Raw genomic sequence first — 72,089 nt, forward strand, 5'->3', positions numbered from 1 at the left:
GAGGGGCACAGTATTGCTTTAGTTTGTGGTGGTATTTTTCACGTGGGGGTTCTCATTTTAAGCCTTAAAGTGGAGTTCCACCCACTTTTACAACTCTTCAGCATCCCTCACTAAACTGTGCACTGTAAATGAATTGGATATTTTTCAATTTTTTTTCTCAGCACCTACTGTATATCTGCTGTATTCATTTTTCACTTCCTCCTCCCTGGCCGTGGCCCATCACATTATTTCCTGTTTGCAATGCCTTCTGGGAAGGGGCAGCAACTTCCTCTGACACTGCCGTTGCTATGGAAACCTGACCTGAAACCTATTACACTGCTTGTGCTGCACTGAGCATGTGCAAGATCTGCAAGGATCCAGGAAGAAATACAGTCTGGCTTCAGATGCCCACACTTAAGATGGCCACGGCCTGCTGTAAGTTTATAAAATAACAAACTACTGCTATAAACTAACAAAACAGATCTTAGTTTACAGACTAACTTTACTAGAATACATTAAGCTTGTGTATTATAGGGGTATTTTTATTTAAAAAGTATAATTTCGGCCGGAACACCACTTTAACAGACCCAAATGGTCTTGTATGTATTGGGGAGGGGGCAGGCTATTTTTTGGTTTTGGGTTAAAATCTTGCAGCTGCAATGTAGATTTGTAAATTTTCTCTAAAGCCGCACATCTTTGAAGCAGCATTTTGGATACATCCTACAGATGCACCACTTTACAGGCAGGATAAGCCCCCCGTAGTTACTAGCTTTTAAGCAATTTTGCATTTTTAAAGGCACTTCTCCTTGTTTCGTTTTTGGGGTTGTCCAAACTGGTGACATTGATATTTGTCCCTCAGGGTAGGACCTGGGCCCCCCATACCCATTTTAAGGCCAATAACTAGAATATAAGCCAGCCAAGTGGGGACTCACAAAATTAACAAGTCAGTTCCGAGACTGCAATGGTATTTGTTGTATAACTTTTGCCCATATTAGGCTCTTTGTTTGCCCCCTGGACTGGGGTGTTTGTCCCATCTGTAATTTTGTAGCATGCTGGATGATGTGCTTCATTTTGGACAGGGGGGTGGCTTATTTTGTGCTAGCTGCATTTGGGTTGTTCTGGGCATGCTCAGGGACTTTGTTTTTTTGTGCTTTTTGTGTGTGAACAGCACTTAGATTTTTCTGGGCATGTTCAGAGAGTGTGTTTTTTGGGTTAGTAATTTAAGGACATCCTTACCAGGTGTACCCACTTTGAAGTTCTGTCTCTACAGTGGGTGAACTTGCGTTTTGTGTGTTCCATGAACTGTGCATGTGTTTCAATTGCCGCATTAGCACACAAACCTATGTTATATAAAGCTTGCAAATAGCATTTTTTACCTTGCCCTGAAAAGAGGCAAGATTGTGTGTGTGTGTGTGTGTGTGTGTGTGTGTGTGTGTGTGTGTGTGTGTGTGTGTGTGTGTGTGTAAGCGTGTGCGTGTTATTTTGCAAAATCTTCCTCAAGCTGTTTTGACTATTAAATGTTTAAATCCTTAAAAGACTGTCCGTTTGTGGGTGCAGTCCTTTTAACTCCTGTTAATTTCCTCTGCAAAATGGTCAGACCTCGAAACCATATCCTGTTAGTGTCTCAAATTAACATGCATGTGTTTTTTGCTTTCCTTGCTCTTTTCCAAGTCCTGTTTTGTTGGCCAAAAAAATTTGTAGCCAATTTTTATGTTTTATGCGTTTTGTTAATAATTTGCTTTGCAGATGCATGCTTAGTCCAAGTAATGCAATTTACACTCCCCCCCCCCCCCAAATTTCATGCAACAGATTTCCCAGGTGCAGCTTAATTAGGCTGATTGGCATGGCAAAACAAAAAAAAGGTGTGATTTGTCTAAAAGCTACATTCCTGGTGCCTTCATGGTAGCATATGCATGCGTATGCTGCCATGGATAGGCACCAGGTAAGGAAAATTATAGAGAGGTAAGTATTCAATTTTCCATTTTAGCCAGGGCTGTCTTTAAGGCAGGGCAAAAGGGGCAGCTGCCCTGGACCCTGTCTGTTGTGGGGTCCAAAGCAGCTGCCTCATACTTGCCAACTATCTCAGTGTAAATTCCCTCACCCCTTGAGGTTTTAGTCCCGTGCTGTGTCCTGATATCTCAGTGTGAAGTTTTGTTACTAATTCTGCCCAGCTCTGCCCTATTGTTTTGACCTGACCCTGAGTTTACATGTAAATACCTGCATTGATATGTAAATAGCGGCAGCATTCATATGTAAATAGTGGCGGAGCGGCAGCATTCATATGTAAATAGAGGCAGTATTCATATGTGTATCAGGCCCCCCTGAGGTCATATCCACCATCACCTATACTGAATGCTGCCCACTGGGAAGAAAAAGGGGCATGCTTGAAAGTCCTGCCTACAACTGTGGTCATTAAGCCTACCATCATCCTGTTCTGCAAAAGGTAAGCAAATTGGGGGGGGGGTTAGTGTGGTGTGTGCAGACAAGGAATTACAGTTTGGGGTGCACAGGTGAGCAAGGAGGGGACGTATGGAGGTAAGGAAGTTGGGTGCAAAGATGAGCAGAGGAGACAGGTAGAGTTAAAGGGAAAGGAGATTGGAGTGGAGAGGATGGGGGAGGTTTGGGGTGCAAAGGTTAGCATGGGTTTTAGGATGCAAAGGTGTACTGACAAAGATGTAGGTCACATGTAGGGCAGCCCATTCATTTCAATGGGCTGCTCTATGCACTACAAATACAGAAGAAAGTCCCAAACCCTTTTTCAAAATCACAAGGTGCCAAGGCACATGTTAGCAGATGTGCGAGGGTGTCATTAACAATTCATGGCACTGCTGTGTATCTGCTAAAGGGCAGCATGTTTCTGAATGTGAACACATGCTAAATGTCTCAGTTACATTGGTGGTCAGTGTAAATCCCTCCTTACATTGGTGGTTACATTGGTGGTTACTGTGAATGCTTCTATTACATTAGTGGTCAGTGTAAACCCCTATTACATTGGTGGCCAGTGTTGAAACTCCTCTTTATATTGGTAGTTGGTAAAAAAAAGAAAAAAAAAAAAAAATCAGCATTGCCATTGATCACCCCCCCCCCCCCCCCCAGCACTGCCACTGATCCCAGGAGTCCTAGGATCCTTAGGAGTTTCTGCCTATTAATGGGTCCCCTCACCTCTCCAGTCCATGGTGTGCAGGCAGTGAGGAGATGATGTGCTATAACCTCTAGCAACCTATCAGTAAGCAGTAATAATGTGCAGTAACCTCTAGCAACCAATCAGTGAGCAGTATTGATGTACAGCAATCTCTAGCAACCAATAAACAAGCAGAAATCATGTGCTGTAACCTCCAGCAACTAATCAGTGAGCCGTAATGTGTGCTGTAACCTCTAGCAACCAGTCAGTGAGCAGTAATGATACACTGTAATCTCTGGCAACCAAACGCAATTGTTGCCTAAGCTGATTCTGTAAATGGATTTTGAGTCTAGCTGCTATTTATTGTATGTCTCAGAGCAGGTGGAGAGCGAAACTGTATGGAGAGGAGGCCCAAGAAAATTTTTGCCCAGGGTCCAATCAATATTAAAGACAGCCCTGATTTTAGTGCAGTGGTTCTCAGCCTCAGTCCTCAAGTACCCCCGACAGGATATGTTTTGGGAATTAGCTGTTCAAAATACCAAGCCATTGACTGTGATTTAAAGCACTTGTGCAAGATGAAGGTAAACCTGCAAACATGGCCTGTTGGGGGTACTCAAGGACAGGGTTGAGAACCACTGATTTAGAGCACTGAGCTAAAATCTAGCTCAAGACAATCCTATTCTAATTTTGGGCATTTGAGGGAAACTGAGTGTTAGAACTCCTGCTTGTCTTTTTTAGGTTGGGCTTTATGTCGCTTTTCTGAAAAGTGGCTTCACTTCCTGTCACATAGCCAAACAGGAAGTGAGGGTAAAACCCTACCAATGTCTTTCCTTGGGGACACACAGGTCAATCTAACTAGTGTCCCCATTAGGCAAATTGTTTTACCCACACTTCCTGTTTGGCTAAATGACAGAAAGTGAATACATTTGAAGGAGAAACTGGCAAAATTTGGGAGGTGTCTTCACCCTATCGGGGGTGCAGACATCCCCAAAAACTGACAAGACCTCTAATCCCTCTGCACTCTATCCCCAAGCAAAAATAAGAAAGGATTTCATTTAGTTTTAATGTATACCTCAAGATGGGATTTTAGGGGCAATGCAATAATTGGGCAGTGTTGAATTATAGTTAAAAAGAAATTTTATTGATACAAAAATGAATAGAATATACATAAACATACACATTGATCTATAATTAAGAAGTATTGAATAATTATAAAAACATCAGATATATGAAAACATATGATGCATCCTACTGCTAGTTACAAGTACCACCCCCGATAGGTGTGATGGCGTTCTGATAGCAGATTTCCAACGCGTTTCAACTTATTGTAAGGATAAAGTCTTCCTCAGGGAGGGACTGCATCACATTCTAAAATTTCAATGACAGCATGATTACTGATATATACTTAAATATTTGTATGTTGCTTATATCTACAGAAATCGCATTACAGCAGAAAAGTAGTATATGCGACTTACATTTGCATTTAGCTGTGAAAAAAAATCGCTTTCCCAGTGCTGGCAGGGGTCCTAACACGTGATTGTCAGTACTGCTCAACTATCCTCTACGGGATGGCCTGGTGTATTGTGAAAAAAACAGTATTTGGCAGTCGTGATAATTAAACAACTGAAAAACATGAATGGTAGAGGAGAGATACTAAGAAATTGAACATCAAAAAAGGTCAGAGAATGGAAATAATGGTGATTCCTAGGAGAGATAAAGTTCCCCAGAACCATCATAGAGTAAAAGAGATTTAACCTATTTTTCACTATGACATCGGATACCCATGAGGTAAATTTCCTGGACATTACCATCTTTAAAAACTCTGAGGGCGGACTATCAAGCAAACTTTACAGAAAAGAGACTGCTGGCAACACTCTGTTGCATGCAAATAGCTTTCACCCGGAACCCCTGAAAAGATCCATTCCCTACAGCCAGTTTCTCCACCTCAAAAGAAACTGTAGTAACAACGAAGACTTTCAACACGAAGCGGACAAACTTACCCTTAGGCTCATGAACAGAGGCTACTCCAAATCCTCTTTAAAAAAAGCGTTCAACCGAGTTAAGCAAACCAATAGAAGGGATTTAATCTTCTCAAAGAAACCCATCAAAGAAGATGACACAACAAGGATTATTGTGAGATTTTCTAATGAGCACCTCAAAATCAATAAAATCATCTCAAAATATTGGTCCATCCTTACAGATGACCCAATCTTGAAAGGACTAATTGGTCCTAAACCCCAAATCACCTATAGAAAACCTGGCTCAATAGGAAATGCACTTATCCAAAGTGAATACAAGGGCACAGCAAGAAAGGACCCCTGCAAAACATGGGGTACATACCCATGTGGTTCCTGTGCCCAATGTCCAGTTATCGGTAGGAGGACCACACTGGCACTTCCCAATGGGGAAAGTTTTTCCCTGCGTCATTTTGCCAAATTCAAGACGCAGGGTGTGGTATATCTTATGCAGTGCCAGTGTGGTGCCTTCTACGTGGGCAAAACGAGACAGGAATTTAGAAAACGTGTCGACAAACACATGCAAAGTATGCAAATCGTCAACTTGTATCTGCCCTTGGGAAGGCATGTTGCCAGATACCATAAATACCGACTACCCTCGGTGAACTTCACAGTCCTTGATAGGATTCATCTGCCACTCAGGGGGGGAGACTGGAACAAGGTCCTTCTCCAGCGTGAGATGCGCTGGATAAGGTACCTTAGGGCCACTACCCCCCCAGGCCTAAATGAAACCGAAAGTTTCAGACCCTTCTTGGAGGGCTTTAGCTCGGGAAAAATGGATTAATAAAGTGCTCACCTCACCTTCTTTGTTCCCGTATTATTCTGCTTTTCTAGAATGGGAGCTATATTTCAATGCCCCATTCGGAAAAACGGAGGACCCCCCCCACAACACCATGGGCCCATTATCTCCCCATTGATGATCACATGTTTTAAACTGCCAATACTCTACACCCCACCCAATCAGAAACTATATAGGAGAGTTTTTTTAATTAAACTTTATTCACTGTAATTACTGTAATTTCTTTTGTATAATTATTCTGTATACAATATTATGTTAATTGCTGTTATTACTGCAGATGCATTCTTTCATGCGGCTGTGCCATGATTCTGCTTCTCAGTGCTGAAATAAAGGGCCAATGATACCGTTGCCATTCTGCCCCCTATCCCTACCCGGCACAGGGGGGGCCATGACGCTACATCATGGCCCAAATACCCCGAAGGCGTCAGATTTCATTTTGATGCCCCGGGATTTCCTACTGTGTCGGTGGTTACAAGCCCTAATTTTGATGTTCTGTCATTTGCTTAATGACAGTATAATCATCACAGAGAGGTTTGGGCAAATTTAAGAACAAAAATCCCCCTTCTTTATTCTCACATTCTCTCATTATAAACAATTCATACTTCATCTGCATTATCTTTATTTATTTTCAACCAATTTTTTGCAATTTCTTTATCACACAATTTTTTCTTTTTTCTTTTCCCCCTCTTTCCTATCTCAAATGAGGGAGAATAGATTTGCCACTCTGTCATACTTGTCGCTGTGACATCTATGACATCAGCAAGGAACAGTACCCCATACACCGCTATACATACTTTGATACCTGTTTGTCAGGCAGCGGGGCTACTATGCCCCGATGCCACATACAACCTGGATAAGACTGTTCAATAGCGCTGTGGAGTCACACGGCGCCCCTCCCTCTTTTAGGAATTGACGTCGGGACCATGTGACCCCGACGTCATACGCACGTTGCCCCGGCAACCAGACGCACCTCTCTCCCCGCCTCACCCCGCGCCCATACTATATGGGCTACGTGTAAGCAATAGGCTTCACGTCACGGGGAGGAGACAAGGAAGGAGGAGGTGAAGCGTCTGTTACCCAGACAACAGGGAAGCTTGTGGACGCTCCCCTTCAATACACAGTACATAGGTGTCTTTTCCAAACAATGACGGCGGCCAATTGAAGCCGCACCCCTTCCACTGTACCACCAATGAATGTGAGACTTTACCCAAAACAAGGTCACGCCCATCACTTTGCCACGCCCACACCCCATATATTAGGACACCAGGGATGGCCACAGGCAGCATTCCACAACTGGCTTTGCTACAGAGAGGTACTCCAGGATCGGAGCTCCCTACCACTTGGAACACTACACCTGATACAATCAATTTAAGGTATTGGATCTCTTTAACTCTATGATGGTTCTGGGGAACTTTATCTCTCCTAGGAATCACCATTATTTCCATTCTCTGACCTTTTTTGATGTTCAATTTCTTAGTATCTCTCCTCTACCATTCATGTTTTTCAGTTGTTTAATTATCACGACTGCCAAATACTGGTTTTTTCACAATACACCAGGCCATCCCGTAGAGGATAGTTGAGCAGTACTGACAATCACGTGTTAGGACCCCTGCCAGCACTGGGAAAGCGATTTTTTCACAGCTAAATGCAAATGTAAGTCGCATATACTACTTTTCTGCTGTAATGCGATTTCTGTAGATATAGGCAACATACAAATATTTAAGTATATATCAGTAATCATGCTGTCATTTGAAATTTTAGAATGTGATGCAGTCCCTCCCTGAGGAAGACTTTATCCTTACAATAAGTTGAAACGCGTTGGAAATCTGCTATCAGAACGCCATCACACCTATCGGGGGTGGTACTTGTAACTAGCAGTAGGATGCATCATATGTTTTCATATATCTGATGTTTTTATAATTATTCAATACTTCTTAATTATAGATCAATGTGTATGTTTATGTATATTCTATTCATTTTTGAATCAATAAAATTTCTTTTTAACTATAATTCAACACTGCCCAATTATTGCATTGCCCCTAAAATCCCATCTTGAGGTATACATTAGTTCTAAAAATCATAAGGGATGATGGCAATGACACAGCCAACCCTCTGAGTCATATATTTGTGTAAAGGATTTCATTTAGTTTAACTTTGAAAAGACACAATCCTGTTCAACTGTGATGCATGTCAATGGCCCATTTAGATCTTGTTTAATAGAAAACACCCGTTGCCTTTCAATATAAACATTTGTTAGTCCAGCCCTGACAATCTGCATCTGCTTTACTGTTAACTTCCATAAAAATTGGGTTCCTGCAGCTAGATGCGCCAAATGCATCTAGATGCGCAACAGCTGTGTATGTAAGATGCGTAAGTGCTGTGTGTGTGGAGGTATGTACCTGAGGCGCATATCTGGTTCCAGGAAACGGTGGCCAGTACACAGGAATGACATCACACCCCTCCAGGAAGTTGCTTGTACTGCTGTTAATTTCTTCCCACCACCATGCCCCGCTTACTGTTCTCTGAGGAAGGGATGATCCTGATTTGCAAATTAAGATCATTTTTGATTTATTTTTACATGGGGTGGTGTTTGTGTGGGTCATGTGTGTATGTAAATGATTTGGCCTCAAAAGACACACCTACTTAGTGTGTACAGATTCACTTCTGGGCCAATGTATATTGCTTCCTGCTTCAGTGTGTGTGTGTGTGTGTGTGTGTGTGTGTGTGTGTGTGTGTGTGTGTGTGTGTGTGTGTGTGTGTGTGTGTGTGTGTGTGTGTGTGTGTGTGTGTGTGTGAGAGAGAGATATATATATATATATATATATATAGAGAGAGAGAGAGAGAGAGATAGAGATAGAGATCTAAAGATGTAGGTTCTATATCTAAAGATGTAGGTTCTCCAAATATTACCCTTAATACAATTCCTGTCCCTGAATACTCCTCCGCCCCCCTTCTTATGGTATTCAGTCACTAGCTGCACTTTACTGGATATCCTTATCCATTAACGTGAATTCCCCGTTTGTGTAGGAATGGGCGGAGCATTGCTTTCTGACCTTCTTAGAATTGGGGGACCCCCATATATTCAGCAGTAGGGGGCGCCTCCTCCACTTCTGTTACATCCATATTGCATGGAAAAGTCGCAGGGACGCCCCTCTGGACCGCCATGTACAGTATCTCACAATGTGTTGGACTTCATGGTTCCACATCGCCTGCATATGGCGGACATTTCAGGACTGGCACTACAATACAGCACTCCCAGCATGAACCAGTCATTGAAAACCAGCCACCATTCCTAGAAGAACAGTGCTGGGAAGGGCCACAAATACTACACAAATACTATACCAGTGTGCTGGTATTTGAATACTTGCTTCCAGCGCCTCCAGACTAGGGATGAGCTTCGCGTTCGAGTCGAGCCCATGTTCGACTCGAACATCGGCTGTTCGATCGTTCGACGAATTGCGAACATTTTCGTGTGGCGCGCCACGGCCCATAATTCACTGCGGCATTGCAGTGCATTGCTGGCTGATGATTGGCCAAGCATGCACTATGACCCGCATGCTTGGCCAATCACAGCGCCGTCAGTAGAGAGAGCTGTAATTGGCCAAAGCCAGGGTGGCTTTGGGCAATTATGGCTCAAGGGGTTTAGAACACGCCCCACACTATATAAGGCTGCCTGCACGGCGGCCCTGTGTAGTGTGTTCCGGCGTGCTGAGAGATAGAGAGAGAGAGAGACAGTGTCATTTCATTTGAGTTAGCTAGATTAGGCAAGACAGTCAGTGAGTTAGCTGCACTTACAGTGTATTGTGTATACATATGCATCCCAGGTGTTGCATATATATATATATATATATATATATATATACTGTATTCAGTTTAGCTAGATCCGTTCCTGTTATCTTCCTACTGACAGGCAGGCTTGTCTTGTTACAGTATTTACAGCTACCTGAAGAAAATTGCTGGTGTTCTTTTGATCCTATTAGTACCACAGTCAGGCAGCTAGACTATTTACAGTTAGTGTAGTGCGTCCTGCTCAGAGTGTTCATTTAAAGCTACAAGTTAGTTTAGTATGACCTCTGCACAGTGTTCAGCTAAAACTACAAGTTAGGGTAGTGCGTCCTCCTCACAGTGTTCAGCTAAAACTACAAGTTAGTGTAGTGCGACCTCTGCACAGTGTTCAGCTAAAGCTACAAGTTAGTGTAGTGTAGTGAGACCTCTGCACAGTGTTCAGCTAAAGCTACAAGTTAGTGTAGTGCATCCTGCTCACAGTGTTAAGCTAAAGCTACAAGTTAGTGTAGTGCAACCTCTGCACAGTGTTCAGCTAAAGCTACAAGTTAGTGTAGTGTGTCCTTCTCACAGTGTTCAGCGACAACTACAAGTTAGTGTAGTGCGACCTCTGCACAGTGTTCAGCTAAAGCTACAAGTTAGTGTAGTGCGTCCTCCTCACAGTGTTCAGCTAAAACTACATTTAGTGTAGTGAGACCTCTGCACAGTGTTCAGCTAAAGCTACAAGTTAGTTTAGTGTGACCTCTGCACAGTGTTCAGCTAAAACTACAAGTTAGGGTAGTGCGTCCTCCTCACAGTGTTCAGCTAAAACTACAAGTTAGTGTAGTGCGACCTCTGCACAGTGTTCAGCTAAAGCTACAAGTTAGTGTAGTGAGACCTCTGCACAGTGTTCAGCTAAAGCTACAAGTTAGTGTAGTGTGTCCTCCTCACAGTGTTCAGCGAAAACTACAAGTTAGTGTAGTGCGACCTCTGCACAGTGTTCAGCTAAAGCTACAAGTTAATGTAGTGCGTCCTCCTCACAGTGTTCAGCTAAAACTACATTTAGTGTAGTGAGACCTCTGCACAGTGTTCAGCTAAAGCTACAAGTTAGTGTAGTGCATTCTCCTCACAGTGTTCAGCTAAAGCTACAAGTTAGTTTAGTGTGACCTCTGCACAGTGTTCAGCTAAAGCTACAAGTTAGGGTAGTGCGTCCTCCTCACAGTGTTCAGCTAAAGCTACAAGTTAGGGTAGTGCGTCCTCCTCACAGTGTTCAGCTAAAGCTACAAGTTGGTGTAGTGTGTCCTCCTCACAGTGTTCAGTGAAAACTACAAGTTAGGGGGCGTGTCCGGACGTCGACGTGACTGGATGTGATACAGAGGAGCTCCGCTGAACCCTCTGTAATCTATCGCCATCCAGCAAATAAAAACCCAAGAGGTTCCTCCAAACTTTCCCCCACAAGTGCTGGATACTGACTCTGTCGATCTGGGGGAAATTTGGGGAGCCTAGCCAGCCGATCGTGCTGTTCTTAGGCCGCGATCGGCTCCACATTACAAACGCCGGCCGCCATCATGCGGCCTACGAGAACTCAGGCATCCCCGGGCTCGAGTGCTGGGATCGACAATAGGGACGGCGATCGACCTACCTGCAATTGGGAGTGCTATCCCCAGAATAGACTCGACTGAGGGGACCCGGAGACGGACGGAAAACCCGTGGAAGTAGGCCCTAAGCGCCCATGGCCTGCGGCCGTTCTGAGGCCTGTGAAGCCTCCAACGTCCCCGGACTCCAGTGCCATGATTGGCAGTAAGGGTGATAACTCTCATCTACAGCGGACTCCCCCTGGACACTACAAGCAGGCGCACATCCCACACAACCCCCTCATAGACAGAAAAGGACCAGGGAGAGGCTGTTTTCTGGGACACTCAGCACAGGCCGTCATCCATCTTACGGCCTAGCTTCCAGGAAGAAACCACACACTAAGGTACTGTGCCCTAGCCAAATTGTGCTTTCTCCCCTGAACCCCAACCCATACAGTAATCACGCCCTGACTCCTGCACTGATAAGGGGGCACCACTGCACTCCCAGGCCTGTTTCTCCAGGGCTCTTAGCCTGTCTGATACCCCTCTTCAGGCATACAGCCCTTCCCCAATACGGGACATATTACGAATAAACCCACCCCGGACCTGCTCCTTCCTAAAATACGGTTTATCTGATACATTTGCAACTTCTCAATGTGACAGGCATGTAAGCCTAATACCATGCTCCCCTCCATATATCCGGGACTCCTGTTAAACATTCTGAAGCACCACTAGCCACAGGAGTCACATCCTCAGCCACCTACAGTAACCGTGCACCCCATGGGAAAAATCGGAGACCAAGCATTACACCTCAGTGTTCATCTCCCAGTCTTCTACCACTATGGACCCCTTCCTACACAGACCCGCTTCTACAGCTTCAAACGGCAGAGACACCACACAAGATCCACGAGAACAAATTGATCCTGAGACAGGTACTTTATTTGACATTGCACCCAATCCACCACAGGGTTCATTTGCCCCGCTGACGGCAGACATTCTGGACTCTAAACTGCAATCCCTGCTCCAAGCTATCACTCATAATATTTCCCAGGAAATAGGGAAACTTGCTAAAGAACTGAGAGGCGAGATAGATCAATTAGGCGGCCGCACAGATACGCTTGAGACAAAGTTTGACAAACTCATACAATATGTTCAAGTCTTAGAAGAAGACAACGCTGCCGTTAAACACTCAGTCACCCAACTCCAGGCCCAACAAGAGGACCTTGAAAATAGAGAACGCAGACAGAACTTACGGATCAGAGGCATCCATGAAAAGGTAGAAGATAGAGACCTTCGCCCTTATCTTTTGAGTTTGTTTAATGTGGTGGCCCCCAATATACCTGATATTGATTGGCGCTTGGACAGGGCCCATAGATCCCTAGCCCCCAAACCCCCGGCTGGAGCTAACCCGGGAGACATAATCGTCAGGTTTTATTACTATGACAGCAAAGAAGCCTTAACCATCGCCGCCCGTAGTCAATCCAGACTTGATTTCAGGGGAACTAGGATCCAGATTTTCAACGATCTTTCATCTATCACATTGGCAAGATGAAGAAATCTCCGTCCATTGACTCTACATCTCCAAACCCACAAAGTTTTATATCGCTGGGGCTTTCCCTTCCGCCTCTCTGCCTCTTGTGATGGCGTACAATTCTCCCTACGTGATCTCCAGGAAAGTGATACCTTTTTACGCAATCTGGGCCTGCCGCCTCTTCCAGATGAAGATCCTGTGCCACTTCCCGTCACTCCCAAACCTCTCGCAATCCCAGGCTGCATCTGGACCCCAGTGAGGCAGAAACCACACAAAACCAATCTCACTCCTCAGAGGCGTCCATCTTCCAGATTCCCAACCTGAAGAACTTTACACATGGCTACGGCCCTATATGGTATTTTTTGTTTCAGCCTCCTGATGTTTCTAGGAGATTGCCTACCTCTCTGGTAGGCTTACATACCCATCATTCTACCCATGGGGTGTTCTAACTTAATTGTTGCTGTTCTCCATGACATCTAGGTTAACCGGTTTGTATTTTTGTTTTAAGTTTTAATTACCTTTAATACCTAGTTTTTTTGCTCCGGATATCGGAGGGGGATCCCCTGGCCTTTTTTTTTTTTTGATGGCCCTCATTTTCTCCCTCCCGGCACAAGGCTCAGACCTGAGCTTCCTGGAAGGCCCCACCCTTCCAGGTTTCTCTTCGGATGACTTTTTGGACTCTATTTTTTTTTTCTTTTTCTTTTGCTGCTTTTATTTTTTATAGATATTTCTTGTCTTATTTACTTTACTGCTTATCCTCTGGCCTTTTTTCTTGACCAGAGGTGGTTACATCTCCTAAATTGGAATTGTCAAGGTTATAGTTTTGATGATGTTTTATGTTTTGACAGCCTCCCTATAACCCTTGCACCATGGAATCCCTTATCTGACACATGCTATGTCAACTATCAAAAGCATACTCACCGGGTTAAGCCGTTATGGCACTAAAATTTTTTACTTGTAATGTCAAAGGCTTAAACTCTGTTCAGAAGAGATGGCTAACTCTGAAAGAGTTTAAGGCTTCTAAAGCTGATGTAATCCTAGTCCAGGAGACCCATTTCTGTCCTGGGGGTTCTCTCAAATTTGCTAGTAAACATTTTCCATTATCTTTTATGGCATCTGACCCATCTGGTAAGGCAGGCGTGGCGATCCTTGTTAATCGCTTATGTCCATTACAAATTAAATCCTCCTATTTGGACCCCCATGGCAGATTTATTATCCTGGACTGCATGTTCTTTTCCCAATCCCTTATGATAGTCAATGTATATGCTCCCAATTCCGGACAGGTTCATTTCCTCTCTACTATGTTTGACGTCCTCGATAAATACTCTCAACCCTTCACAGTAATCGGTGGGGACTTTAATTTAACCATGTCCCCCAGTAAAGACAGACTTGTACTGTTCCCATCTAAAACTCCATCTAGCTCTGATCACCTTTCCAAATCATTTTGGAGGCTTATCAGAGCTAGGGGCCTCTTGGACATCTGGAGGATCAAACACCCAACACACAAACAATACACATTTTACTCATACCCTCACAAACTTTACTCTAGATTAGACCATTTCTTTATCTCCTCACCCTTTCTGACATCCACGGTCTCATCCGAAATTACTCCCGTTTCCTGGTCAGATCACTCCTCAGTCCATCTGGATATTGCCTTATCATTCGCATCCCCTAGAACTTTCCATCAGCAACTCAATGAAACCCTTCTCCGAATTCCTGAAACTAGGGAACACCTATCCAATAGCTTAGTTGAATATTTCCAGCTTAATGTTAATACGGTCTCGGAGCCTTCCACCCTATGGGAAGCTCACAAAGCCGTCTTTTGAGGGCACTGTATTGCCACAGGCTCTCGTCTGAAAAGAGACGCAGCCCTTCAACGCTCCACTACTATCTCCAAGCTCCATAAAGCTGAAAAACTTTTACTATCCATGGTGGCTAGGCTCCGAGCTGTTATTTCCTTATGCAATCAACTTAGATCATTAGACATGAAAAAAATTGACAAATCTCTCCTTTGGTCTAAACAGAAATTTTATGAGTACTCGAACAAACCCCACAGGATGTTGGTGAATAAATTGAAACCTCGTCCTTTTCACTCATTCCCAGATTTTCTTAAACAACCTGATGGCACCCCCACATACTGCCCGTCTACAATGTCTAAAGTATTTGGGGACTTCTATCGCGAATTGTACAACTGTCTGCAATCAGACCCCCACTACAACTTCACACAAGAAAAATTTGACTCTTTTTTGACTCCCTACACTTACCCAAACTCTCTCCTGACCACCTTTTATCTCTAAATGCGACAGTTACCCCTGAGAAATTGGCGGATGTAGTTAAAAATCTCCCTACCCAAAAATCCCCTGGTCCTGATGGCTTTCCATACGCCTATTATAAAACATTCCTACCAAGCCTTAGCCCACATCTAATCTCCCTATTTTCCTCCCTATTTAAAAAGGTACCCTACCCCACACCCAATTCCTTCATGCTCATATCTCCGTAATCCCAAAACCCGGTAAAGATCCCTCCCTCCCGGATAATTACAGACCCATTGCATTACTTAACTCAGATTATAAAATATTTACAAAAATTCTAGCTAATCGACTATCCCACCTGATCCCCAGGCTCATACATAAAGATCAAGTAGGTTTTGTAACAGCCAGGCACGCGGGAGACAATACAAGACGCACTATAGACCTTATTGATCTATTGAATAAAACAACATGCCCAGCTCTAATTTTAAGCCTTGACGCTCAGAAAGCCTTTGATAGGCTTAGTTGGCCCTTTATGTTTGCTACGCTCTCCAACTATGGTTTCGAAGGTCCCTTCATTGCCGCACTACATGCTCTATACTCTCGCCCCTCGTCTCAAGTCCAATTATCGTCCTTCATATCACCTTCCTTTTCTCTCAGCAATGGTACTAGGCAGGGGTGCCCACTGCCCCCCTTGCTTTTCATCCTCTGTCTGGAAACTCTAGCCACAGCCATCCGTATTCATCCTGACATTCGTCGAGTCTCATTACGTCAAAATGAATATAAATTATCCCTATTTGCGGATGACATTCTGCTAACCCTGACTAGACCTCACATTTCTCTCCCAAACCTACATGCTCTGCTTAAAGAATTCAGTTCCCTCTCAGGCTATAAGATTAATACAAGCAAGACAGAAGCCTTACCCATACTCATCTCACTCTCAGATCTTATCACACTGCAACAAAACTATTCATACAATTGGTGCACAAAATCCCTTAAATACTTGGGAATTAATCTAACTGCCTCATATTCCAGCCTTTACCAAGCCAACTTCCCCCCTCTCTTCTGAGACATTGTCCGACTTCTGAGACAATGGGACACATATCCCATCTCTCTCTTGGGTCGCATCAATGTTCTGAAGAGGTCTATCCTACCGAGACTCCTCTATCTATTTGAGACCCTACTGATCCCAGTCCCAATGTCGCAACTCAAAGCCACTCAGCGGTTATTCCTTAACTTTATATGGCACTTTAAAGCTCACCGTATTGCCAGCTCGGTTGTACTCACCCCCAGATGCAGAGGTGGGTTGGGAGCCCCTGATCTCCTTAAATATTACTTTGCTATACATCTGAAACCGGTCATAGTCTGGTCTCATAGAATGGCATCCAGTATCTGGTCAGACATTGAAATGAACATCACTTGCCCTGTTCACCCCTGTTCCATGATTTGGACAAACCTAGAGTGCTCTATAACCCAACTTAGAAATGTATGCTTACACCCGATGATTTTCACTCTCTTTATATGGAAAAAATGCTCCCGTCAGTTTTCCCTTTCTTTCCCATGTCCACCCCTATTAAATGTGCTATTTAACCCTGACATCCCGGATAGTTTATCATATACCCGAATGCTTCCATGGACCCAAGCTGGTATTTTCCAATTTCGAAGTCTTGTGCACCCACTCACTCACACACTTTTACCCTTTGATGAAATTCAACGAAAGCATCAAATCCCTAAACACTTATTTTACTCTTATCTTCAAATTAAACATTACTTCAGCACCAAATCTTCTGCTCTCACCCTGGATAAACCCACCCCATTTGAACTTTTATGCGCCCAAGGCCCATACCAAACCCATCTTATTTCAGAAATTTATAAATATCTACATGAGGTCCTTCCACTCTCCCATACACATCATATATATATATATATATATGAGGAAATGGTCCCAAATTATCAAACAACCCATCCTCGTTCCCCAATGGCAGAAAATATGGGAAGCTACGTCCAAATCTTCACGATGTGTGGAACAAAGGGAGACATCCTATAAAATATTACTATTTTGGTACAGAACCCTTGCATAGATATGACCCAGAGGTTCCTCAGGTGTGTTGGAGATGTCATGGCGATACCGGCTCCCATTCCCATATTTTTTGGAATGCCCCAGTATCCGAACTTTCTGGTCCTCTATTCATACATACTTACAAAACCTTTTCGAAGCCAATCTTTCCTTAAATCCAACTCATTTCCTCCTAGGTCTACCATTCTCAGAACTCCCCAAGTATGCTCAAAAATTAGCTGGCTTTATCCTTCTAGCAGCTAAATGAGCCATACCCTCGAGATAGTTATCCTCATCTCCACCCACCCTCCCACAAGTCCTACAAATACTGAAACAAATATGCAGAATGGAACACCTCACTGCCATTATTCATGATACACTCCCTCAATTTACAAAGATTTGGAACCTATGGGACCACACAGCACTCAACCCCGGGGCTATTCCTCCACTATCTAATAGCATTATACTTTCTTAAACAACGTAGGGTAAATGCCTGTATTTCTGGCCCATTAGCCAATTCCCCTGGAGATTCCATGGTGCATCCCTATTTCCACCCCCCCCCCCTTTTTTTTTTCCTTTGTGGGAAACCCATGGAGCGCCTTTGTCTGGTATAGGTGCTCCTGACATCCCGCTAATCCCCGATCCAGAGAGGGACAATTCTTATGATGTGAACTACTAATAAATCCAGAATGACCCCTCCCTGGGTCCCCTCCCACCTTGATTCCTTTTTACACTTTTCTCCTATGATTTATATACTTGTCTTTTTGTTAACTTGTGACACTACTATTACTGTAATCTTGCTCTGGAAAAATTTCTGTTTTAAACTTTTTGAACGATTGTACTCATTTTGTACTGTCAACTGTTTGACGGTAACTCTTTGTTGTATTTCCTTATCTATGAAATCCTTATATAAAAATACAATTAAAAAAAAAAAAAAATCTACAAGTTAGTGTAGTGCGTCCTCCTCACAGTGTTCAGCTAAACCTACAAGTTATTTTTTTGCGAGCTCTGCACAGTGTTCAGCTAAAGCTACCTGTAGAAGGTTGGTGGTGTTTTCCTGATCCTATCACTACCGCAGGCAGCTAAATAAGCTACAAGTTATTTTTTGGCGAGCTCTGCTCAGTGTTCACCTAAAGCTACCTGTAGAAGGTTGGTGGTGTTTTCCTGATCCTATCACTACCGCAGGCAGCGAAATAAGCTACAAGTTAGTTTTTTGCAAGCTCTGCGCAGTGTTCAGCTAAATCTACTTGTAGAAGGTTGGTGGTGTTCTCATACTACAGGCAGGCAGTTGATTTTGCTAGCTGCAGTATCAGTATATATATATATATATATATATATATATATATATATATATATATATATATATATATATATATATATCCCAGCTTAGTGCAGCTACAGGCCATTAGTATGTCTGGAAGGCCAACAGAGAGGCAGAAAGTCACAAGCCAATAAAAGAGGGCAAGCAGGCTCTGTGTCTAGAGTCAACAGTGCTGGTCGTGGAGATGGTGCATCCTCATCAGCACGTGGCCGTGGGACACGCTTGTCCTTTTTTTCGGCAGCTGGCCATGTTGAGCCGCAACATGCGGAAGACTTGGTCGAGTGGATGACCAAGCCTTCCTCATCCTCTCTCACCCATGCTCAGGGTACTTTGTCTGGCAAAGCAGCGGCCTCTTCCCTCAGCTCAATGTCATCAGTGACTCCTTCCCTAGCCCCACCATGTCCTCCTGAGGAGTCCCTCAAACTGTTTGACCACAGTGTTGGGTACATGCTCCAGGAGGTTGCCCAGCATTTGGAAGGCTCTGATGATGATACTGAGCTAGATGAAGGCAGTAACGTGAGCACGGACAGAGGGGGTGCCCAAGAAGGACAGCGATCTGGCAGTCATGCTCCCCCTGCTGCAGCATACTGCCAGGTTTGCTCCAGTGATGAGGAGGGAGGGGATGATGAGGTCACTGACTCAACGTGGGTGCCTGATAGGAGAGAGGAGGAGGAGGCGGCCCATCACCAACAAGGCAGGATGCCCTCCAGGGGCCGGCCTAAGGGCAGCACACTGACTGCATCACACCCCAAAGCTCCGCATGTGCAGGGCGCTGCAGTCTCTGCACGTTATTCAAAAAGTTCTTTGTGTGGGCCTTTTTTGAGACGAGTGCATCAGATCGCACCGCTGCTATTTGCAACATATGTCTCAAGCGTATCTCGCGTGGCCAAAACATCTCCCGCTTGGGCACCACATGCTTGACCAGATATATGTTGACCTGCCATGCAGTTCGTTGGCAAGCGTATCTAAAAGACCCACACCAAAGAACAAAGACCTCTCCTTGCTCCTCATCAGCTGAGATCTCCAACCCCACTATACCTTCAGTCCTCTCTGAGACCTGCACTGAGAGGAATGAAGGTGTAGAATTAGGTGTGTCACAGCCAAGTACTTGTGGGCAATCTGCTTTCAGTACACCGACATCAGATTTTACCAGGCAAATTTCCCTGCCCCAGCTGCTGCACCACCGAAAGAAGTTCGCTCCCAGCCATCCACATGCCCAGCGGTTGAATGCTAGCTTGCCAAAATTGCTAGCACTTCAACTGCTGCCTTTTTAGTTGGTAGACTCTGCCCCCTTCCGTGAGTTTGTGGAATGTGCGGTTCCTCAGTGGCAGGTACCCAAACGCCACTTTTTCTCACGGAAGGCAATTCCAGCTCTCCACCGGCATGTGGAAGGCAATGTCTTGGCCTCGCTGGACAGGGCGGTCAGCGGTAAGGTGCATATTACCGCTGACTCATGGTCCAGCGGGCATGGACAGGGACGTTACCCAAGTTTCACCGCGCATTGGGTAACTCTGCTGGCAGCTGGGAAGGATGCAGGACAAGGTGCAGTAGTGTTGGAGGTTGTTCCGCCACCATGCCTCCAAAATGCCACTACTAATGATTGTGACACACCTCTCTCCTCCACCCCCTCCTCTTCTTCTTCTTCCTCCATGGCCTCTTCCTGTGCTTTGTCCTCGGAACCAGCGGTGCTCCATAGCCGTTCAAGGGGCTACGCAAGTATGCAGGCCAAAAGATGCCATGCGGTGCTTGAGCTGGTGTGCTTGGGGGACAGGAGCCACACTGGGGCAGAGGTTCTGTCAGCTCTGCAGGGGCAGGTTCAGAGGTGGTTGATGCCACGCCAACTTAAGGCAGGAATGGTGGTTTGTGACAATGGCACCAACCTCCTCTCTGCCCTCCGACAGGGACAAATGACCCATGTGCTCTGTTTGGCTCACGTCCTTAACTTGGTGGTGCAGCGGTTCTTGGGCAGGTACCCGGGCTTACAGGATGTCCTGAGGCAGGCCAGGAAAGTCTGTGTGCATTTAATGCCAGTGCTTGGCTGGCAGACCTGCAAAATGAGTTTAACCTGCCCAAGAACCGCCTAATCTGTGCCATGCCCACCAGGTGGAACTCAACGTTGGTGATGCTGCAGCGGCTGCACACGCAGCAGAGGGCCATCAATGAGTACCTGTGCGACTATGGCACCAGGACAGGGTCAGGGGAGCTTGGTCTTTTTTCCCCCACACCAGTGGGCCATGATCAGGGATGCATGCACTGTCCTGTCACCATTTGAGGAGGCCACGAGGATGGTGAGCAGTGACAGTGCATGCATCAGTGACACTGTCCCCCTTGTTCACCTGTTGGAGCACACGCTGCGTGGAATAATGGACAGGGAACTTGAGGCAGAACAGAGGCAGGAAGAGGAGGACTTCCTTAGCTCTCAAGGCCCCCTTTATCCAGACAGTGTTCCTGCATGCCCGCCTATCACACAGGAAGAGGACGAGGACGAGGAGGAGGAGGAGGAGGAGGAGGATTGTGTCAGTATGGAGGTGGAGCCTGGCACTCAGCATCAGCAGCAGTCTTTAAGGGATCAGTCCCAAGAAACACATGGACTTGTACGTGGCTGTGGGGAGGTGGCTGTGGACCATGTCATCCTTAGTGACTCAGAGGACTCCGGACCGAATGCCTCAGCAAACCTACGCTGCATGGCCTCCCTGATCCTGCGAAGCCTGCGTAAGGATCCTTGTATTCGTAGTATCAAGGAGAAGGACCAATACTGGCTGGCAACCCTCCTTGAACCACGTTACAAGGGTAAGGTTGCGGACCTTATCTTGCCATCGCAGAGGGAGCAGAGGATGAAACATCTTCGGGAGCCTTGCAGAAAGGTCTGTGCAACGCGTTCCCAGAGACTGGGAGGTTACAAACTCCTGTTTCTGGACAACGTGTTGCTGAGGCTTCGGTCAGTCAAAGAAGGAGCGGTGGAGAAGGTGGCCGACTGACCGATGCGTTCAGACAATTTTTTGGTCCGCAGCCCCAAGGTATGATCGGTTCCAGCAACCATCGCCAGCGTCTGTTTTACATGGTGCAGGAATACCTAGGGGCAAGATCTGACTTGGACACCTTTCCCACCGAAAATCCTCTGGGTTACTGGGTCTTGAGGATGGATCACTGGCCAGAGCTTGCACAGTATGCAATTGAGCTACTGGCCTGTCCTGCATCCAGCGTTCTTTCGCAACGCACATTCAGTGCTGCTGGAGGCTTTGTAACCGATCACAGGGTGCGTCTGTCCACCGACTCGGTCGATCGACTGACCTTCATAAAAATGTAGTCAGCTACCAAGCACCTGATGCTGATGTAACCGAATCATTTTTTTTGAAATCTCAGATCCCTTCAAAGACTGCCTATGCTGATGCTGAGTGACTATCCTGAGTAATTATCCTCTTCCTCCTCAATGATCACGCTGATAGCTTGTAAGAACATTTTTGGATCTGGACGCCGCCACCAGTGCCTAAGGCCCAATTTTTCAGCCCCTGTTTAACAGGGGCGTGTAATTACAATTTTTGATGCAATACTTTACAGCAGGGCTCGTTTCTGTGTTCCAACTAGAGTATCTGTGAGGGGTTGCATTGTTGTGGCACCAGCACCAGTGCCTAAGGCCCAATTTTTCAGCCCCTGTTCAACAGGGGCATGTAATTACAATTCTTGATCTAATATTTCACAGCAGGGCTCTGTGAGGGCTTACAGTGTTGTGGCCACAACAACACTTAAGGCCCAAATTTCTGCTGAGTATATAGGGCAGGCCCCTACTTTCAAACATCCAACTTACAAACGACTCCTACTTGCAAACGGAAGGAGACAACAGGAAGTGAGATGAAATCTACCCCTAGGAAGGGAAATTCTCTCCTGTAAGAGTTAATATGGGAAAAATGTTTCTCCTTTCCACTGATGCTTTATCACCAATCCTTGTTTCACAAAAAAACCCAAATTTTCAAAAAAAATTTGTCATTGGGACAAAAAATGAGGTGAAATCTTCTGAAGAGGAGCACAGACAGCAAAACAAATGTCACAGGGGTGATAACCCTTCCCTATGTTTTCCAAAAAGCTTAAAATAGATTTTTTGGCTGGAGCTAAACATGTTAAAAATGTACCAGTTCAAAATTACAAACAGATTCTACTTAACAACAAACCTACAGTCCCTGTCTTGTTTGCACCGCCTGTATACTGCTGTTCAGAGTATATAGGGCCTGGTGACCCCACGCCTTTCCTTTTTTTAATTTAGGTGCGGGGCTCCCCTTAATATCCATAGAAGACCCAAAGGGCCTGGTAATGGACTGGGGGGTACCCATGCTGTTTGTCTCACTGATTTTCATCCATATTGCCAGGACCCGACATTACATTAAAGCCGCAAGCAGTTTTGAATGACTTTTTTCCTTCAAAAATGACATTTTGTGCAGGGACCGTTCTAAGCATGGGAAACACGCGCCACTTTACAGGCATACTATAGACAACCCCCAGGTACGATATTTAAAGGAATATTTCACTTTTTTTTTTTTTTTAACTTTAAGCATCATTAAAATCACTGCTCCCTTTTTAGGAAAATACCATGCAAATTAGCTTTTAAAATGAGCACTTTTGATTTTGAACGTTCGAGTCCCATAGACATCAATGGGGTTCTAAAGTTTGTGCGAATTTTCGGTCCGTTCGCAGGTTCTGGTGCAATCCGAACCGGAGGGTGTTCAGCTCATCCCTACTCCAGACCCAGTGAGATGGATTTCTGCCATAAAATGTGATCTGCTGCCCCTTGTGGCTCTACTGCTCACTGCATGATGGTTATGATAACTTTGAATAAAATCTTTTCCCCTTTAAAAAAAAAAGAAAGGAAGAAAAAAAAAAAAAAAAAAAAAGGATGTAGGTTCTTGTGTTCACCAGAAGAGAGAAGTTGGGTAGATGTCACACTCCCAATTCTGGAGGCATAATAATAGTCTAGCACAGGGGTCTTCAAACCAGTTGTTCAGTAACTACAATTCCCATCATGCTTAGCCATGTCTGTGAATGTCAGACTTTTACAATGCCTCATGGGATGTGTAGTTCCGCAACAGCTGGAGAGCCATAGTTTGAAGATTCCTGATCACTCTAGCAAGTCTTGAAAAAAGGTGTGCCTTGTATAATGCCCAAGAAATATCGTTAGGAAAATACAAGTGGGTCATGGCAGATCTACATTCCAAATTTGGCACTTAAGATGGTCATACACTATGCAATCTGATTGGCCAATCTCTGTACAATTCGATATTTACGCAAAATAGGTAATAGGAAGACGTGTTCTGTCCACCAGATGTCTTGCTGATTATTTGTACCTTATTTGTACCTGTGTTGTTAAAATTACATGCAAAATGTGTAATTTACTTAACCACTTGCCGACCGCCTAACGACGATATACGTCGGCAGAATGGCACGGGCAGGCAGAATCACGTACATATACGTGATCTGCCTCCCGCGGGTGAGGGGTCCGATCGGACCCCCCCGGTGCCCTAGGCGGTCGGCTTGTGACTGGGAGCGATGAGAGGTGAGGGGGAGACCATCCATTCGTGCCCCCCCCTCGATCGCTCCCAGCCAATGAGAATCTTCCTTTGCTGCTGTATGCTAAACAGCAGCAAAGGAAATGATGTCATCTCTCCTCGGCTCGGTATTTTCCGTTCCGGCGCAGAGGAGAGAAGACATCACTGTGAGTGTAAAACACACACACAGTCAGTAGAACATACCAGGCACACATTACACCCCCGATCCCCCCCCGATCGCCCCCAATCACCCCTCCCCCCCCATCACACTGACACCAAGCAGTTTTTTTTTTTTTTATTATTACTGCATGGTGTCAGTTTGTGACAGCTGGTGTGGTAGGGCAATTAGTGTTAGCCCCATTTAGGTCTAGGATACCCCCCTAATAAAGTTTTAACCCCTTGATCACCCCCGTCGCCAGTGTCGCTAAGCGATCATTTTTCTGATTGCTGTATTAGTGTCGCTGGTGACGCTAGTTAGGGAGCTAAATATTTAGGTTCGCCGTCAGCATTTTATAGCATCAGGGACCCCCATATACTATCTAATAAATGTTTTAACCCCTTGATTGCCCCCTAGTTAACCCTTTCACCACTGATCACCGTATAACTGTTACGGGTGACGCTGGTTAGTTCGTTTATTTTTTATAATGTCAGGGCACCCGTCGTTTATTACCGAATAAAGGTTTAGCCCCCTGATCACCCGGCGGTGATATGCGTCGCCCCAGGCAGCGTCAGATTAGCGCCAGTACCGCTAACACCCACGCACGCAGCATACGCCTTTCTTAGTGGTATAGTATCTGAACGGATCAATATCTGATCAGATCTATACTAGCGTCCCCAGCAGTTTAGGGTTCCCAAAAACGCAGTGTTAGCGGGATCAGCCCAGATACCTGCTAGCACCTGCGTTTTGCCCCTCCGCCTGGCCCAGCCCAGCCAAGTGCAGTATCGATCGATCACTGTCACTTACAAAACACTAAACGCATAACTGCAGCGTTCGCAGAGTCAGGCCTGATCCCTGCGATCGCTAACAGTTTTTTTGGTAGCATTTTGGTGAACTGGCAAACACTAGCCCCAAGCAGCGTCAGGTTAGCACCAGTACTGCTAACACCCACGCACGCACCATACACCTCCCTTAGTGGTATAGTATCTGAACGGATCAATATCTGATCCGATCAGATCTATACTAGCATCCCCAGCAGTTTATGGTTCCCAAAAACGCAGCGTTAGTGGGATCAGCCCAGATACCTGCTAGCACCTGTGTTTTGCCCCTCCGCCCGGCCCGGCCCAGCCCACCCAAGTGCAGTATCGATCGATCACTGTTACAAAACACTGTGTTACAAAACACTAAACGCATAACTGCAGCGTTCGCAGAGTCAGGCCTGATCCCTGCGATCGCTAACAGTTTTTTTGGTAGCTTTTTATTGAACTGGCAAGCGCCAGCGGCCTAGTACACCCCGGTCGTAGTCAAACCAGCACTGCAGTAACACTTGGTGACGTGGCGAGTCCCATAAGTGCAGTTCAAGCTGGTGAGGTGGCAAGCACAAGTAGTGTCCCGCTGCCACCAAGAAGACAAACACAGGCCCGTCGTGCCCATAGTGCCCTTCCTGCTGCATTCGCCAATCCTAATTGGGAACCCACCACTTCTGCAGCGCCCGTACTTCCCCCATTCACATTTTTATGTCCTCCCGAGTACCCCTACCCAACTAACCCCCCCAAAAAAAGATGTCGTGTCTGCAGCAAGCGCGGATATAGGCGTGACACCCACTATTATTGTCCCTCCTGTCCTGACAATCCTGGTCTTTGCATTCGTGAATGTTTTGAACGCTACCATACACTAGTTGAGTATTAGCGTAGGGTACAGCATTGCACAGACTAGGCACACTTTCACAGGGTCTCCCAAGATTCCATCGCATTTTGAGAGACCCGAACCTGGAACCGGTTACAGTTATAAAAGTTACAGTTACAAAAAAATTGTAAAAAAAAACAAACAAAAATATAAAATAAAAAAAAATAGTTGTTGTTTTATTGTTCTCTCTCTCTATTCTCTCTCTATTGTTCTGCTCTTTTTTACTGTATTCTATTCTGCAATGTTTTAGCCTGGTTTCACACATGTGCGGTGCGAATTGAAGCTCAGGTTTCACTGGGGAGATAAAAATCTCCTGTTCAAAGGAATCACTGCATTTTAGCTCAGGATCAGTGAGCAGGGAGAGGGGGAGGTGTATTGAGGAGAAGGAGAAAATACATGTTCAGAACGCAATGCATCTGCGAAGCAGATGCGTTCCCATAGAAGATAAGGGGCTCGTAATTCGCACCACATTGCCCAGAAAACGCACACGTTTTTTGTGCAATGTGCAGTGCGAATGCAACGCACATATGTGAACCAGATGCATTCATATGAATGTATTTTAAAATGTCCTGCGAATTAGATGTGGTGTAAGCCACATCTAATTCGCATAGATGTGAACCCGGGCTCATTGTTATTATGTTTTATCATGTTTGCTTTTCAGGTATGCAATTTTTTATACTTTACCGTTTACTGTGCTTTATTGTTAACCATTTTTTTGTCTTCAGGTACGCCATTCACGACTTTGAGTGGTTATACCAGAATGATGCCTGCAGGTTTAGGTATCATCTTGGTATCATTCTTTTCAGCCAGCAGTCGGCTTTCATGTAAAAGCAATCCTAGCGGCTAATTAGCCTCTAGACTGCTTTTACAAGCAGTGGGAGGGAATGACCCCCCTCCCCCACCGTCTTCCGTGTTTTTCTCTGGCTCTCCTGTCTCAACAGGGAACCTGAGAATGCAGCCGGTGATTCAGCCAGCTGACCATAGAGCTGATCAGAGACCAGAGTGGCTCCAAACATCTCTATGGCCTAAGAAACTGGAAGCTACGAGCATTTTATTACTTAGATTTCGCCGGATGTAAACAGCGCCATTGGGAAATTGGGGAAGCATTTTATCACACCGATCTTGGTGTGGTCAGATGCTTTGAGGGCAGAGGAGAAATCTAGGGTCTAATAGACCCCAATTTTTTCAAAAAAGAGTACCTGTCACTACCTATTGCTATCATAGGGGATATTTACATTCCCTGAGATAACAATAAAAATGATTTAAAAAAAAAAAAATGAAAGGAACAGTTTAAAAATAAGATAAAAAAGCAAAAAAATAATAAAGAAAAAAAAAAAAAAAAAAGCACCCCTGTCCCCCCCTGCTCTTGCGCTAAGGCGAACGCAAGCGTCGGTCTGGTGTCAAATGTAAAAACAGCAATTGCACCATGCATGTGAGGTATCACCACGAAGATCAGATCGAGGGCAGTAATTTTAGCAGTAGACCTCCTCTGTAAATCTAAAGTGGTAACCTGTAAAGGCTTTTAAAAATGTATTTATTTTGTTGCCACTGCATGTTTGTGCGCAATTTTAAAGCATGTCATGTTTGATATCCATGTACTCGGCCTAAGATCATCTTTTTTATTTCATCAAACATTTGGGCAATATAGTGTGTTTTAGTGCATTAAAATTTTAAAAAGTGTGTTTTTTCCCCAAAAAATGCGTTTGAAAAATCGCTGTGCAAATACTGTGTGAAAAAAAAAATGAAACACCCACCATTATAATCTGTAGGGCATTTTCTTTAAAAAAAATATATAATGTTTGGGGGTTCAAATTAATTTTCTTGCAAAAAAAAAATATTTTTTTCATGTAAACAAAAATTGTCAGAAAGGGCTTTGTCTTCAAGTGGTTAGAAGAATGGCTTATGTATGACATAAGCTTCTAAATATTGTGCATAAAATGCCAGGACAGTTCAAAACCCCCCAAATGACCCCATTTTGGAAAGTAGACACCCCAAGCTATTTTCTGAGAGGCATGTCGAGTCCATGGAATATTTTATATTGTGACACAAGTTGCGGGAAAGAGACAAATTTTTTTTTTTTGCACAAAGTTGTCACTAAATGATATATTGCTCAAACGTGCCATGGGAATATGTGAAATTACACCCCAAAATACATTTTGTTGCTTCTCCTGAGTACGGGGATACCACATGTGTGAGACTTTTTTGGAGCCTAGCCTCGTAATGGGACCCCGAAAACCAAGCACCGCCTTCAGGCTTTCTAAGGGCGTACATTTTTGATTTCACTCTTCACTGCCTATCACAGTTTCGGAGGCCATGGAATGCCCAGGTGGAACAAACCCCCCCAAATTACCCCATTTTGGAAAGTAGACACTCCAAGCTATTTGCCGAGAGGTATAGTGAGTATTTTGCAGACCTCACTTTTTGTCACAAAGTTTTGAAAATTGAAAAAAAAAATATTTTTCTTATTTCTTCATTTTCAAAAACAAATGAGAGCTGCAAAATACTCACCATGCCTCTCAGCAAATAGCTTGGGGTGTCTACTTTCCAAAATGGGGTCATTTGGGGGGGGTTTGTGCCACCTGGGCATTCCATGGCCTCCGAAACTGTGATAGGCAGTGAAGAGTGAAATCAAAAATTTACACCCTTAGAAACCCTGAAGGCGGTGATTGGTTTTCGGGGCCCCGTACGCAGCTAGGCTCCTAAAAAGTCCCACACATGTGGTATCCTCATACTCAGGAGAAGCAGCTAAATGTATTTTGGGGTGCAATTCCACATATGCCCATGGCCTGTGTGAGCAATATATCATTTAGTGACAACTTTGTGCAAAAAAAAAAAAAATTGTCACTTTCCCGCATTTTGTGTCAAAATATAAAATATTCCATGGACTCAACATGCCTCAAAACAAATAGCTTGGGGTGTCTTTTCATCCAAAATGGGGTCATTTGGGGGGGGTTTATGCCATCTGGGCATTTTATGGCCTTCAAAACTGTGATAGGTAGTGAGGAGTAAAATCAAAAATTTACGCCCTTAGAAATCCTGAAGGCAGTGATTGGTTTTCGGGGTCCCGTACGCGGCTAGGCTCCCAAAAAGTCCCACACATGTGGTATCCCCGTACTCAGGAGAAGCAGCTGAATATATTTTGGGGTGCAATTTCACATATTCCCATGGCCTGTGTGAGCAATATATCATTTAGTGAAAACTTTTTGTAATTTTTTTTTTTTTTTTGTCATTATTCAATCACTTGGGACAAAAAAAAATAATATTCAATGAGCTCAACATGCCTCTCAGCAATTTCCTTGGGATGTCTACTTTCCAAAATGGGGTCATTTGTGGGGGTTTTGTACTGCCCTGCCATTTTAGCACCTCAAGAAATGACATAGGCAGTCATAAATTAAAGGCTGTGTAAATTCCAGAAAATGTACCCTAGTTTGTAGGCGCTATAACTTTTGCGCAAACCAATAAATATACACTTATTGACATTTTTTTTACCAAAGACATGTGGCCGAATACATTTTGGCCTAAATGTATGACTAAAATTGAGTTTATTGGATTTTTTTTATAACAAAAAGTAGAAAATATAATTTTTTTTCAAAATTTTCCGTCTTTTTCCGTTTATAGCGCAAAAAATAAAAAAACTGCAGAGGTGATCAAATACCATCAAAAGAAAGCTCTATTTGTGGGAAGAAAAGGATTGGGAACAGCATTGCATGACCACGCAATTAGCAGTTAAAGCGACACAGTGCCAAATTGTAAAAAGTGCTCTGGTCATTAAGGGGGTAAATCCTTCCAGGGCTGAAGTGGTTAAGACAATCATATGTGGTGTACAGGCTCCATCAAGCATTCCTTTTTGGTATTGCTGCAGTTCTGTTTATTTCTTTTAAATGTATGTGTAAATAGGAAGTTGTCAGCAAGCAGGGATTTCTGGGTAGAATCTTGGCAGGAAGTGAACCAGTCACCATTCTTTTCAACACATTGCAGGGAACAACACATGTATTTCGCAATCTATCGTCAGCACCCCTTAGAGAATTTAAAAAATATGTTTTTACTATTCCATCTTGTACTGTATATTGTTGTTTATGCAATGTATGCTGTATTGTATGCAATATTATACTTATTGAGGTCTATTTCTGTTATTTTGTAGTTTCACCTGCCTTGTTCTAATAAAACTGAGATCAAAGAAATATGGTATCTACAGTTATTGGGATAAGGTTTAGCTATCTGCTCCTTGAGACAGAACAGTGAAATTTTTAAGCTGACCTCTGAAGGGAAGATAAGCTGACTTTGGAAGTCTGTACAGCCCGGGGCTACGCAGTATCCATACAGTCAGAATCCTTAAAGATACAGGCCTGCGGCAGGCGAAGCAAGCAGCCACGCTACACAGAGACGTGCTCTGTCAAGCAGCATCAACACTAGAACGGTCTCTATACAGCAAGACAGCTTCTTCCCTGCAGCCATGTCTCACAGTGGGACATCTTCTTATAAAACACATTCACGAGCAAGCTCATCTAAGTCACCTGTCGCAAATGCAGCAGCTATCGCCCATTCAAAAGCTGAAGCAGCAAAAGCCAGGGCCGCATTCGCAGACCAAGAGTTGCAGATAAAAAAAGAAAAGGCCCGCCTTGTTTCAGAAAAGATGAGACAGGAACAAGAGAGAGAGATGGAAAGAATACGCCTAGAAGAAGAGCTAGCCCAGCAGGAAGCATCTCTGAAATTGCAGCAAGCTATCTTAGAAGCTAACATGGAGAAGCTGGCAGTAGAAAGAGACGCTGCCACCGCCATTGCAGAAGCAGAAGCTTTAGAAGCAGCTGTCTATGATGAGCCAAGAGTAGGCAGCAGCATACCGGGTCTAGAGGAGGACCAACAAGATTCTTCACAACGCATGTCAGATTATGTCTACCGGCACTGTGACCCAAGCAGCATCCCACAACAAGAAATTAAACATGACGTCGGTGAGTCACATCAAATAAAGCAGCAACAAGACGACCTTGGACCCCAGTGCTACAAGCAAGAAAAATCCGACAGAGTTCCAGACTTTCCAGTCCCAGCCAAACCTTCTACTCCACAAGGTACCCACATCAAACACCAGTCTTCACTCCAAAGGTGTATGCAACGAGCCGGTACGAACTGCCAACCTCATGCAAGTTTGAACCCAGTGCGCTTAAAGAAGAGACTTCTACCAGGTATGCCTTTACACTGCACCACAATACACCAGCAGCCTATCCCAATGCCAATCAGGCTACTGTAGACTTTGCCAAGTTCCTGGCCAAGAGAGAGTTAGTTACCCAAGGACAGGGCGTGGCGATCCACTTTCCAGAGTGTCATTCAAGGTCTAGATCTATCCTGCAGGGAACAGATAGAACTCCTCGTAAAGTGGCTTGGCAATGATTCTGCTGAACATGCCAAAAGGATCAGAGACATTAACATAAACCACCCTGAGATAGGCCTTGCAAACATCTGGAACAGACTGGATAGATGTTATGGCTCACCAGGAGCTATAGAAAGTACACTGTTTAAAAGGATAGAAGACTTCCCAAAAATACCTAGCAGAGGTTACCAAAGACTCAGAGAATTCAGTGACCTGTGTATGGAGTTACAAGTTGCTAAAGCAGAAGGAGACTTACCTGGCCTTTCTTATCTTGACACTGCTAGAAGTATTAACTCCTTAGCACAAAAACTTCCTTATGAGTTACAAGAAAGATGGATTACCCATGGCTGTAACTACAAACGAAAACACAATGTGCCTTTTCCACCCTTTAGTGAGTTTGTGGACTTTGTAGACAGACAAGCCGGAATGAAAGATGACCCCCAGCTTAATTTTTCCAGTGTCTTATACCACTTCTTCTGGCCCTAAACAACTCAGAGCTCCAGTAGCAGTGCACAAAACTAACATTTTTTCTCACAGATTTGCAGAGTCTCAGCCAGAGGACAGCGACCCTACTAAGTTCTGCCCTCTACATAAGATGCCACATCCTCTTCTGAAATGCAGAGCCTTCAGGACAAAGACCATCCAGGATCGCAAAGCTTTCCTCAAAGAGAACAACATCTGTTACAAGTGTTGCTCTTCGCCACACATTTCGCCAAGGACTGTAAGGTCAGTGTCAAATGTACAGAATGTGACAGCACAGAACACAACACAGCTCTACACCCAAGGCCTACTCCAAGAACTTTCCCACCTGTTCATAGGGAAAAGGAGCAAGGCGGGGAGACCAAAGACTCTAGTACAGACGCCATAGCAATCACTTCACAGTGTACTGAAGTTTGCAAGGAAGTACAGGTGGCAGATCCTGTTTTAAAATCTGTCTCGTGAGAGTTTACCCAAAAGGACGCAGGGACAAAGCAGTCAAGCTCTACGTCATCTTGGATGATCAGAGTAATAAGTCACTAGCCAGATCTATGTTTTTTGACATTTTAAACCTTAAAGGCCCCAGCAGTCCTTACTCCCTTAAGACTTGTGCAGGTACAGTGGAAATGGCGGGGAGAAGAGCTGACGGCCTACAAATTGAATCTATGGATGGTAAGACGTGCCTACCCTTACCAACCATAATAGAGTGCAACCAGATGCCAGACAACAGATCAGAGATTCCCACACCAGACGCAGCAGCTCACCAAACTCACTTGAATCACATAGCACATCTCATACCGGAACTAGATGATCAGGCTCAGATAATCTTACTCCTAGGGTGGGATATCTTGCAAGTCCACAAATTAAGTAAACTGATCAACGGTCCTAAAAATGCCCCATATGCCCAAAAACTGGATCTCGGGTGGGTCATTATAGGTGATGTTTGCCTGGGAGGTGCACACAAACCTGCATCTGTTAATAACCTGCTCACTAGTACCCTCGAGAATGGTCGTCCTACTCTTTTCCAACCCTGTTAAAATTACATCCTCATAAAGGAGCTACCACACAACAACCCTGCACCTCGTTCCTTCCTAAGTCCCCTCTGTGACAGTAATACCTATGACAACGACCAAAGTGACTTAGGAAGCACAGTGTTCAGGAGAACAAAGGAAGACAACCAGGTAGCAATGTCCATTGAGGATAGGCACTTCTTAGCAGTTATGGAAAGGAGTATGGAGAAAGACGGGACTAATAGCTGGGTTGTACCTCTTCCCTTTAGACCACAAAGACAAAGTTTGCCTAACAGTAGAGAACTAGCATATAGACGTCTCACTTCCCTAAGACACAATCTTCAAAGGAAACCAGGGATGAAAGAACATTTCTTTTCCTTCAAGGAGAAAATATTCCAGAATGGTCATGCTGAGATAGCCCCAAACCTCAAAGACTCAGAGGAATGCTGGTACTTACCTATCATCCTAAGAAACCAGGGCAGATTAGAGTGGTGTTCAATTCTAGCGCCAAGCATGAGGGTGTCTCTCTAAATGATGTCCTTCTCTCTGGCCCTGACCTTAACAACAGACTATTAGGAGTACTTATTCACTTTTGCAAGTATTCAGTCGCATGCATGGCAGACATACAGCAAATGTTCTATGGCTTTCTTGTTAAAGAAGAACACCGTAACTTTCTGAGGTTTCTCTGGTTCAGGGACAACAACCCCTCTGGAGACATCACAGAATACCACATGAGGGTGCACATATTTGGCAACAGTCCTTCCCCTGCAGTTGCTATACATGGCCTCAGACACTCTGCTAGAGTGGGAAAGTTAGAGCATGGGTCAGATGTCAGACAGTTTTATGGACAAGGATTTCTAGGTAGATGATTGCTTGAAATCACTACCCACAAATGAAGCCACAATCAGTCTCCTCAAAATAACTCAGGCAATGCTTGATTGTTCCAACTTAAGACTCCACAAGATTGCTTCCAACGGTAAAGAAGTTTTAGAAGCCTTTCCCATCCAAGATCGTTCTAACGAGTTAAAGGACTTAGATCTAGGCACAGACTCACTTCCCATGCAACGCAGTCTTGGTTTGCTTTGGGACTTGAGATCTGACACATTTACTTTCCAAGTAAACACAGAAGAAAAACCTTTTACCCGTAGAGATGTCCTGTCTACCATAAACAGCCTGTATGATCCCTTAGGTTTTGCAGCACCTGTCACCATCCAGGGTAAAGCACTACTGAGAGACTTAACCTGTGAGTCGCTAGATTGGGACCACCCTCTTCCCACTGACAAGAAGAACCTATGGCTAGAGTGGAAAGAGTCACTAATGCCGCGTACACATGATCGGACTTTACGGCATACTTGGTCCGGCGTACCGGATTTCGACGGACAATTCGTTCATGCATGGGCTCCAGCGGACTTTGTTTTATCAAAAGTTTGACGGACTTACATTTGAAACATGTTTCACATCTATCCGACGGACTCGAGTCCGGTCGAAAAGTCCGCTCATCTGTATGCTAGTCCGACGGACAAAAACCAAGGCTAGGGCAGCTATTGGCTACTGGCTATGAACTTCCTTGTTTTAGTCCGGTCGTATGTCATCACTTACGAATCTGTCGGACTTTGGTTGATCGTGTGTAGGCAAGTCTGTTCATTTGGAAAGTCCGTCGTAAAGTCCGCCGGGCAAAGTATGCCGTAAAGTCCGGTCGTGTGTACGCGGCATAACAGCTCTACCCAACCTTAAAATTTCACACCCATATGCTCCTCTGTCATCTGTTCATGTTCAGATGCAAAGGCTTTGTGTGTTTTCGGATGCTTCTGTTAAAGCAATTGCTGCTGTAGCTTACCTGAAAACCATAGACACTAGAGGACAATGCCACATAGGGTTTGTAATAGGGAAAGCAAAACTTGCACCACTTCCCGAACACACCATACCCAGGCTGGAACAACAAGACTGCACGTGGATCTTCAACCCACCTCACTCTTCTCACATGGGAGGTGTTTGGGAGAGGATGATAGACATAACCCGCAGAATTCTTGATTCTATCTTCCTACAAGTAGGAACTGCAAGGCTTACTCACGAATGTTTAGTGACATTTATGGCAGAGGTTACAGCTATCATTAATGCTAGACCTTTGACGTCAATTTCAAGTGACCCTGAAGATCCAGTGGTCCTCACATCTGCCATGTTACTTCACGCAAAAGACTAGCCTTGCCGGTGCTCCAGCTGGAGAGTTTTGTGAGAAGGACCTTTACAAACGTCAATGGAGACAAGTACAAACCCTTGCCAATACCTTCTGGAACCGGTGGAGGGAACGATATATATCTACTCTACAAGTAAGGAGAAAGTTGCACACTGAAAAGCCTAATCTTAAACCTGGTGATGTTGTGCTCATGAAAGATTGCCAGACACTAAGGAATATGTGACCTTTAGGTTTGATCACCAAAGTACTGCCAAGCAAGGATAATCGTGTCTGTAAGGTCGAGGTCAAGATCTTTCAACAGAATGAGGTTAAAGTATTCTTGAGACCAGTGACCGAACTTATTCTGTTGCTTTCTACAGAGGACTCTGTTTAGTGACATCACTTGATGTCAGGCGGGGAGTGTTCTGTCCACCAGATGTCTTGCTGATTATTTGTACCTTATTTGTTCCTGTGTTGTTAAAATTACATGCAAAATGTGTAATTTACTTAAGACAATTATATGTGGTGTGTAGGCTTCATCTAGCGTTCCTTTTTGATATTGCTGTAGTTCTGTTTATTTATTTTAATGTATGTGTAAATAGGAAGTTGTCAGTAAGCAGGGAGTTCTGGGTAGAATCTTGGCAGGAAGTGAACCAGTCACCATTCTTTTCAACACATTGCAGGGAGCAACACATGTATTTCGCAATCTATCATCATAACCCCTTAGAGAACTTAAAAAGTAAGTTTTTACTATCCCATCTTGTACTGTATATTGTTGTTTATGCAATGTATGCTGTATTGTATGCAATATTATACTTATTGAGGTCTATTTCTGTTATTTTGTAGTTTCACCTGGCTTGTTCTAATAAAACTGAGATCAAAGAAATATGGTATCTACAGTTATTGGGATAAGAAGGTTTAGCTATCTGCTCCTTAAGACAGAACAAGACGCACTTGAACAATGAATTCAAAATATAGGAAATCAAGCAATCAAATCTAATTTATTTAAGATCTAACTGATTGCAGTGTATGGTCACCTTTAAAGATCAAGATCTGAAAATATTAATTTATTGGGTTTAGAAACACTTCTCTGTTCTTTGTAATGTATTGAAAGATGTGGGTAAAAAAAAGAAGAAAAACATTTCAAAGCTATATTAGAAGTGATAGGAATGAGAGTAGCATCAAAAGAGTTAATTAACTAAGTAAACCTACTAATTGCCTAACAAGACACATCCAATGAGATGAAATTAACCAATTGTATTGGGCATGCGCTATTATCAATGAGAAAACCGCAGTTACCCTAGCACCAGTTGCAGTTTACATATGCGGGTATTTATTATCATTATTTGCACTTCAATGTGCGCCGGCTCGCAGATTCAGTTACTCACCAATTAATATATGAACTGGTGCAGTGCCTTCTTCTTAGTAAATCACCCCTGGTGTGTCAACATGTGCTATCTCCCATCACAGGGTATCAATGAATGCGTTTTGAGGGTGCAACCCCTTCCTCATAACTAAAGTAGCTCTGAGGAAGGGGTTGCACCCCCGAAATGCGTCCATTGATAACCCGTGATGGGAGATAGCACATGTTGGCACACTGTGTGTTTTGGGGGTTTATAAAAATAGATATTTGTAACTACACACATTTTGGGCATGGGATCATAGGGGACATTTGATTGGTAGGCCTCTACGTGTACGTGGCTTCAAATGTTGGCTTTTAGAGGGATGAGATCACCTGAGATAGGCAACATCCACACAGTCTTGGGATACTAATGTCTCGGTTGCCCTTCACTTTACCAAACTCGAACTTTGTAAGTTACTGGAGTTTTGGATGTGTATCTAATGGTTTAGAACATGCCTGTTTAGCCACAAAAAAGAAGAAATAATGCAAAACATACATGTTATACACCAAGATGTTGGTTTGTTTTAAAACGCACATGTTAATGTGCTTTGAGTAAAATGTTTTTTACTAAACAATGTGTGGCTTATTATTTCATTGCTCAGTCAATACTAGGGATGGGCTTTATGTTCGGGTTGAACATGAGTTTGACTTGAACATTGGCTGTTCGCCGAATAGCAAACAATTTGGGGTGTTCGCGGCAAATTCGAAAGACGCGGATCACCCTTTAAAAATCTATGGGAGAATTCAAAAGTACTAATTTTAAAGGTTAGTATGCAAGTTATTGTCTTAAAAAGTGTTTTGGGGACAGCAAAATGACATTTATAAAGGAAAAAAAGTCATTTAAAACTACTCGCAGCTATAATGAATTGTCGGTCCGGCAATACACATAAAAGTTCATTGATAAAGTGGCATGGGATTCCCCCACAGGAAAGCCGCGAACCAAGATTAAAAAAAAAAAAAGTGTGGGGGCCCCCCTCAAAATCCATACCAGACCCTCCAGGTCTGGTGTGGATTTTAAGGGGAACCCCGCACCAAAATTTAAAGAAAAAATGGCGTGGGGTCCCCCCAAAAATCCATACCAGACCCTTATCCGAGTACACAACCTGGCAGGCTGCAAGAAAAGAGGGGGGACGAGAGAGCACCCCCCCTCCTGAACCGTACCAGGCCACATGCCCTCAACATTGGGAGGGTGCTTTGGGGTAACCCCCAAAGCACCTTGTCCCCATGATGATGGGGAGAATGGCCTCATCTCCACAACCCTTGCCTGGTGGTTGTGGGGGTCTGTGGGCAGGGGGCTTATCGGAATCTGGAAGCCCCCTTTAACAAGGGGACCCCCAGATCCCGGCCCCCCGTGTGAATTGGTAGTGGGGTAAAAATGTACCCCTACCATTTCACAAAAAAAGTGTCAAAAATGTTAAAAAAAACACAATAGATGGTTTTTGACAATTCCTTTATTAATGTCTTCTTCTTTCCCCGCTTCTTTCTCCATCATCTTCTGGTCTTCCTTCGGTATTCTTCTTCTTCCTCCATCCATTGTGTCCTGTAGCAATTAAGGCACATTTGCACTATCGGAGCAAGTGTCCAAAATAAAGCCCATTTGGGAACATATTAGACATATAAGAAACAAAGGCAAACAGTAGTTCAATTTAAATATGAGTTTGTGATCTCAAAAAAATATTAGAAATGATCAGCTACAATTTGCTGCCAAGCCACTGCCCCTCTTCTCACAAAATATTCAAGGTATTTCTGCCATAAATCGCAGGCAATTTATTAAGGGAAATCCAGCATGGGCATTTTCAATAGCCGTCAGTATGCCCAGACTGACGAGCTGCAGCCTCTTTAACTGGGCCTGCCACTGCAGAGTCCACGTCACTTGGCAGTGAGGCTGGTAGCATTCCTCCTTAAAAAATTATGTAGGATACAGCAGCACAGGACCACATGGTTTATCTTGTAGAGTGCCAGGTTGATTGGAGTCAAAAACAGCCTGAAACGACTCGATAGGATGCCAAAGGCATTTTCGACCACCCTTCTGGCATGAGAGAGCCTGTCATTGAAGATTCTCTACTCTGGGGTGAGGTTCCTCATATGGCTTCATCAGATGTTCGCCCAGAGCAAAGGCCTCATCTGCCATGAAAACAAAATTGAGGCCCTCAACATTCTCCTCAGCAGGTGGCAAGTTTAAGGTGTCATTCTGGAGCCGCTTGTAGAACTCTGTCTGAATAATCACTCCTCTGTCAGAGTTGCAGCCGTTCTTCCCAACATCCAAATACAAGAACTCGTAGCTGGCAGACATTACAGCTAGCATGACTATGCTGCAAAAGCCCTTATAGTTAAAATAATAGGAGCCAGAGTTGGCTGGTTGTACAATCCAGACATGCTTGCCATCAATAATACCACCACAATTGGGAAAATCCACATGTAAGTGTGAGCGCTGGGTTCAACACAATTAAAACCCCCCAACCTTATTGTTCCTAATAAGGAGCAGGTGTACATAAAAATACAACTACAAACATGAATAAAAGGCTGGGGCTAAGACAATGTAATGGGCACTATAGACAAAAAGGCTATTATCTGCCTAAAGTCCATGTAAACTGAAATATAGTCCAATGCATATGAAAGCAACTATAGAAGGCAGCTCCGTTTGTACGGAAGAAGCAGTCCTCTGGGTGCTGGAGAAGAATAACAGAGGCGCCACTCTAAGTGCAATATTAAAAACAAATTTAATAGATCTTTAAAATTGGTACTCACAAAGGTACATTTGTAATCAGGCATGTAGGTGAAGAATAAGTGTGCCGGATGTCCCGGGAGTTGTGTCTGATCAGGTCATAGGATGGCGGTGATCCCCATACAACAGGCTGCGCTGCTCTGTGCCAATGCTTCCTGCCGCTGGAACGCACAACAGTAACCAGAGGGACGGGATTGCTTCTGGGTCCATGTAAGGATAGGCGATGCATTTGCGGAGCTAAGCTCCTTCCTCAGGCCTAGCGTTACCTGTGATAGGTCAGGACTTATATGATCAATGGGTGGCGTTGATTGGTAGAGAGAACAGTCAGTCAGACTAAAGCCCAAAGCTGTATGGCACAAGACTAATACTATTGTATCTGGTATAGGAATAAATAGATGATGTGGTAAATGTGTGTCAAGTGCAATGTATCTCATAGGAATGTGCTATATGTATATGTGAAAGGAGGTCCAACCTAGTAAGACCTTAAAATTGATTGAGCAATATATATTTATTTTTCTTATCTGTATTAGAAAGTGAAATGAGAGTGGAAAATGGGAATGGGATTACATAATGATCAAAAGAGAAATATAAATGGAAATAAAAATGATGAGAAATAATGAGAAATAATGAAAAAATGTGTTGAGAGGAGACAAAAACTTACAAGAAGTTTCAATTTGTAGGTAATCAGGCCCTTGCACTACATGGTTTGGGGAATTTATACAAAAATTTGAACACAAAAGAGGGATAGTGCGTAGCATGCTGGGGAGGTCATTGAAGGAAAATATGCATGCATGTAGGCCAAAAAAGGAGCAGGAAAAGCTTACAGCATGCAGAATGACAAAGAGGACATTCACAGCATATTACAATATTGATAATTATGTAATGAAATTAATATTGCCTTACTAAACAAATACATAAAATGTGATCTTAAAAGGTAAAAACTTACCCTAATATAGTCCTTCTGCAGGACTTGAATGATGGCTGAGCAGGTCTCTGGAATAATGACTCCCAGAGCCTGGGGGGAGATCCCAGTAGTAAACTTGAGGTCCTGGAGACTTCTCCCTGTCGTCAAGTACCTCAAGGTGGCTATGAGCCTTTGCTCTGGAGTGATGGAAAGCCTCATACATGTGTCCTGCTTCCTAATATAGGGGGTCACCAATGCCAAGAGGTGGTGAAAGCAGGGGTCCATCATCCAGAGATAATTCCTATAATCATATGGATTATTCTCCTGGAGCTCCCGCAGCAATGGCATATGATATAATTGGTCACGATTAAGCAACCAATTTTTGGTCCAAGGACTTCTCCTCCTCCTGTTCCTGGACTGGACTTAAGTCAAAGCAATAACTCCTAGCCCAATAATCACATGTTCTCATCTCCGATTGCACAACATTAATGGTTGATGAACGGCCGCTCAGAAACAAACTGAAAAGCACGTACTAAAAAGCATGAATCACTCACCAATCTTCTACTAACACAAAATTAGCAGAAGGAGCCCAAAGGGTGGCACTTGAGAAATGAACTTCCTCTTTATAGTCTCGTAGTACATCACTACGTTCGTGTTTGTAAAATGACAATTTGCGTACCGTTAGTATGCAAGACAAGATCCTGGCACATGCCCTTTTGACAAAAATCAAAAGCTTGGTTGTCCAACAATCGTACCGGGGGTATGAGGCTTAACTCTCTGTCACTTATAAGTTGACTCAGACATTCATTCTATATAGAACCTAACGAACCCCTGATTTTTTTTATATAAAATAGGCCACAAACAAGACACGTGCTGCCCCAAATAAAGTGATACTAAAGACTCATTTTTTTTGTTTGTTTCCAAATAACAAACATGTTATACTTATTTGCTCTGTTCAGTCATTTTGCACAGAGCAGCCCAGATCCTCCTATTCTTGGGTTCCTCCTTGGTGCTCCTGGCCCCTCCTTCTTGTTGAGTGCCCCCACAGCAAGCAGCTTGGTAAGGAGGCACCCGAGCCAATCCGCAGACAGAGAGCCGTGGCCCGGCCCTGCCCCCTCTCTCTCCTCATTGGCTCACTGACTTTGATTGACAGCAGCGGGACCCAATGGCCCTTCGCTGCTTTCTCAGCCAATAAGGAGAGAGAGTCCCTGACAGCCGAGTCTCTAATGCAACATCGCTGGATCAAGATGGGGCTCAGGTAAGTATTAGGGGGGCTGAGGGGGCTGCTGCACACAGAAGGTTTTTTGTCTTAATGCATAGAATGCATTGAGATAAAAAAACTTTTAACTTTACAACCACTTTAACAAAGAAAGCAACAACAAACATTTTAAAAAGTAAATATTAAAGTTTAATAAAAAAATACAGTAGCTCTGGTAACACAAATGAACAGCTGGATGGATGCATGGCCCAAGGATAATGTCCACTAGAACTGGAGTACTCTGGTAGCAATATGGACATGCTCCACACAGTAGCTGAGTCTTATGGAGAAGCTGCATACTCCTAAGCCCCATACACATGGGCCGAATGCCAGGCTGCATCAGCCAGTTCAATAGAAACCATCCGACATTCGACCCTTGTTTACTGCAGCATGGCCAAAAAAGGTCTGCCAACCGGCTCCTGATCAGCACTCTCAGCCAGTGGCTGAAAGCACTGACTGGAGTGTTCTAGTGGGGGGTGGGCGCCTTTTCCATGTCAGAACACAATAGAACAGCAGGGGAGATCACTAAACTAAGTGATCAGATTGTTAGTACAGCAGCTGCAACATGAGCTGTCAGGTTTTTTTTCGTTCAGCCCGCTCGTTGAACAAAAAAAAAAAAAAACTAGCAGTGTTTACTAGGCTTTAGGCCCTGTCCTGGCTCTCAGGACAACCTTTCCAACAGCGGAAGGCCACTCACCTGGCTGCAGATCATTTGTCCAGCTACCTCTGGTGTGACCTATATGAGCTGCTGAGGGAGGTGGAGAAACTTACAAACTGAGTGTGTATATGAACCCAGGGAGATGTAAAAATTGAGTTAAAGATGACTGATCCTGCATCTAAACATGGTGAGTAAATGGGCCCTCTGATATACAGCTTGCATGCAGCTTTCACTGTGTCATGCATGGCCTGCATTTATGGTATTTCCATTAGGCTAATAATGCTTATGTAAATTACAAGTCTAAAATATCCACTTCAATTCCCCTTGGCATAAATATAATAAAGACAAAAATGAGTAGCTGCTTCTTGGTCTCTGCTTCTATGGCAGACGTGTGTTTAGAATACCAGTTACATTTGTCATTATATGAAAACATTCTACTGAGAACAGCACATTGCATTATTTCTCTATCTACTTAAAGACGGCACTACTTACCTGTACAAAGAAGCTGTTTTCCACATCTTATTTGTAACTCGCAGATAATGTAATGTAAGGCAATATTATGCAAATGCAGAAGCAAACAATAGAGTTGTGGGACGCCCATCAAGAGAGCTGCCAAACCTGCCGCTATTCATTTATATTCACATTTCCCAAGCTGCTTATTATAAGGAAGGGTGTTTAGTCTCATTATCTGGACTGAAACAATTAAGCTGTCCAACCACAAGTAATCTCTCACAGGTCAATCTTGCTTTAAATTTTTAAACAGGAATGAGAGCTGAAGACGTTACCTTTGTATTTCCTCCAGAGTATCCTACCTCTACCACATGGAAATGTTTTCTATAACCCACACAAATGAATTGACTAATTAAGTGAACCCTGGAAGAAATAATTCAGCCACTGCTAATGTTATGCATTATGCAGGAAGGAGAGTAACCCTTACAGACTCAGAAAACTTACAAATAAAAAATGTTACAGAGTAACAGCAGTTTGCAGAGTTTCATTGGTGTGTATATAGGATACAGAAATAAATGCATACTTATTTGATGTAAATTTTTTATCATAAATTCAATACTGACACATCAACAGATCATTCTGCTAATTTAAATTTGTGCCTGTCCTTCACTTTAGAATAGAACACATTAGTTAAAGATACACTAAGCGTGAACTTTAATGGCATCCCAGTCTTAGGCCGGGTTCACACCTATGCGAATTAGATGCGGGTTTCCCTGCATCTAATTCACATAGCAGGAGAATGTGACTGGCTCCCTATGGAGCCTGTTCACATATCTCCGTTGCGGATGCGGAGTGCACTGCACAGAAATGCTGTGCGTTTTTGGCTCCGTTTCAGGGCTGAATTCAGGCATAGCTTCGTCCCTGAAATGGGGAACAGGGATGCACAGTGCTCCAGCGGGTTCCAGTGTGAACCTCTGAGCCTCCGTCCATAGGGTTCAATATTGAGTTGGCCCACCATTTGCAGCTATAACAGCTTCAACTCCTCTGGGAAGGCTGTCCACAAGGTTTAGAAGTGTGTCTATGGGAATGTTTGACCATTCTACCAGAAGCGCATTTGTCAGGTTAGGCACTGATGTTGGATGAGAAGGCCTGGCACACACTCAAATTCATCCCGAAAGTGTTCTACCTGGGTGAGGTCAGGACTCTGTGCAGTCCAGTCAAATCCCCAACTCCAAACTTGCTAATCCACACAGAGTCCTGACCTCAACCCGATAGAACACCTTTGTGATGAATTACAGCGGAAACTATAAGCCAGGCCTTCTCGTCCACATTGTCAGACTATGGTAGCGCTCCGCAGTGCCGACTTCCTGGCGGGCTCTGCACATGCTGTTTGCGAACATGCCTGAGCTCATCCTTAGTAGCTACACAAAGAAAATGGGACCAGACCATATGTATATATCTTTAGCCTGGGTTCACACTGCTGCTACTTTGAATCTGACATCCCTGCATGACTTTATCAGGGCTTGCATACAACTTCTTTAACAGAAGTCAATGCAAGTTGTATTGAAGTCGCACCAAAAGTATTGCAGGAACCTTTTTCTAAGTCTAATGGTTCCATTGCCATTAATGGGGCGCAACTTGAACTCTCAAGTCGCATGACAAGTTGCTACAGTGTTGCTTTAAGTGAAATTACAGTGAAACAAAAGACAATAACACACCAGCAAACAGTAAACATGAACAAACTCAAGTGACAAAATACCTAATTACCAAAAAGAGACCTAACAACTAACTATTTACAAAATATATACAAAATGAGGGACACGGTAACAGGGGATACCAGGGATGCAAGGAGGGGGGGAATCAAGGCTGGGTGCAGGAACAAGGAGCAGGAGTAAGTAGTAGATACAGGATGTAAGGCTAGCTCAGGAGCAGGATACACTGGCATAAGAATCTTGCAGCAAGAATGGCAATCAAAACACTGACGTTTTGTGTGCTAATGGTAGCAGCGTTATATGTCCTAAAAACAAAAAACCTTGAAAGCTACCACTAGTATATGTATTAACTCCTATCTGGACAGCTACTAACATTGAACGTGTCCCATAGGACTGTGTAAAAACAATATATAAGAAAAGAAAATGCTGCGCTATCTTAATAATGGCATATGTTACCTATTAAAGTGACAAAAAATAAAGCGTTTTAGCGAGAACACGTTTGAATCACCATTACAAGATTTGACTATTTTTGGAATGGACTTAATTATCTAATTATGTTAGCTGTGATTCACAAGATTTTCTTCTATTGTATCAATTTTTGCACATAGCACTTTGAGTTCACTGGGTCACTTTATACATATATGCATGTGCTTGGATTATTAAGATAAGATGTATGATGTTTGATTATATGCTTTATGTTAACCTGATTCACAGAACATATTCAGTGTACATATGCACTAAAACGCTTTATTTTTTGTCACTTTAATAGGGCACATATGCTATTATGACCACTTCAATATCAGGCACTTTCGCCCCTTCCTGCCCAGGACAATTTTGAGCTTTCGGTGCTGTCGCACTTTGAATGACAATTGCACGGTCATACAAAACTGTACCCAAACTAAATTTTTATAATTTCTTCCCACAAATGGAGCTTTCTTTTGGTGGTATTTGATCACCTCTGCGGTTTTTATTTTTTACTAAACAAACTAAAAAAGACCGCCATTTTTGAAAAAAAAACGTTCTTCTTCGTTTCTGTTATAAAATTTTGTTTTCTCCTTCACTGATGGGCACTGATGAGTTGGCACTGATGGGCACTGATGAGGCGGCACCAATGGGCATTGATGAGTTGGCACTGATAAGGTGGCACTGATAGGCACTGATCTGTAGAATTGATGGGCACTGATAGGAGGCACTGATATGCAGCACTGATGGGCACAGATAGGTGGCACTGATATGCAGCACTGATGGGCACTGACAGGTGGCACTGATGGGCACTGACAGGCGACACTGATGGGCACTGACCGGCGGCACTAATGGGCACTGACCGGCAGCACTAATTGGCACTGATAGGCAGCACTGATTGGCACTGACAGGTGGCATTGATGGACACTAATAGATGGCACTGATGGGCAGCACTGATTGGGCAGGTACTGACAGGCGTTAATGCTGGGCACTGATTGGCACTGTTAAGGACACTGGAACTATGGTGGGCACTGATTGGCACTTTATAGGGCACTGACAGGGGGTTATGATGGGGCACTGACTAGGCACCAATTGGCAGCTTATGGGTACATTTGATGGATGCTGTGCTGATAATCTGCCAGAGGCTTCTCATCACGATCGGAAATGCGGCGTGTCAGGTTGACATGCCACACTCGCAATCACTGTGCTGCACGCCCCGCGGGCACGCCGGCATGTTGTCCTGCTGGACGGATTACAGAACCACTTCCCGGCCGTCATTCTGTTATAGGCCGGGCTGGAAGTGGTTAAGATAGCGCAGCATTTTCTTTTAGCATTATAAGTCCTACTAGCAGCTGAGACCATTTGGAACTGATTACTGGGGCCTGCTGGCCTCTGGGAGACACCTGCTGGTGGACACTGGAACTGCAGCAATCAGCCCAGAGCACCACAGTACCACTGCAGGTGAACTCTGTCCTAACGCCTGCCTTTCAGTTCTAAACTCCATCTGTTCAACAGCCATTGATGCCATTGTGGGCACTAGGGAAACAGGGCAGAAATTTGTAGCACTTTAGGAAGGGCGAAGGTGAGAATCTTCATTAGAGGGTGTCACCTGAGACAAAACTCTCCTTTACTCACGATAGGAATGGCCATGGTGTGGGAATAAGCATATCTTTTAGCATAGGTAATGAACTATCTGCAGCTGTATAGCTACTAAGATTGCTATCTAGCCTGTATTTCACCAGTCAGACTGGTTTTGATGTGACTTGACCATATGACAGTAAAAAGCAAAATTACTGTTGGGTTCACATATGTGCAGCCCCAGTTTTGTGCCTGGGGGTCCAGTGCGTGTTTGTTCACCGGTTCAGGTGCAAGTCAGGTCCGAATTTTTGCATAAAGTTGTACCTGACCCGAACCCAAACACGCACAGGACCCTTCCGCAATCGGGACCGTGGTCGCCCTAGACCTGTCTGAGCAGACTCCATTGAGAGCCAGTCACAGTCACATGTCATGCGAATTGGATGCGGGCACCAGCATCCAATTCGCACATATGTGAACCCAGCCTAAGGGTTGGAAAATTGCTATGAAACTTGTCACTTGTAACCAGTTACAGCCAGCTCAAAACAATCAACTCCTCCAATGTGACTGTTTTGAGCACACAGAAGACTCTCTAAGGGGTCTGCCTACAATCTTCTTCCAGCTAACGTCCACTCAGCAGCAGCTAGCCACTTTGTCCAGCTTTGATGCTACTACTGCAGCCATGGACAACCCTGTTTGGCACTATTAGAGTTAGCACCAGGCCAGTCAGCACTGTAATCTGCTGCTATTCCGTTACCCAATCAAGGTCACTCCATCACAAGCAAAAAAGAAAGTTAAACAGGTGAAATTGGTTGCTTTACAGTCCCAGTTCCCAGCCAGAGTTTTTAGGCCGTGCTTGCCCAAGTCTCCTTCCCTCAAATGCCACTGAAAGTGTCCTACACAGCCACCCTAGACCATAGCCCACACAGCTGCCCTAGGTCTCCAATTCTGCAAGCAGTCAGCCAGCCACTTGGATGCTTGTGAGAAACTCCTTTCTGCCAGCAGCCCCAGCAATACTGTCATAGCCAATCTGTCAACTCTACCTTCAATGTGAGCAATTCAGAACATTGTATTTACAGTGCCTTGAAAAAGTATTCATACCCTTTGACATTTTCCACATTTTGCCATGTTTCAACCAGAAACGTAAATGTATTTTATTGGTATTTTATATGATAGACCAGGGGTAGGCAACCTCAGTACTTCAGCTGTGGTGAAACTACAAATTCCATAATGCTTCTGCCTCTAGGAGTCATGTCTGTGATTGTCAGGGTCTTGCAATGTCTCATGGGACTTGTAGTTTCAAAACAGCTGGAGAGCTGAGGTTGTCTACCCCTGTGATAGACCAACACAAAGTGACACATAATTGTGAAGTGGAAAGAAAATAAAAAATGGTTTTCAAAATGTTATATATATATGTATAAATACAACTGTTTGTGGAGAACCTTAGTGAACAAACAGCATTATGAAGGTCAAGGAACACACCAGATAGGTCAGGGATAATGTTGTGGAGAAGTTTAAAGTAGGGTTAGGTCATAAAAAAATATTCAAAGCTTTGAACATTTCACAGAGCACTGTTCAATTCATCATCCAAAAATGGAGAGTATAGCAAAACTGCAAACCTTCTAAAACATGGCCGTCCACATAAACTGACAAGCCGGGCAAGGAGAGCATTAATCAGAAAAGCAGCCATGAGGCCCATGGTAACTCTGAAGGAGCTGCAGAGATCCACAGCTCAGGTGGGAGAATCTGTCCACAGGTCAACTATTAGTATTGATGAAAGAAAGCCATAAGCAGTCCCGTTTACAGTTTTGCAAGAAACCATGTGGGGGGGACAGTAAACATGTGGAAGAAGGTGCTCTGGTCAGATGAGGCCAAAATTGAACTTTTTGGCCTAAAAGCAAAAAGCTATGTATGGCGGAAAACTAACACTGCACATCATCCTGAACACCCCCCCCCCCCCCCCCCCCCGTGAAACATGGTGGTGACAGCATCATGTTGTGGGGATGTTTTTCTTCAGCATGGACAGGGAAGCTGGTCAAAGTTGATGGGAAGATGGATGGAGCCAAATATAGAGCAATCTTAGAAGAAAACCTGTTAGATTCTGCAAAAAGACTCGAGACTGGGGCGGAGGTTCACCTTCCAGCAGGACAATGACCCTAAACATACAGCCAGAGCTACAATGGAATGGTTTAGATCAAAGCATATTCATGTATTAGAATGGCCCAAAGTCCAGGCCTAAATCCAATTGAGAATCTGTGGCAAGAAAATTGCTGTTCACAGACCTCTCCATCCAATCTGACAGAGCTATAGCTATTTTGCAAAGAAGAATGGGAAGAAATTTCACTCTCCAGATGTTCAAAGCTGGTAGAGACATCCCCAGAAAGACTTAAAGCTGTAATTGCAGTGAAAGGTGGTTCTACAAAGTTTTGACTCAGGGGGGCTGAATACAAATGCACGCCACACTTTTCATATATTTATTTGCAAAAAGAAAACATTTATCATTTTCCTTCCACTTCACAATTACCGTATTTATCGGCGTATAACACGCACCGGCGTATAACATGCACCCCAAGTTTAGGAGGGAGTTTTAAGGAAAAAACTTTTAGGAGGGAAGTTGAAGGGAAAAAAACTTACATTTAAATGCCCATCATTGCAGCCTTCTCAGTGCAGCCTTGCCCCAGTGAAGCCTTCTCAGTGCAGCCTTGCCCCAGTGCAGCCTTCTCAGTGCAGCCTTGCCCCAGTGCAGCCTTGTCAGTGCAGCCTTGTCAGTGCAGCCTTCCCCAGTGCAGCCTTGTCATTGCAGCCTTCCCCAGTGCAGCCTTGTCATTGCAGCCTTCCCCAGTGCAGCCTTGTCAGTGCAGCCTTCCCCAGTGCAGCCTTGCCCCAGTGCAGCCTTGTTAGTGCAGCCTTCCCCAGTGCAGCCTTGTCAGTGCAGCCTTCCCCAGTGCAGCCTTGCCCCAGTGCAGCCTTCGATCCCCTGCCATACTGGGCTTCAAAATCACCGACTGCAATTTGAAAATGGCGCCGCTGACACCGAAATACACAGAGCCGGTCCTCGGCTCTTCTCGGTGGCTCTCGTTCACTTTCGGCTCCACTCGTAGTCCCTCCCGGGATGGGCGTGACTGTGAGCGGAGCTATCCGAACCTAGCCGTGTTCGGGCGGTGCTCGAGTGAAGCCGAAAGTGGCCAAGAAGAGCCGAGGACCGGCTCTGGGTATTTCGGCGCCAGCTGCGCCATTTTCAAATCGCGGTCAGTGATTTTTTAGATCTGGCAGCTCAGGATCGCAGGGGATCGGCGTATAACACGCACCCGCGATTTTCCCCTGATTTTAAGGGGGAAAAAGTGCGTGTTATACGCCGATAAATACGGTATGTGCCACTCTGTGTTGGTCTCTCACATAAAATCCCAACAAAATACATTTACGTTTTTTGGTTGTAACATGACAACATTTGGAAAATTTCAAGGGGTATGAATACTTTTTCAAGGCACTGTATTTGTGCTACCACCTGCCTCTGTCTGGTTCTCTCTTTTGGTGAGATGAGCAAGTGCTCTAGATTTACTAATAATGGATTTTTTTAAATCCAAATTATGGGGCACACTAACAAGCCCTGTGCAAATCATCTTAAAATGTTTTAAGTGTATGTAGCCAAGGGTTTGCTACTATAGTTATTATAGTTGAATAGTTTGTTGTTGTTTCAAATGAGTTTGGCTCCCTCTAGTGGCTGCTGGGCTCTGTTAGGGTTTTTTCCTATTCTTTGAGAAGGAATGCAGCAAAGTATTGTGGGAGATGTAGTTTGGAGGAGGAAGTGACTCTGCTAGCTGGTTCAGCCCTGAACTACATGACAGACAATGCAAAGCACACAGCACTGCCTGCTGGGAGGGGTGATAGGAGGCGTGGCCCCTTTTCAGCCTCTCTGGATGCCATTCAACACTTTCCAGTAGGAGGTCTGTGTGTGTGACCAGGAGTGAGAGACTGCGGTCTATACAGCGGAGAGCTGGATCACCCGCCTCTGAGGGATCTCAGAGTACAGCCTTGCCATCCTAGCAACAAGACCGGCCTGCGTTTCAGAGCAAATGGAAGCCCCTGCACTTCAGCCCATTGGGAGTTGCAGCACGGCGTGGTGGCGCCATCTTCACCAGACTGAGACACCAGGAGGGGATTCCGGACAGAGCCTCACAGTCATTGGAGTCCATTGTGGTTGTCAGGGACATGTCAGCAGTCGTCGGGTGAATCTGCGTGCACACAGGTCCACAAGAAATGTTTCTAGGCGAATTCAGCTAAATTCCCCACCAGGGGGCGCCGGCGCGCTTCCGCGTGCGCCCGTACACGCGTTCGCGAGTTCGCGGGTGCGTGCGTGCGCCCGTTCGCGCTAGCGCCGTTTGGCGCCAAGGGGCCTTTAAAAGAGTCACAGGTGCTCATGTCAGGTGCTGTTCGTCTGCAGCTCTGCACCTGAAAGTTCCTGTATCTGCTTGCTGATTGTTTGCTATTGACCCGGCTACGTCTGACCACTCTCCAGTCTCCAAATCCGACCCGGCTTGCCTGACCTTGCTTATTCTGTTACCTGTTGCCGAACTCCTGCCTGTCTGACTATCCTTGGATCATCCCTCCTGTTTATACCTGCCTGATCTCCTGCCAACACGGACTGTCTGACCTTGTTTGCCTGTGTCCTGTGACGCTGCTTCCAGCCTGCTTGTTTGCTTCCAGCTGCTGTCATCGCATCTGTCCGCCTGCCCTCCGGCCTGCACCAGTTGCCTGCATCCGCGATTCAGCCATCCCTGAGGGACATCCTTCCAGTTCCGGTGTCTGCTTCTGCTGGAACCTACATCAGGCCCTCCTACCCACTGTGCTCAGGAGACCACTGTTCCCACTTCCAGCGGCTCCTGAACCAGCGTTTAAGAGAGGTCTCCTTCCACCAGTCAGGCTCAACTACCAGGTACATTACAGTACGAACAGCCATGGCTGAGCCTGCAGGAGAGACCTCTCCCATTAAGGAGATCTGTATGCACCTGGCAGCCCTCACCCAAGCAGTTAAGACTTTACAGGACAGCTATGACAGACTAGAGGGTCAAGTGTTAAACCTCAGTGGTCCCGGTGGTGTGGCTCCTGCCCCCGCAGCCGCTCCAGTACAGGCTGCTGCACCACCCTCCGTGGTCATGCTTCCACCGGAACCAAGAGTCCCTCTTCCTGAAAAGTTTTCTGGTGACCGAACCAAGTTTTTGGCTTTCCGCAGCGCCTGTCAACTGTACTTCGGTTTACAGCCACGGACTTTTTCCTTGGAAGTCACCAAGGTGGGATTTGTCATATCCCTTCTCCAGGGGGAACCTCAGACCTGGGCCCACCGCTTGCTTGAATCCAACGCTGTACAGATCCAGTCTTTACCCGCCTTCTTTGAAGCCATGGCCCAGATTTATGAGGACCCTCAGCGGGCTGCCACCGCTGAGGCAGCTTTGTTCGCGCTCCAGCAAGGCCGTAGGCCGGCCGAGGACTATGTCATGGACTTTCGACGCTGGAGCGCGGACACTCAATGGAACAACGCAGCTCTACGCCACCAGTTCCGCATGGGGCTATCTGAGGGTCTTAAGGATGAACTTGCCCGGGTGGGAATGCCTGACACCTTGGAGGAACTTATTGCCATTACAATCCAAATTGACCGACGCCTTCGTGAGCGCCGGTCTGAACGATCCTCTCAACAAACACGGCCTATGTGGATGACCACAAGAGCCCCGCTGCCTGCCTCCCGGTATCCATCTTCTGCCGGGCCAAGTCCAGTCAACCAAACAACTGATGCCTCCGAACCTATGCAACTGGGTCTTATGCGTACTACTCTGACCCCTGAAGAACGGGCACGCAGACGCCAACTGAACCTTTGTCTCTATTGTGGCGGGACGGGCCACTATGTGAACAACTGCCCAGTAAAGACCCGTAAGTGTTTTCCTTCAACTCCAACCAGTTTATCTGCTTTAACAGCCAATGCCACTCAACTTGTCCTCCCTCTCTCATTACAGCTCCAGGGAAGAACAATTCAAGTCAACGCCATTGTTGATTCCGGGGCATGCAGCTGCTTTGTTGACTCTGTTTTTGCTACTCAACAAGATCTTCCTTTAAAGGATAAGACACATAGACTTTCAATTTTTCTGGCCGATGGATCCCATATAAAATCTGGACAGGTCTCTCAAGAAACCCTTCCTCTGTCTGCTACCTGCTCATCTCAGCACCGAGAAATCCTAGTCCTGGACGTTATCTCTTCACCACTTTTTCCAATCATTTTGGGAATGCCCTGGCTTCAAGCCCACAATCCTCTTGTTAACTGGGCCACGGGCGAGATCAAGTTTCAGTCACCCTATTGCCAGAAACATTGTCTACCTGAACCTGTCAATTCTGCTACCACCTTACTGTGTATGGACATTGACCCAGATCTGCTTCAAAACATACCAGAGGTCTATCAGGACTTTGCAGACGTGTTCAGTAAGAAGGGAGCAGACTCTCTGCCACCCCATCGGCCCTATGACTGTCCAATTGAGTTGCTTCCTGGGGCTGAGATTCCTTTTGGGCGCATCTTTCCGCTACCTGAAAAGGAACAAGAGGCACTTAAGGCTTACATCAATGAAAATCTTGAAAAAGGCTTCATTCGACAGTCCACTTCACCAGCCGGGGCGGGCATATTTTTTGTCTCCAAAAAAGACCTTACGCTTCGCCCTTGTGTGGACTATCGGGAGCTAAACAAAATCACGGTCAAAAACCGTTACCCGTTGCCCCTAATACCCGAACTGTTTCAAAAATTAAGGTCCGCCATCATCTTTACCAAATTGGATTTGAGAGGAGCCTACAATCTGGTCCGCATTCGGGCCGGGGATGGATGGAAGACGGCCTTCCGGACCCGTTTCGGACACTATGAATATTTAGTCATGCCCTTCGGCCTTTGCAATGCTCCTGCCACCTTTCAGCATCTGGTCAATGATGTGTTTAAGGATTTCCTGGACATCTTCCTAATTGTCTACCTGGACGATATTTTAATTTTCTCCAGTTCTCTCGAGCAACATAGGGAACATGTCCGTAAAGTTCTGGCCCGACTCCGCCTGCACAGATTGTATGCCAAGGCGGAGAAGTGCGAATTTGAACAAAGGGAGATTCAGTTTCTAGGGTTGGTCATTTCCCCCACCGGCATCAAAATGGACCCTCAGAAAGTGTCTGCTGTATTAGAATGGCCAGCACCCATGGACAAGAAGGGCGTACAACGCTTCATCGGATTTGCAAACTTTTACAGGAAGTTTATCAGGGGATTCTCTACCATCATCTCCCCCATTACACAGCTTACCAAGCAGAATCTTCGTTTCCACTGGAACTCGGAAGCTCAAGAGGCCTTTGAAGAGTTAAAGAGGCGTTTCACGTCGGCTCCGATCCTTAGTCATCCTGACCCATCTTTGCCCTTTATCCTAGAGGTTGATGCCTCCGAAGTAGCTGTGGGTGCTATTATCTCCCAACGACAAGGCAACAAGGACCTGATGCATCCTGTAGGGTTCTTCTCTAGGAAACTTTCACCGGCTGAACGGAACTACGATGTGGGGGACCGGGAGTTACTTGCTATCAAGACAGCCTTGGAAGAATGGAGATATTTGCTTGAAGGTGCAGTCCATCCAGTACTAATTTATACGGATCACAAGAATCTGGAATATTTAAGATCTGCTAAGAGACTAAAACCCAGACAGGCCCGTTGGGCTCTATTCTTTACACGGTTTTGCTTCCATATAACCTACCGGCCAGGATCCAAGAATGTAAAGCCAGATGCGCTGTCGCGCATGTTTGATAATCCTAAGGACTCTTCTGTACCTGACACTATTCTGCCGGCAAATAGTTTTCTTCTCCTTCAGACAGATCTTCTATCCATGATCAGAGAAGCATCCCCAGAACCTTCAAGTCTCCAGGGGTCCTCTTTAACATCTCGAGATGGACTATTATGGAGGGGAAGTCAAATTTTTGTACCAGAGAACGTCCGAGTCAAGGTGCTAACACTCTTGCATGACCATCCACTTGCAGGACATTTTGGGGTCCGTAAGACCCTTGACTTGGTGCAGCGCACCTTTTGGTGGCCTAACTTAAAGGAATTTTGCAGAAAATATGTTAACTCCTGCTCTGTCTGCATCCAGAATAAAACTCCCAGAAACAGAGCTTGGGGACTACTAAGACCATTGCCTATACCAGATAGGCCCTGGAGGATGATAGCAATGGACTTTATAGTTGAATTGCCATGTTCTGAGGGATGTTCGGCAATCCTTGTGGTCGTTGACCGACTATCCAAAATAGCCCACTTCGTGCCCCTAAAGGGAACACCTTCTGCTGTGGAGACGGCCCGTGTGTTCATTAAGGAAATTGTCAGGTTACATGGAATTCCCGCAAATATAGTGTCTGATAGGGGGGTACAGTTTACTTCACGCTTTTGGAAAGCCCTCTGTGAAAACCTGAAAATTGAACTAGCTCTGTCCTCAGCATACCACCCCCAAACAAATGGGCAAACTGAAAGGACAAATCAGACTCTGGAGCAGTACATTAGGTGTTTTACATCTTTTGTGCAAGATGATTGGGTGTCCCTGCTGCCCCTAGCGGAATTCGCTTATAACAATGCTAGTCACTCTGCCACCGGTCAATCCCCTTTCTTTGCCAATTATGGGTTTCATGCATCTTTTTTACCAGATTTTCTTTCAGAATCCTCAGTTCCAGCGGTCCAGGACACAGTGCAATTCCTCAACCGTAATAATCGGATCTTGCAGGAAGCGGTATCCAAGACGCAAGCGGACAATAAGAGGTTCTTTGATCAGAAAAGAAGAGGAGATCTAGACCTTCAGCTTGGCGACAAGGTATGGCTGTCTACCAATAATATTAGATTGACATGTCCTTCCAAGAAGCTTGCTCCTAAATTTATTGGGCCTTTCCCTGTGAAAAGGAAAATTAACGAGGTATCTTATGAATTATGCTTACCTGACTCACTTAAGATACACCCTGTGTTTCACGTGTCACTCTTAAAGCCTGCTGTAGATGACCCTTTTCCTGATAGGGGCACCAGGGTCCCTGAACCAGTTCTGGTGGACGGCAATGAGGAGTATGAAGTGGAATCCATCCTTGACTACAGAAAGAGGTCTGGGCAAGTACAGTTTTTAATTAAATGGAAGGGGTATGGTCCGGAAAACAACTCATGGGAACCTGACTGTAATATTCATGCCAAACGTTTGATTCGTGCCTTTTTCTCTGCCCATCCGGAAAAGAAAAGTCATCTGGGCATCTGGAGGCTGCCCGTTGGGAGGGGGCAATGTCAGGGACATGTCAGCAGTCGTCGGGTGAATCTGCATGCACGCAGGTCCACAAGAAATGTTTCTAGGCGAATTCAGCTAAATTCCCCACCAGGGGGCGCCGGGGCGCTTCCGCGTGCGCCCGTACGCGCGTTCGCAGGTGCGCATGCGCGCCCGTTCGCGCTAGCGCCGTTTGGCGCCAAGGGGCCTTTAAAAGAGTCACAGGTGCTCATGTCAGGTGCTGTTCGTCTGCAGCTCTGCACCTGAAAGTTCCTGTATCTGCTTGCTGATTGTTTGCTATTGACCTGGCTACGTCTGACCACTCTCCAGTCTCCAAATCCGACCCGGCTTGCCTGACCTTGCTTATTCTGTTACCTGTTGCCGAACTCCTGCCTGTCTGACTATCCTTGGATCATCCCTCCTGTTTATACCTGCCTGATCTCCTGCCAACACGGACTGTCTGACCTTGTTTGCCTGTGTCCTGTGACGCTGCTTCCAGCCTGCTTGTTTGCTTCCAGCTGCTGTCATCGCATCTGTCCACCTGCCCTCCGGCCTGCACCAGTTGCCTGCATCCGCGATTCAGCCATCCCTGAGGGACATCCTTCCAGTTCCGGTGTCTGCTTCTGCTGAAACCTACATCAGGCCCTCCTACCCACTGTGCTCAGGAGACCACTGTTCCCACTTCCAGCGGCTCCTGAACCAGCATTTAAGAGAGGTCTCCTTCCACCAGTCAGGCTCAACTACCAGGTACATTACAGTGGTGAGAGGGCACCTGCCCATTCCATTAGAGAGTACAGCATTGCTGAGTGAGTTCTTTTACAGACTTATGGTGAGACTTGTAGTTCCATGAAGGTGAATCTACTTCTTCACACGCATCATACAGCTGAACTTTTGGGCCTTGTCTTTTCCCCTGCACTGTAAGGTCAGTACTGTATTGTACTCACATATAAGGAGGAATCTACAGGTGGTGATATTTCTTCAGTTTAACAGTCATCAGCATATCTTTTGCTCTACAGCCATTTCTTTTCCTTTGCCTTTGTGGATTATAAATGCTGCAGTTTAAACATCAGGCTAGCTGAAGATATCCAGAGTTAAAGAACTTTCATCAACTCTGAATTACAACCTGGGGGGGGGGCATAGAGTATATGCTAGATTTTACACTGTGTTCTTGAATGTAAAGAATATATACTGCATTTTGGTCTATGTGTTGAGGCCTCAGTGGGAAGGTATTTAATATATGTTTTGAAGATATTGAGTACCTATTCCTCTGTGCACCTGTTCACATATACTCCTTAACCACTTGCCACCCGCCGACTGTCATATGACATCCTGGGAGGGACGGCGTCATATGACGTCCCTCAATTTAAACAGGGAATGCGCACGATCGTGTGTGCATCCCTATTCCTTCGGTGGTGGCGTGTCACGGAGACACCACTCGCCACCAAGGGGGTGAACAGCCCAATGGTGAACAGCCATTGGGCATGGCTGTCTACCACGTGATTGGCCGTGATGAAGTCACGGCCGATCACAGGTGGTACTGCCCCACTTTGCATGGCGGATGCACACGATCTCAAGCGCGCTGTGCGTGCATGTTGGTGGCGGCGTGTTCCCGGGAACACTGCTTGTCACCGACGCTGGTAAGCAGCCATTGGCCGGCGGCTGTTTACCACGTGATTGGCTGTGATCCTTTCACAGCCGATCACTAAATGTCAACAAACCACGGTAACGAGATGTTACCGGGTTCTCCTCCTCACACACTGATCGTGTGTGAGAAGGAGATTGCGGTAACATCTCGTTACCGCTTACAGTGTACACCAATCACACTCATTGCCCCCCCAATAAAGAGGACCTGTCACCACCCATCAAAGTACCTGTCACAGTTCCTCTGAGTACCTGTCAATCCATATGAGTACCTGTCACAGTTCATCTGAGTACCCGAGTACCTGTCACAGTCCATATGAGTACCTGTCACAGTTCACCTGAGTACCCGAGTACCTGAGTATCTGTCACAGTCCATATGAGTACCTGAGTACCTGTCACAGTCCATATGAGTACCCCAGTACCTGAGTACCTGTCACAGTCCGTATGAGTACCTGAGTACCTGTCACAGTCCATATTAGTACCGAGTACCTGAGTACCTGTCACTGCCCTTTAGAGTACCCAAATACCAGTCACCAGCCCATCAGAGTACCCGAGTACCTATCTGTAGCCCATCAGAGTACCCGAGTACCTGTCACCAGGCCATCAGAGTAAACGAGTACCTGTCACCAGGCCATCAGAGTACCCGAGTACCTGTCACCAGGCCATCAGAGTACCCGAGTACCCGTCACCAGGCCATCAGAGTAACCAAGTACCTGTCACCAGCCCATCAGAGTACCCGTGTACCAGTCTGCAGCCCATCAAGTTACCTGAGTACCTGTCTCCAGCCCATCAGAGTAACCAAGTACCTATTTGTAGCCCATCAGAGTACCCGAGTATCTATTTGCAGCCCATGCCTCATAGACTCTACATTGAGGTGTTTGCTTTCCAAAATGTGTTCATTTTGTGGGTAATTCCATTGTCCTGGTGCTCAAGGACCTTCAAAAGTGTGATATGTAGGAATTAAATGAGATGTGTAATTTATGCTCCTAGAACTCCTGAAGGTACTACTTCAAAGTTGGGCCTCTGTATGTGGCCAGGCTGTGTAAAAGTCTCACACACGTGGTATCGCCATACTAGGGAAGAGTAGCAGAATGTATTTTGGGGTGTAATTTTTTTCTGTATACATGCTATGTGTTAGAAATATCTTATAAATTGACAACTTTGTGTAAAAAAAAATGCGTTTTCATATTTTTTCCACATTTTCCAAAAACTTCTGGAAAAAAATGAACCGTTCAAAAGACTCATTATGGCTCATAGATTAAAACTCACCATGCTACTTACTTAATACCTTGGAATGTCTACTTTCTAAAAAGGGGTCTGTCACGGAACGTCCCACACTCCGCTTGAGTGCTTCCGTCATATACCACTTCCTCCCAGTCTGTATACAGATATCCCAACCTCTCTGAGCACAAACAAGGTGACACTTGCTTGTTGCTACCAAGAACTGACTTTATTCAGAACCAGAATACAGTCTTATATACACAGGAGAAGATTACTCTAACAATACAAATGTAACCTAATTAACATGAGCTAATTGTCAGGTTAATGACACCAGCATCTCCTCACAGGATGTGTCACAACAGAATGAATCCATTGAAAATCCAGGGCCCATAATCAAAAGGCAACAGGCTTGCATACAGTCCTCTCCAACAGCCTCTGTCCCGGCTAGGTCTGTGACATTTCTCCCCTTTCGGCAGGAGACTAACACAGGAGGAGACCCCAGACGGGTTGACTCTGAAGTTAGTCCATAGTTCCAGTCCTCTACTGCCTGTACCCACACAGTACCCCAAACAAATTGTTCCAAACAGAGTATTACTCACCCAGCCAACCTCTGCCTCTCTCAGAGAACATATCTGCCGCTGGGGAGAGGCCTGGACTGGCTCTTCTCCCTGGAATCCTTTCTGCCGCTGGAGAGGAGACAGGGTGTCTGGGCTCACTCTGTCATGCTGTTGGGGATCGGGGCCCACTGCCCAGCATCCCTGGGGTATACAGGTGGAGACTGAAGTCCCATCCACCTTCACAGGAAATCCATCCTCTGTTAGTTGAGGGCAGAGTCCAGCAGTCCTCGGCCCTGTTGCCAGCCCTTCTGCTGGAAACCCCACACCATCTGTTCCGGCTAACTGTTGGAGAGGGAGGCCGACTGCCCCGCCTCCCTGGAACTCTGTAGTTGTTGCCGGTGCTGGGCAGAGGTTGGTAGCACTCTGCCCTGTTGCCAGCACTTCTGCTGGGGACTCCGCATCCTCTGCTCCGAGTAACTGTTGGGGCAGGAGGCTGGCTTCCTCCACTCCCAAACTGTGTAGCTGCCATTGGGGAGGTGAGCCGGCTGCTTCCTTTTCCATTCCCTCATCTAGCTGCTGGGACGACATGTCGATGGTACTGTCTCCCAGGTACACGGATCTTTGCTGGGGAGGAAAGCCCACTTCCTCCACCTTGGCCAACTGTTGGGGAGGGACAACACACACCTCCTCTCCCTTCTCCCCCTGTATCTGCTGCTGGGAAGTGATTGCCATCTTCTCAGCCTGAGCCTCCACAATTGCTGCAGGTGTGGGGCAGAGGTCTTGGACCCTCTGTCCGGTTGCCAGCACTTCTGCTGGGGGTTTGCCAGGTGGTTCCTCCTCTACAGAAACGTCTATTAAATCCCCAGTCTCTGGAAGTGGTAAAAGTGTGGGACAGAGGTCTTGGACCCTCTGTTCAGTTACCAGATCTTCAGCTGGAGAAGTTTGTTTTAACTCCATAGATGCTGCTGGCAGAAAATCACATGTCCCTGTCAGTGTTGTGGGAGAAAGGCCGACTACCTCTTCTCTCAAGAAGGCCGAAGCCACTGTTGGTGCTGGGCAGAACACAGTGAACTTTGGCCCTGATAGCAGCTCTTCTGCTGGAGGCTCATCAGGTTGTTCTTCCTCAGCAGAAAAGTCTATTAAATCCCCCGTCTCTGCAACTGGTATCTGGGGATGGAGGTTCACCATCTCCTGTCCATGGAATCCAGAAGATGCTATCAGTGCTGAGCAGAGTGCAATGAAGTTTGGCCCTAATCCCAACTCTTCTGCTGGGGGCTCACCCGATGGTTCTTCCTCAGCAGAAAAGTCTATCAAATCCCCTGTCTCTGCAACTGGTGCCTGGGGATGGAGGTTCACCATCTCCTGTCCATGGAACCCAGAAGATGTTATCAGTGCTGGGCAGAGGTTAGCAGAGCTCTGCCCTGTTGTCAGCACTTCAGCTTTGGGGATGGCAATCTCCAGATTTTCCACTGCAGATTCTCTGGCATGCTGCTGGACAGGCACATTCCTCCATCCAAGATCATCCCATGCAGAAACAGGATCATCAAGGTCAGTCAGCACTTGCTGCATCCGCCATAAGACCTCCGCCTCCATAGCTGTGGGGGCAGGTTGGCAAAGCACACTATTGCTCTGCCACATTGCCGACTCTTCAGCCAGGATTTCAGGGTTGTCAGCTGGTATTTCCTGATAGTCCCAGGCAAAGGGAGCCCAGCCCTGGCACTGAGCAATGTCTAGCAGCCGTCTGTAGGCGATCTCTAGCTCCCATTCCTGAACGGCCAGAAACTCCAAATCTTCCTGTGCCCAGTGCACTTCCGAAATGTTCAGTAGCCCTTCTCTGAAATCCATGATTTCGTCCACCCGCCGCTCCAAATCACTCCCAAAGTTAGGGTCCCCTGTCAGCTTCACAAACAACAGTCCCAAGCCGCCGTAGCTTAAGCCTTCCGTTGGGCTGTCATCCGCTATCCAGGGACATGCTTGGGATACATGCCACCGGAGGGCTCTGTAGCTCTCATCCAGCTTTATCTCTGCCCAGACCAGCCTGCTTAATTCAGCTGTCTGCTTCTTGTGTGGTTTTTCTCCCAGTACCTTTTCCCTGGTGTCGCTGCTCACGGGCTAGCGCTTCCTTCCAGAGTTTGCAGCGAATAGAATCACACCATCCCAGCAGGACCTGCTCCGATACTGGTCCTCTGTGCTGTATCTGCATCTCTCGCAACCTCCTTCTGAATTCCTCATCCATGGCGGCTGGTATCTGTACCTCTCCTCTCCTGCTATCTGGACCTTGGATCCAGATGGAAGTTTGGATGTCCCAGACTGCAGGAAGCTTTCCCGCTGCTTGCCACCAATGTCACGGAACGTCCCACACTCCACTTGAGTGCTTCCGTCATATACCACTTCCTCCCAGTCTGTATACAGATATCCCAACCTCCCTGAGCACAGACAAGGCGACACTTGCTTGTTGCTACCAAGAACTGACTTTATTCAGAACCAGAATACAGTCTTATATACACAGGAGAAGATTACTCTAACAATACAAATGTAACCTAATTAACATGAGCTAATTATCTAATCCTTTATACAGCCTAGGTGACTGAGACATGACCTTTCGCCCAGACTTGTGGTCACCGAGCTTCACATAGTTATATCAACACAATAGCAGTCGTCCCGTCTCCTACATTGTATAGAGGACAATGTCATTAGCTCATTCAATTAACATAAACTGTGGGGATGTGAGAGAGAGTGAGTGAGTGAGAGGACGTGTGCGGGCTGAGCTCCGCTCCAACCATTCATCCTGAAATTTCTCTGGCACTGGCCAGGCTGACTCTCTGACTTCCAGCGACTCTCAGTTCCGATTCTCACCAGATCCATTCGTGTACAGACACCCTGGGAAAGAAAAAGGCTTTCGGTGCACCGCGAGGTCCCACCATATCTCCGGGTAGGCTCCGGTCCTCCACAGTGCCTGCGGTCTCCACCACCACCCCTGCCGCCTCTGCTGCCTCTGCTGCTGCTGCTCTTGGCTCTGTTAAGCCTGCTAAGCCTGCTGCTGTTGTTGTGCCTGCTGCCGCCGCCGCGATATTACCTCCGAGGCTTCCCATACCAAACATGTCAGTTAGCACGCAGACGCTCCCTGATCCGTCTCCACCTGTAGCCTCTCACGCGGCCTCCCATGCTGAGCTGCTGGCAGCAATTAAAGCTGGAAATGAAAAGGTGATGGTTAAAATAGACCATTTGGCTTCAGATATCAGCTTAATTCGGCATGATATGGACAAATTTAGATCCCGCTTCGTAGAGGCTGAGAGTCGGATCTCACAACTGGAGGACATTACCAGTGCAGACTCCAGGAACCTTCGCGCTTTGCAGCTGCAGGTAAAAGCCCTACAAGATAAGTCGATAGACACAGAAAATCGCATGAGGAGAAACAATCTAAGGATCGTAGGCCTACCGGAAAAAACAGAAGGTAATAAACCAGCTGAGTTTGTGGAATCCTTTCTTATATCATTGTTGGACTTACCTGCTATGCCCCCTACATTCGTGGTAGAGAGGGCGCATAGGATTCCACCAACCCCTCCAGCCCCTGGTAATCCTCCCAGGCCTCTTTTATTGAGACTTTTGAATTTCAGAGACAGAGATAAGATATTAGCTGCAGCTAGAGATAAACAAGAACTGCGGTTTAATAATGCAAAAATCATGTTGTTTCCTGATTACTCCCCTGAAGTCCAGCAGCGACGCCGGGCCTTTACAGAGGTCAGAAGACGCCTAAGGGATAAAGGTCTTAAATTTAGCTTATTATATCCCAGCAAGCTTCGAGTTGCAGACGGGGACCGAACATTCTTTTTCACCAATCCGGAGGCCGCTATATCCTGGTTAGATGGCCGTGGGTGACGCATGTGTTTTTTTTTTTTTTTTTTTGTACCATCCTTACTACTATAGTCTACTATAGTCTACTATAGTCCATTATAGTGCACCCTTATAGTGTCTAAAATTTTCTTGCTATTCTGTGGTCTCCTAATGAATGCTTAGATAAATGTACTTTATTTGGAGTTGGAATGCTCAGCCCTTTGGACTTGGACTTGGACTTGGACTATATCTCTTACACTAAGAGCCAAGAGTTAGAAAATTAGAACCCAACCCCACCTCAATTACTCTCTGTTGCTTCCTTTTTTGTCTCCTTTTTTCTCTTCCTTTTTTTTTTTTTTTTTTTTTTTTTTTCCTTCCCCCTCCTGCGCTTTTCTCCCCATCCCGTCCCCTTTTTTTTTTTTTTTTTTTTTTTTTTTTGGATAGGTATTGGATAGGTTTTTCCTTTTTTCCTTTTTTATATATTTGTTCGGCCATAGGGTGCCTGAACAAATAGTAGTAGTAGTACGATATCCCCTTTTAGGGGTATATCTGCAATATAGTTGCAATACAGTTGCAGCTTGCGTGTGTGTTCTTTTTTTTTTTTTTTTTGGGAGAAAACTAATCCCAACTCTCCTCCTCCTTTTTTTGTTTTTTGAGAGGAGATGGGACTTAGTCGGATAAGCACTTCGTGCTTGGGTATATATATTTTTTTGTTGTTTTATGTTGGTCTTTGTCATGGTTTGTATAAGCTTGTTTCAAAAATTGCCTTAAAAATTAACATTGCTGGTACATGGTATATTGTAAAAATCTTGCTGCTTGTGAGTTACCCCAAATGGTGTTTCCCTAGTCATTTTACTTGGCCATGGCTTCCTAAACCTATATGGCCACTTCCTTAGCTGAAACCTTTTCGGTCCTTTCATGGAATGTGAGAGGTCTTAATTCTAAATTTAAACGGGCACTGTTGATGAGATATCTAAAAACCCACTCTCCACATTTTATTCTCCTACAGGAAACCCACCTCACAGGCAGCAAGGTTTTAACTCTAAAAAAACCCTGGATTCAGAGGGCCATCCATGCGACTTACTCCTCTTATGCTAGAGGGGTCTCAATCCTAATACACAAGAAATTCCCCTGTGTTATTGAGGACGTGTGCACGGACCCCCAGGGCAAGTTTGCAATGGTGGTGTTTTCACACTGGTCTCAGCGATATATAATCATAAATGTTTATATTCCTCCACCTTTTACACATGATTTATTATATAAGGTTTTGGAAAAAGCAGCTCCTTTTTATCCAGCGAAATTGCTGGTGATGGGGGATTTCAACTCTACTATCTCCCCAGATTTGGACAGACCAGTCCCATCAAAAAACTATAGCTCTGAACTATCTATATGGGCACAGGCAATGGGGCTACAGGAGATATGGAGATGGAAACACCCGGCTATTAGGGCATACTCATGCTTTTCGGCCTCACATAGGACTGCCTCACGGATTGACCTAGCCTTCTCTAATTCAATCCTGTTGACGGATGTAATAGGGGCTAAATACCTACCCAGTGGGTTGTCCGATCATAGCCCACTGGTAATCGAGCTTCGCTCGCCTGCACGCCGAGATGCGGCCCTGTGGAGGCTGGGGGCACAGTGGATTTCCCACCCTGAGGTGGCTGACACTATCCCACCCAGACTAGTTGAGTTTTGGGAACTTAATGAAGGCTCCTCGACCCCACAGACGGTCTGGGACACCTTCAAGGCCTATACAAGAGGGCAATATATCTCTATTATCGCTAGTGTCAAGAAACAGCAGGGCCGGGAAACTTACAGGTTACAACAGATGGTAGAGGATCAAACATTAATCTATAGTACAGATCCTACAGCAGCTCATTTTGACGCATTAAATGCCGCCCGCAGTTCACTAAATTTACATTTAACGGAAGTTACAAGATTGGATATGCATAAAGGTAGACAGCGACTATTTGAACAGGGGGACAAGAATGGTCGTTTCCTGGCCATGTTGGCACAGCATGAATATCCATCCACAGTGGTTTCGGGCCTGCGGTCTTCAACTGGGGATAAGGTGACCTCTCAGGTAGAAATCTTACAAATGTTTAAAGCCTTTTACCAAACTCTTTATACCTCTGCTCTTCCCCCCGACTTCCAGCCAGAGATGTTGCAAAACCTTTTAGATCCACTAGCACTTGGCTGGCTGTCGAATGAGGAACGAGAATCGTTGGTACGCCCTATTTCGGCCTTAGAGGTTTTAAAAATTATACGGTCCTTCCCTTTGGGCAAGGCGCCAGGGCCGGATGGTCTTCCTATAGAATTTTATAGGGCACATGCAGCATTTTTGGCACCCATCCTGGCCCAATTATACACCCTCTGCCTATCCAAGGGTGATCTGCCCCTTTCAATGCACCAGGCCTATCTTACTTTGATCCATAAGGACCTTAAGGACCCAGAGCTATGTGCCTCATATAGGCCAATAGCCCTATTGAATAATGACCTGAAAATCTTAACCAAACTGCTGGCTACCCGTCTATATCCATTATTACCTTCGGTTATTGACTCTGATCAAACAGGATTTATGCCTAAAAGGTCAACCGACGTTAATCTTAGGAGACTCTTTACCAATATTCATGCCCAACACAATAACTCCGGTACCAGAGCTATTGCCCTACTAGATATAGAAAAGGCATTCGACACTGTGGAGTGGCCCTTTTTGTGGGAGACTCTACGTCGAATGGGTTTTCCACTACGGTTTATATCATGGTTGCAGGTGATCTATAGGTGTCCCATCTCATCGATTCGTTTGGGCTCCAGACTCTCAACTCCATTTCAACTGTTTCGGGGAACTAGACAGGGCTGCCCTCTTTCTCCGGCTCTATTTGCTCTAGCTATAGAGCCAGTTGCAGAGGCTCTCCGTACATCGCCTCATATTAAGGGGCTTAGGATAGGCATGCTGGAGGAGAGAGTAGCCCTGTATGCTGACGACATGGTTTTATTTTTGGGGGACGCGGGTCCATCACTTCAGGGTGCTCTGTCACTCCTCAACACTTTCTCCATGGTAACGGGCCTCCGGGTAAACTGGCCAAAATCTACTCTATTTCCAATAGATCAAGCAGCCAAATTGACATCCTCTCCAGATAGCCCATTAAAGTGGGTTGACTCCTTTAAATATCTTGGGGTTTGTGTCTCTGCACAAGCCTCAGATTTTCTTAAATTAAACTTGGATCCGGTAGTGGGGGATATGAAAGCTAAACTCAAGGCATGGAATAATCTCCCCCTATCGGTATGGGGAAGGGTCAACTTGCTTAAAATGAAGGTCATCCCCAAATTCATATATTTATTCCGCCATTCCCCGCAGTGGATTCCTAAATCCTTCTTTACTAAACTAAACCAACGCTTTTCAGAGTTTCTCTGGGGCTCCTTACCACCGAGATATAAGTTAACTACATTAATGAGGCCACTATCGCAGGGTGGTATGGCCTTTCCAGATTGCTATAAGTACTTTTTGGCGACACAGCTGGTGACAGTGGTCTGGTGGCTAAATCCTGATAAAACCAATGTGGCCTCCGCTTTGGAGGCCACTGTGGCAGGCTCCTGGGAATCTCTTCAATACCTAATTTACAGAGGCCCATGTGCCCCACACTTATTAACTCCGTCTATGCTTACTACTTTACGGGCCTGGAAAATGGGCTTGGCTATTGAAAAACACAGCCAGATGGGAATTTCCCCTAATACACCCCTATGGCTAAACCCCAATTTACCACATTTTTACAAATCTATTGACCCCCAGATATGGACTAGATATGGTATAAAATTAATCTCACAAGTGGTGTCTTGCACCTCACTGCTTTCTTTTTGTCAGCTTTCCTCCCAGTATAATCTTCCGCAGCACTATCAGTTCCGTTATCTTCAACTTTCGCATGCTTTCGAAGCCCAATTCCCACGTTCGTCCTGTATATTAATACAGTCTAAACTGGAGACTACTCTTAGATCCGGTTGTACAAAAAAACCTATATCTCACATATATCAGCATTTAATCTATGAGTCCTTGCCTCCATTGGACGGCCTTTTGTCCCGTTGGCAGCGTGACATTCCAGCTTTGAGTGGCGAAGATTGGGATGGTGTTTGGGACTTCCCTTTTAGTTCGCTAGTCTCTATACGTGACAAGTTAGTCCAATTTAAAATAGTCCACCGGGCGTATTTCACTCCCCACAGACTTCATTTGATAAATCCTGCCCACTCCCCTAAGTGTTGGAGATGTAGCTACACCCCCGGAGATTTTTCCCATATCTTTTGGCATTGTCCAAAGATACAACAATTCTGGGGGGAGGTACTAGGCCTAATCAATAAAATTGCATCCACTAATCTACCACTGTCTATGGAGATTTGTATGTTGGGCCTTATAAAAAAATTTGTTCCTGCTGTAGCTAAACGCACGATGATTGGCTTGCTTCTATTTTACGCTAGGAAAACCATAACATTTCAATGGAAGAAGCCCTATCCCCCCACAAATGTCCAGTGGAAACGTTTGGTTAACGATAATCTTCCACTATATAAAGATACCTATCTTAATAGAGGCTGCCAATTGAAATTTAATAAGGTTTGGAGTGGGTGGCTGGAGGAAATGAACATTGCTTACTAATGTTGGACTAGCTTCAGTTACGATACCAAGAATCGACGATTAAATGTAATTCCTAGTTAATAGGTATAGGCCTTTATGGGCAGTGGGGGGGCGGCCCAAAAATTCCAAAAATCCCCTTTTCACTTACATGTTAAAATTGTATTGCATGGATGTATTCCTCTCTTTTTCTTTCCCTTTCATTTTTTTTTTTTTTTTACCTGATGTACTTGCGATATTACCTGTACAAGCTAGACAACCAATTTGTATATGTCTTTATGTCTTTGTGTCTTATAAGGAAAATTTGAATAAAAATAAATTTAAAAAAAAAAAAATTAACATAAACACAGGTTGATGACACCAGCATCTCCTCACAGGATGTGTCCCAACAGAATGAATCCATTGAAAATCCAGGGCCCATAATCAAAAGGCAACAGGCTTGCATACAGTCCTCTCCAACAGCCTCTGTCCCGGCTAGGTCTGTGACAGGGTCATTTGGGGGGTATTTGTACTTTCCTGACTTGTTAGTGTCTCAAGAAATAAGACCCGATGTACTGAAGGCCTGATCAGATGTGATCAATTTTCAGTGATTGGCACCATAGTTTGTAGACTCTATAACTTTCACAAAGACCAAATAATATACACTAATTTGGGTTATTTTTACCAAACATATGTAGCAGTATAAATTTTGGTCAAAATGTATGAAGACAAATTACTAATTAGCAACATTTTATGACAGAAACAAAGAAAAAGGCATTTTTTTCACAAAATTTACGTTTTTTTTTAATTTATAGCACAAAAAATAAAAAACCCACTAGTGATTAAATACCACCAAAAGAAAGCTCTATTTGTGTGAAAAAAAGGACGCAAGTTTCATATGGGTACAGTGTTGCATCACTGAGTTGTCATTCAAACTGTGAGAGCGCAGAAAGCTGAAAATTGGTCTGGGCAGGATGGGGGTATAAGTGCACTGTATTGAGGTGGTTAAAGTGATTATAAGGTTATACGTTCTGTATATGTGCATTAAGTGATAACACTTGCCAATCATAATTTGTGTTTATTCATGCCCTTCATTGTGTTTCATTACTTATTTGAGTAAACTTTTCTAAGTGGTTCAGTGATATTGTGTGAGCTTCACATTGCTAACGTCACATTGCAGAATGGAACCCAAGGTGTCAGAGGTAAGAGAGGATCTGCAGAGTCAGGATAGTCAGTGGGGTATAGAGTCAATCAGCAGCCCTCATGGGGGTACCGCTACATGTATATAAACCAAAATATATTTTTCAGTAAATCTATTTTCTGTGATTCTGTTACAAAGTTATTTATATTGTGATCCTGCCAGGAAAAACACTTTCTGTTTCCTGCTAAAAGCATTAAAGTATTATTAAACCCAAACGCAAACGTGTTATATTGTAGCTTACCTATTCTTAGATGTGATGGCTGCCATAGTTTCCTTTTTTAGGATTGCATTCATCTATTTTCATCTAGTGATACAACCATTCATTCTGTTATTTTTTAAAAGCACAAGCTCTCCAGCAGAATGTATTTGTTTACACAGATGAAGCAAACCACTTTACACTGGCAGGGGTGATTAAAACGATCAGCTTTTATTTATTCATGCAAAACCTTTATTCCAAAAGGAAGAAAATTGTTTGCCGTAACTGCTGATAAAGTGTGAGCTGGATTTCGGCTACAATTTGTTAATGCATCTAAATCTGCTATGACATTTAGCACTACCTTCTCCCAAGACTGACAATATGCCTCCCATGCTCATTCCTCCAGAGCTGTTTCTCACTAATACAGGTTTGTTACTGGCCAGATCACTAGGTGAAAACTGAGGGGAAAAAAAGGACAAAAGAATAGTATGGGGATTTTTGAAGGTGCGAAGATATCAACAGATATATTCAATAAAAAATATGTTTATTTTTTTGTTCTGAGGAACAAAACAAAAAAAGTGTATACATAAAAACAAAGAACAGCCATGTACAATACTATAATGATGATATTAACAAGCAGCACAACAAATCCCGACATGTTTCGCCCATGGATCGGGCTTCTTCAGGGGAAGCTGTCTTTATAGCGGTATAGGCCTTCTAGAATAAATATCAGATAACACACAGAAAATATAATAAGTGAAATTTAGTGTATAGATGCATGTTATACAGAGAACTGAAAACAATGTTTAGGACATATAATGTACAAAGTGATATTAAATATGCACCTGTGTCTCCACTCCCAGGGCAATGCCCCTCACCCGATTCAACCAAAATAGCAGGGGCACGGATCCTATCACAGTCTACCCATAAAGACTAACAAAGCAGGACAAGACCACAGGCGATTAGGGGTCACAGGGGGAACAAAAAGACCAGCTATAAATAATATAGAAGGGGTCCAATCAGTAAAGATTGGTAAAGATAGATGACGTGATGCACCGCGCAGGTGCGGCGCAACCTTACATCTGCTTCCGGCCCTTTGGGACTGGATGGGGGGGATAAAATGCCGCTGCTCCGGCGTTCACACACTGCCGGAGCTCTCTGGGACATAACGTACCTCCACATACTTGCAGGTAATTTCCCCAGCTTCTGGGGATTATTGCTGTTTTTATCCCTTTGTACTTTCTCTAATCAGATGCCGGACCGTCTTCATTTGTGACTGCCCAGGCTTCTCTAGATCTTTGTATTTTTGATACACTTTCTTTACCTGAACAATTGTTTTTTCCTTTTTCTGGATTACCATCTGTCCAGTGCTAAAAAAAATGTTTTTCTTATTCTCCCTTATAGTAACCTACTTAACCTCCTTAGTGCTGTAAGGTGGCACTCTCAAGTCCCATTGGCCTCAAGTCTCTCCTGGGTCTAAATTGTAAGCTTACTTGGCATCTTCGGTATAAAGAATAAAAATAGTTTTATTTTATTTGGTTTAAATTGTAAAGATATATATATAATTGATACTGTTACTAATACAATTTGCATCTACAGAAGCTGTATATAGATAAGTCCTATCCTGCATACTGTTTAGACCCAACCATTATTGTGTATATTCCAACATTGAAAATAGAGATGAAAAACAACTTCCCACATATAAATTGCAATTATGAATGTAGGAGACAATCTGGGTTGAGTTGCAGGTCAGGTAGGTTTTCTCCTTAATTGCTCGACATGTTGCGCGTTTATGACGCTTCTTCAGGAGCTAGAGATTCTACTGGGTACATATAGAAGATGTATAACAGTAAGTATATATACAATATAGACAGAACTACATATGTCGATAATGAAATATATACAAAGTAAAAATAGGATAAATTCCAACCAATTATAGTGATCACAAGGAGGGAGCCCCATTAAGGAAAAAAAAGATTGTCTCCTACATTCATAATTGCAATTTATATGTGGGAAGTTGTTTTTTCTTCTCTATTTTGAATGTTGGAATATACACAATAATAGTTGGGCCTAAACAGTATGCAGGATAGGACTTATATATATATACAGCTTCTGTAGATGCAAATTGTATTAGTAACCATATCAATTATATATATATTTTTAAAATTTAAACCGAATAAAATAAAACTATTTTTATTCTTTATACCTTTCATAGTTTAATTACTTGTGTGCCCTCAAAGTCCAAAATATTAGCTCCCATATTCAACACATCCGGGACGTTGGCACACCATTTTTTAACTGTACCTACAGTGTCACCCTGTTTTCAGGTACATTTCCACTTGGGATTTTTCTTGACTGTCGGGGTGGAAGCACCCATTCTTTTCCCATTTGTAAGATGACGTTTTCTTAAATTTTAAACATTTACATTTTTTTTTCTTTATATATTTTTTGCTATCCAACACTCTGATTAGTTGGTAGTTTGATCCACTATGGATTTTGTGAGGACTGCATGGATAGGCTACATTAATGATACCCAAGCTAGCTGTCAAATTGATACAGGACAAGAAATAGGACTCAATCAATATATTGGTAAAATGAAAAGACTATTAAAGAAAAAATCTAATCTACATTGGCACGTAGATTTCCTTCAACAATACGCACGGGAAAGCATAAGCCCCATTGGCCTAAGGGTTCAACTATTTCCATCTTTTCAAAACCTGGGCTCTGAATTTAAAATTGCCTGGGAAAAAATCTTAAACCAATACAGTAGTGAGCTGATCAAACTTTTGATTGCGCTCATTACCAAACCGAACTTGTCAATTTAGACCAAGAGATCATCATGTTTCAAACTGCTAATGACACTCTTAAAAACCACACACAATTCAATAAAAAATGGCAAGAGGTCAAAGATTACATTACTAAAATTAAAAAGGAAATCATTTTTAAAAAACAGAATAAACTTATTAAAGATAGGACGGCCTTCACTGAAGGCTATGCCTATCGATGGCAGACCCCCTTCCAAAGTCTAGGAAAATGAACTCTAGGAGGACACAATCAAGAAATGAAATGGGTACAACTGATAAAGATACTGAATTAGACTCTGACTCCTCTCTATATGTTTTTTCCTCACAGCTACCAACGGGAAGAGGATCAAACCCGACAGATAATGACACTGGTGCACGTAAGCGACAATATGGTGGAGGGTACTTTACACCCTATCTGAAAAAAATTGATAAAAAAGACACTAAATTTAGAGACACCTCACCTCGCCATGGTGTTCTCCCTGAAAGAGGTGATGGGAATAGCTCACAGTTCAAATATATAGGATCTATTGCACAAAAAGCACTGCAAATTCTTAACTCTCAGAATCGAACTAACAGCACACCCACCACCTCTCATCTATTGGGAGCAATGGGGGGTCTCCCGAGTAGCACACAAACAAATAACACATCTATCAACACTGCTCTTCAGCCCAATTTCTCTAACCCTTTGAATACACCTAATTCACTATCCCTTACCCAATTACAAACTAGTAAGAAGCAAAGTACTCTTGAGTCACATATAAGCCATACTCTAAATTTTCCAACTCTAGGGATACAACCGCCC

The sequence above is a fragment of the Aquarana catesbeiana genome, linkage group LG13 (genome assembly GCF_042186555.1).
Source record: "Aquarana catesbeiana isolate 2022-GZ linkage group LG13, ASM4218655v1, whole genome shotgun sequence".
NCBI classification, from domain to species: Eukaryota; Metazoa; Chordata; class Amphibia; order Anura; family Ranidae; genus Aquarana; species Aquarana catesbeiana.